The sequence below is a fragment of the Athene noctua genome, chromosome 20 (genome assembly GCF_965140245.1).
Source record: "Athene noctua chromosome 20, bAthNoc1.hap1.1, whole genome shotgun sequence".
Taxonomy (NCBI): Eukaryota; Metazoa; Chordata; class Aves; order Strigiformes; family Strigidae; genus Athene; species Athene noctua.
Genome location: NC_134056.1, coordinates 2591789 through 2645327, shown reverse-complemented (window position 1 = coordinate 2645327; position 53539 = coordinate 2591789). Strand labels below are relative to the sequence as shown.

The following is a 53539-nucleotide window of genomic DNA, read 5'->3' as shown; positions in this document are numbered from 1 at the left end:
TCTTGATTCTACTTTAGACACAGATGTAACTCCACATCCCACTCTCTCTGTAGCGAGAGAGATTTCTTCCTGAAAAGCATCTCTCAGTTCTTTCAGCATGGCAAGCTCACTTTTTCATACAGCCAACACCACAGCTGTAGCTGCATTTCCAGTTGAATAGGTTTGTTGTGGAAACTGGGACCTAGAATTTACACGGAAACATTACAATTTTAACAATACTTTAAAAAAAAAAAAGAATAAATTGAACACTTTTACAGTTTTTAAAAGGTTGAATCGTTTTACATTAATCATATTTGACTGACAGTTAAAGAGTTTTTGGTTTAGCTGTGTAATGATTATGTTATAAATGCAATAAGAACAGAATTAAAAATTTACATTTGAAGACGCATTTTGAAAGAGCAGAATTTCTCATAGTTATTAGCTCTAATGAGGAGCCTGTCCCTTTGTAGCTCTAAACAGTACCTTTGCTTGATGTGAATATGATGCAAAATGTCAAGTAGGTAATTTAAGTTATGAAAACAGAATCCATGTGACTGTCTAACAGTGTCAGTACCTCTTTGTAATGTACGTTCCTGATTTAATGAAAGGCTTACCACTGCCCTGGTTATGCACAGGTCTCCCAGACAGTGGAATCAAAATGGCAGATAGTTTTTAGCCCTTCTAAAATATTCTGGATAATAATGTTCTCATAAAACAAAAGGATAACAGCAATCTTCTTCAGTTACAGCCATGACAAAGGAGAAATATGGACCACTGGCTTTTATCATTAACCATGTCATTGTTACATTTCCATGCAATTCCAGCAGCAACCGAAGGCATTGTTGATGGCATAGAAACTGTTTTTATAAAAACCCACACCAGGGTGGCACTGTCTCGGTACAATGCTTCTCTCAAGAACACAAGACAGTTCTCTGATTACATGATGTAGAGAGAGGAAGAAAAACAACAGCCGTCTGTGGCCTGCCTGCCTGTCTCAGATTTACCACAACTCACTTGTAGTATCTAGGAAAAACTTCGTAAAAAATGCAGGAAGTTAGAAATTTCAGTCATTTTTCAGTAATGTTGAAAATAAGTTACGAGCTCTCAGATGTGTTACCGCATACAATGTTTCCCAAAAAATGCTTGATAGTAAATTGATCTTAAGGATTGTGTTCGTTTCTAGAGCTTCAAACATAACCATGGGAGGAATTAATCTGCTCTGTATGATATATGCCAAGTACATGAGCCATCAAGTCCATGTCTTCGTGTGCGTACTGTTATATCTGCTGCTGATAGACTTCGGAAATTAAACGTTATGCTAAATTTCTTTGGAGCTTAAACAGATTATCTGATCAATAACTGCAACTTCTGTTACCCATGTCATCACAACTTGTTTACCAGGTTCATCTATGCCGAATGCCCACGGGTGCTCACTCTTGCAGAGAAGATATTCAAGGGTACGTTGTAGCTAGCAAGCATCAAAAATCATCTTCACGTGGCTCAGGGCCCAAAAGACATCTATATGTAGACACATACATATCTGTGCATACATGCACACCCTATCTCAGAGAACTGGCTGTAGGGTGTGGGCTTCTATAAATAGGTGCCAGGAAGGAAGCAGTGGTTGGCCTCCAAGGCAATCGCCGGCGCTGGCCCCAGCAGTCCCACTGGTCCCCCCCTGCTGCTGAGGCAGCGGGGATCGCAGGCTCTGCACATCGACCAAAGCCTCCCAGACCACTCCACTGGTTCGTGATGACATTCTACACCCTGATGTAGAATAATGTTTGATTAATGACTATCATCTATAAGGAGATACTACTACAGGCTTCTCGTACATGTCCTTTTGTATGGACATACCAATACTGGCATGGAAGCACATAAAAACAAACACGAAAACTCACACAAGAAATTACATCATTAAAACAATATCTGGAATTGAAGAAGCAGGAAGATGGGGCAGAAGCAAACATATAGAACATCTGAGAGCAATGTATCAAGAAACAGGGAAATATTTGCCAGTTAGTGCAAAGTTTTCCACACCACAAGGAAAACACCAGCTACGCAGAAAAAACAATCAATCCGACTTGGATGTATTTCAGGAGGCAGGGATAAAGCCAGGAAAAAACTAATAACATCCAGAGAAGAGAACAAACCTCAGTGTATCTCTCAGGTTAAAGGTATGAAAGAAACCTGGAGAAGGATGAGCTGGGGAAAGAGGCCGTGGCCATCCAGAGCTGGAGAGGAGTGAACCGGAGCCAGGACAAGCTACTCATCACCCGGCAGCGGCCCTGCCACGGGCACTGACCCCGTGGGCACTCACAACCCAAACGCCACAGCCGCGCTTCGGGCAGCCCCGCAGTGTGGAAGCCACGGCCTCCTGGTGCTTATTTTGCCTTCACCTGCTTTATCGCCACTTTTGGGTGGAAAATCGAGTCTTTCGGCACCACTGCCTTGCTGTAGGGCAACGCAGGCACGGAGCCTCCCATGGCAGGGAAATGAAGGGCTGTTTTGTTGGGCAGGCTCAACGCGCGCCTTGTTCCTCGGGGAGCGGCGACAGGCGCGGGGGCTGCCAGCCCGCAGGGACACGAGGGGCGCGGGGGCACCAACCTCTCCCCACATTTGCCGGTGACCGTTTCCCGTCCAGGCCCCGGGATGGCGCCTTGTCACCCCGGGGATGTGCTGACGGGGCTGCCCACCGCGTGTGAGAAAGGCAGCCAAGGCACAACCTCTCCTCCAGCCACCCGGGCCTGCGCTCCGGTTCTGGCGGGGAGGCTGGAGGAGGCAGGGGGGGCTCCGCGGCGGCGGGCACACCACCGAGGCCGGGGAGAGCGGGCCGTGCGGGGAGAGGGGGGCTGAGCTCACCCGCGTGTAACAAGATGGTGGCCGCGGGGCTGGGGCAGGCCGAGGCACGCACCGGTGTCTTTTTCGGCGGGGCCGGGCCGGGGCCCGCCCGCCGTTACCGGCCGTTACCGGCGGCCGCGCCCCCTGGCGGCGGGGCGGGGGCGCGCCGCGTCCCGCCCCCCCGGGGCGGCCCCGCCCGGCCCGGCCCCGCCCGGCCCCGCCGCCGGCAGCTGCCTCAGCGCCGCCAGCGCCAGCACCAGGTAGGCTGCCGGGCCCCGGGGGCTGAGGGGGCCCCGAGGCGGGGAGGCGCCTCCCCGAGACCCCTCCGCCTGCCGCACGCCCGGGCTGAGGGGAAGAGCCGCCACATCTCGCCGAGGGGGCGCGGGGCGGCTGCGGGAGGCGCGGGGGGGGTACGGGGGGACGAGGCTGTCCGCCCCTCGCAGGAGGGAGGCGGGCGCCTGGGTCCCGGCTCGGTGCGTTTTTTGCGGCATCAGCGAGGAGGGCGGCGGGGCTGCGTGACCGGGCGGCCGCGACTTCCATCAGCGCAACGCCACAAACTTTGCGGTGCCTCGGGTGTAGGAGTTACCGTCCTGCCGAGAGCTCGGCGCGGTGCGTTAACCCGCCCGGTGAGGTCGGAGAGTGGGGGGGTGCCATCCCCCCGAGGAAGGAAGGGCCAGGCCGTCTCAGGGCGGCGGGGCTGGGCCGGAGGAGGCACCTGTGCGGGGCCGGGCTGGGGGCTGGCGGCGCCCGGGCCCCCCCCCCGCTCCCGCCGCGCTTGGGGGGCGGCCTGTCCCCGGTAAAAACGGGGCCAGGCCTTTCCGTGATGGGAACAGTGTGGGGGGGTGGTGTTGGTTATTTTGTTCTTTGCCTGGGGGAAGAATGTTTGAAAGCTCTATTTGAATAGAAATTGGAAAAATGTAGACATTTAAAACGTATTTAAAATGTTTCCTAGGAAGAGTGTTTAAAAAAAAAAAAAGTTATGGGGATGACTTGTTTCAAGGAGGCCTCATTAGTAAGTAGATCCTCTTTGAATAAAACTGCTTTGAATGTTATTTGCTTTTGGATGTTAAAAATCGACTTTGCTAACAAGGATGATACTGGCATTGTTTCCCCTTAAAGTCTCTTATTTTTCTTACTGATCATTACAATTTCCATTTTCCACTACCAACTTTCTGCATGATGCAAGTTGATCAGCAACAGAAAATTTCCTTTGCTGGGGTATGGCATGGCTCAGCTTAGGGTGTCCTCCTCTGGAGTCAAATGGGGGTGGGGGCTCCTTAAACATCTCTCATCCTTTAGGTTTCTCAAACTGTTTTACAGAATATTGTATAACGCCTGTCCAGGGAAATGAAGCGAAACCTGAGTACCGAGGAATAGGTCTCGCACAACCTTGGCTATTGCAACTGGTTTCTCTCATCTTGTCCATGAGCGAGTATGTTCCGTAGTCCCTACTACAGAGCGGTGAGAGTTGGATGTTTAACCTATTCCACTAGCAGAAGCAGAAGTCAGTCCTGTTTAACTCTGCTCCTCAGGATGGCTGCTGCTGGCGTTGCAGCCACCTCCCTGCCCATCCCGCGCTGAACGGGTGTGCGTTCATGCTCTGGATTGAACTCTGAGAATGGAGAAATCCATGGGCAGTTTTTCTCAGGTTTGTCTTTGTGACTTTTGGCAGTTGAGCACTGTTGTTCCCCTCCAGAGCAGAGCCTGAAGATGCTGTCCGCTGCACTTAGGCACCAGCCCTGGGTGTCAGCATTCGTTTATCTGTACCATCAACAGCCCCGTCACCACAGGGCTGACTTGCTGGAGCAGTGAGAAGTCTAGCTCCGTGGATTTCATTAGGATTCAACGTGAAGATAAGGCAGGAATTGTAGTTACACCTCATCTGTGATATAGGTGGATGGTGAACTTCTTAAGTGTTTAAATACAGGGCGGGATTTTGCAGTGGTTGTCTGAGTGTTTAGATAACAATTTATTTGAGTGAGAACTGAGTACCTGCAGCGTCCCCAGGAGAATATCTCCTGCTCTCAGAAGAGTGGAGGCTTTCTCCAGCTGGATGAAATTCCAATGCTATGGGGAAAACACTGGGGTAATTGAACCAGCCATCAATCTTTGGCCGTTTCTGAGTGTATAAAGGGTGACAAAGCAAAAATGCTACTGCTGGTTTCAACTTTGATTTTGCAGGCACAAATCCAACACGTTTGTGAATTTGTTCCTTTCATAACCGAAGCAGGAATGTCAGATCGCATTCCGCAATCGAGCTTCACGGTTCTGATAATGTTACCGAGGGGATCGCTGCCAGCGCCGGCTGAAAGACTGGCGGCCCATGTTCCATTACAAGGCAGTTTTTGGAGATACTTTATATACTTTTGTGAGTGCTTCAACCACTTAACTGAGTTCGTAGTGTGGCCAGCAGTGCTGCTAAGTGCTGCTTCTGTGGAAGAGAAAAGGTAAGAGCCTTCCTACAGGACAAGAAGCAGCAGCGAGATGTTTTCAAAGACCCGTACTGAGCCAGTGCTTCCCCCCACCCCAAGTTCAGATAAAATAACTTTTGTAGGTTGGATGTTTTACAGAGTCCTGATGGGAACTAAACTATTCTTAAAATAGCATGGTGATGTATTTTGCTACTCGGGATTTAGATCTGCTTTCAACTCGCTTTACAAATACAAGATTTCCATTTTAATTCCAGTCTCAGACGTTAGTGTTACAGAGTAGCATGTATGTTGAAGAGGATGTTGGAAAGGAATATGCAGCTTCACCAACCAACCCTTTCCCAGTTCTGCTTTGGAATCCTGGCACCAAAAGAAACATTTTTTTTTCCTTTTTTTCTTTTTTTTTTTTTTTTTTTTTTTAATATGAGCTGAAGTGATCAAGTTCCAGATTGGTTGCAGTAAGGCAGAACATGGTTAAACACAGATATAAAGTAGCTTGGGCACAATAACTACTCTCTAGGAAGAAGCAGCTGCTTTTTTTTCGTTTTTTGTTCTCTTTCACAGCACTTAGGAATTGCTGTGTGAATAATTGAGTTCTGAATATGTCTCTGCCTGACTGCTATCAAATTTTTTTCATGAAAAGGCAGAAAATATTGATATGGGCAATTTGTCAGTTCCAATTGTGTGTTTTTTCTGTTGATTAGTGGTTGTCTGATTCACTAGCCAGGTAATTGGTTTAAATTTAAAATTTTAAACTGAAAAGAAAATTGTATATATTGTTATTTTTATGTTCACTTGTAGTCTCTTTTGAATCCTTCTAAAGTCAAGACTCAAAAGATGTCTCCTGCAGTGGCTTTCAGAGGTCACTGAGGTTTTACATTAAGAAGAAAACCTCAGGTTTCTTTTGTGCTGCTTACCTCTTTGTGTACCTCTGTCATGTCATTTGTTCTACTTCTCACACCATTTGTTCAAGTCCTTGTCTTTTCAGGCTCTTAATCATTAATTAATCACTTCAGACACTAAGAAGACTAAGGGGGTTGGAAAGAAATGCTCTGGATGATTAATTCTTTTCCCATAAAAGCAATAAACTTGCTGGAGTTCTCAGCTGTAAGCCAGCCACGCTGGAACTATTTTTTCCCATATCCGACACAAACTCCCTAGGTGGGGATAGTGCACAGCTCTTGAGTCTAAAACTGTGTTTTGTCAGTTTGTGAAGTATTTTTCTGCAGGAGGCTCCACAAAACAATGGTAGTGTGAAAAGGCAGTGCAGTCAGAGTCCTCAAGCGCCGCACTGGCTCATCAGTATCTTGTCTCTGAGGCAGCTCACAGCAGATATTTAGGCAGAGGAAGAAAACGCAGAAATCCATGGGCAGTTTTTCTCTGGTCTATCAATTTTGGCAGTTGAGACCTGAATTGAAGGTTGCATTCAGATTTATTTTTTTTTAAGAGGAATAAAGATAAATGAACTGGCAGTAGGACTGTCTGAACAGACGTTGTATGCAGCGGGCCTGGAGTGCAGAGGATATATGCCTCTTCCTCATCTCTGCTTCCCAAGAAGTCACAGATGTTGGCCAGTTTCCAGTATTTACATTACATCCTACAGTCTTCAGCTCCCTGGTAGCAAAAGGATTGCCAGAGTGGATTCATCAGGCCTCTTATTAGCTGTTTGACACACTGCTAGGTGACTCCTTTTGTGCATGTATGGTATGTTCATACCCTCCAGATACAGCTACACTTGCCTGATCCCAGCCCTGAACGCTTCTCTTGCGGCAGCACAGGTCCTGTTACGTCCATCGCGGTACAGAGACACTCTGAGTACGTAGCCTGCTGATCTGGGTGTGTATCCGGGGCACTGGAAGATTGCTGCCCGATTGTATGTCACTGTTAAATCCCATCACAGGTGAAATCAGGTCAGACAGTGTTCATACGATGTCAGCTTTCAGGATTTCACACCTGCTCAGGGAAGGAAAGCACGGTCAGAGAAGTTTGGAAAAGAAGTAGCAGCCTTTAACAGTAAGCATTTGACTCTTGACAGGGTCACTGGGTTTTTATCTCTGATTATCCACTCATGATGCATTTGTGAGGTTAAATAGAGCTCCAGCAGGTTTTTCCTGGGTGCTTTGTGGTGCTTGGCAGCCTGAAAATGCCAGACTGGAATAGCCGTGCTGGGTCACTGACACGCAGCTGACGTTGGAGTGGTTGATTTGGTTGGTATTCTGGGGATTTCTGCCTGTTCACACTTCCCTCTGGAGAATAACCTTTATTTTAGTTTCTCTATTTGTTTTTCCCTGATTTGGGGTGGACTGGGATTTGCGAGTAACTGCACCGTTCAAATCAGGTTGTCAGGTTTTGGTGGTTTTTGATCAAAATTCGGGATGTGATGGTGACTGAGTGGAAGAGTTAGATGATATGGACTCTGAAGATTTTTTTTTTTTCCCTTTTACCTGTTTCAAAGTGTTCTTTTCTGACTACAGGCTGAGTGTTTTGGCCTTCCCCCTCTTCTTTTTTTTGTCCCTCATTCACCTCCCAGTGGGAACCTGGAGAGCTGGAACTGATGTCAGCTGATGTCCCAGCACAATTGGGAGAAGGAGGAACAACTGTTTGTCTGTATTAGGAGCTAGTCAGTCAGTGGGATGCCATCCAAACCCAAAGTTTAAACATATGTTATTTACTGAATGTTTCCACACACAGTAAAAATACAGCTACAATTCAAAACAGTGTCTTTAAAACACTGGAGGAAATGAATCATCCCAAGATCTTTTGGGCTGGATGGAGGCTGCTGTGCTGAGAGCTATCACCATTAGGACTTTCTCTTCTTTCAGGCTGCTTTGAGAATGCTTGTGGTTCCTCAACACCGAAGCCTGAATCCTGTTAAAAATAAAATAAACCTTCTCTGTTAATCACCAGAGGAAGAGCTGCAAACATGTTGCTATGAGGAGGGGAGTATTTGGGCATGTCTATTCATAGCATTGCCCTCTTGCGGCTGTGTGCAGGGGGACAGGGGCCGGTGCTCCTGCTGCCAAGGCTGTGGTGGCAGCTGGTTTTGGGGCTAGAAAACAGCCTTCATGAGAAGGTGTGCCTCTTCAAGCCAGAGTCATTAGTGCAGCAGCTGCACCTGCATATGTTAGGAGACATAACAGCAAAATGGAAAGGGGAACTCTAATACCGCTGTATGTCTCCATGTTGGTTCACTTGGAAGTGGGTATTTGTGAAGAAAGCCACTTTGTGTGAAATGGGGGGGGAGTCCTGTCTCCTGAGTGCAGAGCTGCCTGCCCTTGTGTGGGGTGCCGGGCTGGGGGAAGCTTGTTGAGCGTAGCACTAGGTTAGTCTTTTACCTGTCAGCAGGTAAACACAGGTACCCAAAACTTACAGCAGCTGTGACTCTCAGCCATGCCTCCTGTTCTGATCGTTGCCTCTGCTCTAGAAGCAGCACCTTGAATTTGAACGTATATTAAGTAAACTAATTTCTGTTAATTCTGAGTTGCTTCGTGTCTCATGTGGATGTTGGAGATGGAAAGGTAAGTTCAGCGTGGAGGTGATTTGGAAGGCAGGAGCTCCCTGGGGAGAGCTTCCGTGCCGTGGCTGTGGCACAGCGAGGCCCCGTGGTGGGCTGGCTGTGCTGTGCTGCGTCGGTGTGGCGTAAGACAGAATTTCATCTGCTTGATTTTTACTCACCCTCGTGTTGCATGTACTTCTCTAATCCTTGCTGTACGTGTAGCAGTGGCTCATTGTAAGTCCTTTCGCCGAGTTGCCTCTGTCTGATGCTACATTTGCAGTGCAGGGCCGTGTTTCATGCTTCCCTTTTGGTCTTGTTTTAGGCCACCTCTTCTGGTTTCCAGCCCTTTTTCTTCAGTAATAATATATTGCTCTGCTCTTTGGGTTATGGATAATGGATTGAACAGGCTTCTGTACTACAGAGGAATGTATTGGCTAGTTCTCAGGAGAAGAAGAGTTTGCATAAAGTTGCAGATCATTTCCCCCATACGGAGTCAGGACCTGGTGACTGGAGGGAGAACATCTGTGTCATTTCCCTGCAGCTGACCACAAGCATGTCTTCCCTGCCTCCATTAATGTGTTTTGGCTGTCACCACCAGATCTCTCCTATGGGACGTAATATGGGGTTGTAGTCATGTTTTAACGTACTGGATTATGTTTTACAGGTTACATAAGCACCCCTTTAAGACATGTTTTCAGCACTGAACAATGATTTGTGTTTGAGTATATTTCAGGGTTCATTTTTGCTCGCAGCTGGATGAAAGAAGTCAGTGGTTTTCACCGATCCATACTTATCTGTGCTGTGTGTATTTAAGTGCATGATTCAGCTCTCACCTATGCTCTTAAGGTAGGGCTTTTAAACAGTTGATTGTATCAGCAGATTTTCCTCTGGGTGTGTTTCGGATGGGAGGCCTGTATATTCTCCAAAAGTTTCTCCCCTGTAAGTAAAAATCTTCCCGATTTACATCAGTGCAACCGAGAAGAAACTCGGGCTTTTGTATGTAAGTTTTCAGCCTTGGTGCGTTGGGCTGAACTCTGTGTTTACTAAGTGGATCATATTCAAAAGGTAAGAGAGACCAGAATAGAGCTGACATGACTCATAATGCAAACAAACAGCTGGAAAAAATGAACAATAGTCAAATCATCTGGCTCTTCTAATTTGTTAAAGTGGTTTAGTAGGAATTTTAACTTCTGAATGCAAAAACCTACTTTGCCAGTTGCACAGATAATGCTATACTTTGTGTCCGGGACTGTTTATCTGACTTCTCCTTGGAATCAGATGCATGTTTTAAATGAAGGGGGAAGCTGCTGAAGGGACAATGCCTGTTTGAATTTTTTGAATTTGTGGCTGGCTGCGTCTGTTAAGATGTAGCTGCTAGGAATACCATTAACTGTGCTGCTCCTCATATAGAGAACTGGAATAGTTTATGGAGTCACCACAGGGTGGGAGGAGGCTCTTCCATGCCAGTTTTTTTCTTGTCCCAAATAAACTTTGTTATTGGCTTTTTCAAGGGATGGAAGGAAAGGGGTTGTTTTTAGTTTTATGTGTATATGAATTCAGGGCTGGCTGGAGACTGAAAACAGATGTAATTTATCATTTTAGGTATTTTTCAATGCCTGTCACCTTGGCAACAATGCTGAAGTCCTGCCAGATTTATTTTCAGTGGTTTACTGAGGAGTTTGTCTTAATATATATACTGTTTTGGCAAGGAGGCTATAAGGAATAGACAAATATTTCCATTTTCAGTATGCACTCTCATCAGCTGTTAATACTATGCTGAATGGTCTTCCTTTCTCCGTTTTATGCAGCATCATGTCTTGAGTTTTTTATTGTCAGAACTTAAATGATTCTGTAGTGTTCACTCTCACAATCTTTGTAAATTCATCAGAGTTTTCATGGGCCAGCAAAGGATCAGAGAGAAAAGGCTGTGCAGGTAGTCAGAAAGTATAGATAGATTCACTTCAAAGTGTAGAAATAACTAAACCCGAAGCAAGCAAATAACTATTTGGGGTACGTTTGATCTCTTCAGTGTCATTATTTCAGACAGTGATCTGGAGAATGCAGCTCATAGTCTGGGAGTGTTACTGCCACAAGTGCAACCTGCTGATTTCATTGGGATTGATCCTACTAGTAGGATTATACGGCTTTGCCACTTGCAAAACACAGTGACTTATGGTTTTCCTGTTGTTGCAGCAGAAATACAGTGGGGATTTAATACTTCTGGCAGTTGATATAGGAGGGCTGGAATGCTGTGAGACAAGGGAGTCTTTCTTTTCCTGATGAAATATATCACTATTTCTTTGGAGCAGTCCATATTCTCCAGGCGATTTTTGGCAAATAAATAGAGGGAAAGAGAGAATTAGTTTGGTGAAGTGCAACTGTTTGCCCCCAAGGTACAAGAAGGATTGGTGCACGAGAAGCATTTTTGCAGCATGATGGGTACAGACTCTACTAAGATTTACTGTTCTCCCCATATTTTAGAAATTCAATCTGTATTTGCAAGTTATTTTGATACACTTGTAAGTATTATCCTTTAAAATAAAAAATACTGCCTTTGCCACCTACAAATGCAGAAATTGTTCCCGAAGTAAGCAGCAGGTGGTTTAGATACTCTGTGGTGTAATATCATGTTGGCTGCAGACCTTCCGGTGTGGGCTTTGTTTATACAGCAAGTTTAGACAAGTTAACTGAACCTATCACGTACTAGGCGCTGGGGCTGTAAATGAGAACAACCACATGGTGATCTGGCCTACCACCACTTACTTCACAGTCTCATCTAATTCAGCCCAGCTTTCCTGAGCAGCCCTGTGCAGGTTAAGTCTTTAGTATATTTGTGGGTATATACATGTGAGAATTGGCACAAATTAACTGTAACTCCAAAAAAATGTTATGCTCATTTTTATCTTTTAAGTAGTCAGTTACTAAATAAAATCTGCAAGGAGAGTAAACTGTTGAAGAGTGGTTTTTCACATGTGAAGGAGACAGAGTTGTCTCTGGTGCTTTGTGAGACAAAACTCTCACCAGCACTCTCTTTAAATGAGAGTTCTGTTAATGTAGTGATCAGACTTCTGGATTTCTCTGTTTCATATAAATACTCACTTAAAATATCTCTTTCCTTTGTAAGATAGATCCCTTTACAGCTGAGTTTATTTAAAGGAACCACTGCACTTGTTTCTTTCTTCACCCACTATTTTTACCAGTAATTTTCCACCTCTTCTTTTCTGATTGCCCATCTTCAATAAGTATCCAGAAAAAACCATCCAGAAGCGTCACTGAATGGCTTAAACATGTGGGCTCTTTATGGTCTTAGAAACATCAGAGTACAGTGTTGTGAGGAAAGCCCTGTAAGCTAATATTTGCTGTGACATATGGAGGAACTGGCTGCTAAATATTTACACCCATTCCATTGTATTTAGTCTTGTTTTAATAATTAATTTAAAACCTGTTAAACTATTATCCTTACTGTGTTCTGCATTTTGCGTTCTGAAATACTCTGGCAACACCAGAAGTCAGAGGATGTCTTGGTTGAGTGTGTGCATTCCTTCAGCTTTGGTAAAGCTGCTCTGAATGTTTGAGGTTGAGTCAGGATCAGACTGGAGCCTAACAGAGTAAAGATATTTTTCCCCCTGTCAGTATTGGATGATACTGCCTCGTAGAAAGATACTTTAGATAGTGATGTTTTAGATTAGATGCTTTAGATGGTGGTAGGTGTGAAGATGTGACAGTATATTTGATGTGGAGAAACTAGGCATTAATTACTCCCTGTAATGGACTTTGCAGTGTGATGAGAGTAAGAGATTCTGGGCTCTGTGTCCACAGGTTTTTCTTGAAGGGAACAGGACTTTCCTTTCAGTGTGGGCCACATTGAGCAATGCGGAACTGGGCACCTTCTTGGCAGAAACAAATGCAGGGGGGAGTAAAGACAAATGACAAAAGTGCTGATAGCATCAATTTATGAGGGCGTGGAGTGACTCTGTGGCAGATGAGTGGGAGGCACAGCCACAGAGATGAATGTAAAGAGCATAAATGGAACTATTTAGGAAGGGAGGCAGAGGACTGTTTATTACAAGTTGCAGAATTGAAATAAGAAAGGTGTTTTGGATTGGATACCAGGAGAGGAAACTACCGAGTCCTGTCTCGGAGGTGGTGGAAGCATCAGCTGCCAGGGCTCCCACCCGCACCAACAGAGAGGATGCACAGCGGGGCAGGAATGTCACGTTTGCTGAGCAGAAGACCGCGTGGTCTCCCGGACTTTTCTGGCCTTTCCTCTGAAGCAAGCAGCTTCCAGCCTCAGGAAAATAATTTAACACTAAATTCTGCCGTCGGTCTGTGAGCCAGCTGCAGACGTTTGCACAGTGTCAGCTTCCCTCACGTACCCCATCCCACGCAGTGTGCAGTGAACAGGGTACTGGGAGCTGTTTCTGTAGGCCAGTCTCCATCACATGGCGCTCTCAGCTAGGCCTGTCGTGAGTGCACATCTGGATTCCACTGTTTGCTCAAATCATTGGACTTTTCTTAAGTTCTTGTTTTTATCACTATGCAGCCAACTGTTGTTTAGATGATCCATCTGCACTGAAAGCCTGTATTCCAAGCCCTTTCTTTCTTTTCCTTAAATAACTTTCCTTTGCATAAGATGTTGGCTCTGCATAGGACCCTTTCAGTGACTAAGATGAACCATTTTATTAACATCAGCTTGAAATTTGCCTTTTTCCCATGTCTCCAACAGGACATCCTTTTCGGTAGGGTCCTGGCAATCTCATCTGGCGTATGCCCTCAGTAAAACATCCAGAGCTCAGATTTCTCTGGCTTGATTTAACAACGCAACATTTGGTGACAGCAGTGATAAACCATACCAGCTGTTGGAGTATATTACACTTAACTCCCTTCTGACACGCTTCAGATTAAATTGTATATTATAGTGTTCTTCGGTAAAAATTACTCATTGTAGCCCTCTTTGCCTCTTTTGCCTTTATTTACATTCTGCAATTAATTGGCAATGCAAGCTTGGACTGAGGGCAAAACTTAGAAAATGCCAAGTTAATTAGAAGACCAACTAAATTGTTTTTGCAAAATATCATATATGCTCATGAGCATGTGTCTGCAGATTAGGATATATCCTAAACCGGGATGCTAACAAAGAATTATCCTAGGTCTTTTCACCTTCAGTCTGTGAAGCCTGCACAAGTGTGGCACTATACAGGTATTTATTAATAAAAAGTCCAAAGTATTTTTCCATTTGGAAGGGACCCATCTCTTTCTAACGTTATGCAAGCCGGTCATCCTGGTTTGGGTATGCTGCAGCTGCAGAAGCCTTTCCCAGCTGGCTTCCTTGGAGTCAGCATTCCAGCATTTTTTTTTTTTTTTTTTGGTGGGTCTTAGACCTCTGACACTCTGAAGTTCCTTCACAGAGATCAGAAATACCAGCAAGACTAAGACATTGTTTTTATTACGTATTTAATTTTGAGAATTTCCAGTGACATTTTCAAAGGTACATTAAGTAAATCGGAGTTTGCCAAGGTGACATTTCAAACCAAAATGCATCAGTTTGAACGACAGCGAAGCAGAGAGTTCTAATGAGAGAGAGAAGAAGAAAATATTCTCATGAAGAGTGGAGAAAGCACAGATAAAGTGGGTCTGGTCTTTCCCTCGTGGAAGTTTTGTTGTAGACTTTTGTGGGTGGAGGATTTGGCCCCTTTTTTTAAGCATCCTTTGTGAGGTTCTGAAAGTGACAACCTCGGACTCTCAATAATTCATCCCTGGGTAGAAAGAAAGGAGTAACCAGCAGCACAGCCACATGTAGGCATTAATTACGTTCCTCCTAGGAATCTTGTTTGGCCTTCCCAGATGGGTGTTCATAGCCACATCCCAGAGAGCACGGCTGAGGCAGGTCTCTAGGCATCCCCTGGGTGGCGGGGGCAGATGCTGTGTCACAGACACTCCGGGAGCCATTGCACGCTCTGGTGAGAGCACGAGGCTGCTCTGTGCCTGGGGTGCCACTGTAGGAGGTGTCCTGCGCAGTTCATTTACTGCCAACACCTGGAAAATGTGGTCGATTGGTTTGTTGAAGCGCGAGATGATTGGAAGAACAAGCTCTTTGCTGGTGGTGGATCATTGGTGTGCTACCATCAGCATGTTTCACTCCATTGAACTGTGGATAGGTTTGATGGCTGTTAACATTCCTGTCACGGGATCTACCTACACCCTCAGTAATATTTTGTTGGGAAATTACTGAATTAGCGCTTGTTCTGTCACCTACCAGACTACTACTGCCCTTTTGCTAACGCATGAGCTGATATATAATTGGTCCATCTCACACCCCTCCAGAGTGTATTACTCTGATAATAGCCACTGTGGAGATTGCATTCAGGTGCGAGACACACAAAGCACGTGCTGAATTCTGTGTCTTGCTCCTCTGTCAAGTTCAGAGAGATGAGAGCACATTCCCTCCATCCTCAGGTTATTCAGCTGTATCCTCTCAGTGCTTCTCTGTTCTCATTTCCAAAATCTCTTTCTCTGCAGCCCTCGCCATCTGGAACAGCCTTTCTGTTCCTCTGCGTCTCATCAACTTTCCATTTATTTGCAGTTTTCAGCTGACAAAATGTTGCTTCTGTTGCCGATGTCTCTTAATTTCTTCCTCTCTTACTGGCCTTATGACTAGCTATTTGGCTTGTTTGAACGTAATTGAACGGTTGGCTGTAATGGATAGCATATTGTCTTGAGTTATGGCCTGCTGGGATTAAGTGTCTGTAAATGGTTGAAGGAGTCTCTGAGACTTCCAAGTGGACTGTTTGCACAAACATGTTACGCCCCTATACTGCAGAGGGAGTGGGTGTGTTTGTTCCAGATAAAAGATTGGCTTCTGCAGTTCATTTTCACTAGCAGCGAGAGGAGGAGGGAGCTGGGACACCCTACAGCTTTTGCGGAAGACTGGAGAAGCCCATTTGCTGTTAGAAATGGGCAAACAGGACTTCAGTTATATTTTTCTCACCATTTTTTGCACAGTGGCTCTGAAGCTGAACTGTGTTAGCTCCATGTCTGTTGCAGGGCTTGGATATGTTGTTACAGCAGCTGTTGTGCTTTCAGCTGTGGTAAGTGATTAACATCACAATTAGACACTGAAAAACTTACCTTTTTCAATTACTTAAAAGAGTCACGCTCTCTTGCTCTCTTTTAACTCTTCGTAAGGAGTTTGTTCAATTTTATAGTGGGAATTTGGGAGAAATGAAGTCAGGCTGGCTGGAATCATGATGATAAAGTTCATTGTTTTCCATCTTTGATATCTGATTTCAGTTTAGGAATCACTTTGATAGCTAACTTGCTATTTTGCTTTCTAGTTTGTAACATTCTTTATTTCTGCCTTGAAAGCTGAGCATATTGTACTTTTGTCCATGAGCTACTGTGAACTATCTTCTTTGTCAAAATACTGGATGCTTCTAATATAACATTTTAATTTTTTTCTCCCCTGTTATCTGATACCACTCAAAGGCATGGCTGTAATATACGGACAAGCTTCCTTTTCCAATACAACAGAAATGTTTTATTTCCTTTCAGTATTACCAAACTGAATTCTTATTATAATATAGTTCTGGAGAAGTGTTCATTATGTTTCTTAAAAGGATGGATTGCATATTGTTAATACGTTGCATAAGTATGGCAAAACACGTATCAAACCAAAATTGCAATATCCTTAGGACAGGATGTTGTGTATATTGGTGTAATAAGGGAGCAGTTCCACAAAAGTACTGAAGTAGCATGTCAGAACAGAAGAGATATAAGAAACCTGTTAATTATCTAAGTCTTTGATATTCACAACACTTTACAGAAAGAGCTGAGTAAGATCACGCAGGTTTTAGGAAAACTGTAAATAACGTTTATGCAAGTTGTACAACATGCATAGTTGAAAGGGGTTCATTTCGTACAGTCTGGAATGTCATGCAGCATTTATGGAAAAGAACAGTCAGCAAGGGGATTAGTCTTTCACTGATGTGCTGTATTGAAAAGCTGTAAATTAGTAAAGAAAATATGTAGAGTAAAATCAAGAGAGGTAGACAAACAGAAAAGAGAGTCTAGGAAAGAGTAAGTCAGGAATAAAGCAGTAGAGTTGATTGGAAGCGACAGTTAACAGTGATCAGTTGAGAGGGATCCCCCCCACTTATTTTATTTTCTTCAAAATTCAGTGCAAGAGAAAAAAGGAAACTTTCCACTTGTCTGATCTTTTGTTATGAGATCAGAAACAATGTAATTTAAACACGCGCTTCCTTGTACTGTGCATGTTGAACAACATTCTCTGTCTCGCCCCTAGCCTGTCAGCATGGTGGAACACGCTGAGTTTGCGAAGGCTGGGAAGGAACCTGGCCTTCAGATTTGGAGGATCGAGAAATTTGATTTGGTACCAGTGCCAAAAAACCTGTATGGAGACTTCTTCACAGGAGATTCCTATGTGGTGCTGAACACCATCAAACAGCGGAGTGGGAACCTCCAGTACGACCTGCATTTCTGGTTAGGTAAGTGCTGGGAGTTGCCCCTGCTGGACTGGGAGCCCAGAGTGAACTCTTCCTCTCACTACACCAGCCTTGTCCAGTGTTACCCAAGGAAATAAAAAGCAGAACTGGCAGTACAGTGAGAATGCAATTTTGGGTGCATATAGTGCTACTCACCTTAAATATTTGAAATGTTTTTTGCAATAGTGAGTACAGCAATCTTTGTACCTAGAAATTGCTTTGTTCTGATCAAGAGGACAGAATAAGTCCTGTTCTCTGGAGGCTCAGGGAGAAGATAAGGTGTCAGATGAAAAGACTGACTGAAATCTGTTCTATTTGAAGGCTGGAGGTCGGTTGTTATCCTCCTGACTCAATCAGTGGTATTTTTCTCCCTGAAGTTCAGATCTCCTAACTGGCTTTTTGCAGTAAATGTCACCAAGTGCCATGACAAGGCTTTCTCCACATCCTGCAAACCCGAGAGCCTTTGACAACATCATAGTTAAAGCTGTGTAAGCTGCTTGCGTGGTGGCTTGTCGTATCTGCCATCTGTCAATAGGTTTTCCACACCAGAGAGCTCCAGAGAGGCAAGCTGCTGTGGACAAGGTGCCCCACTAGTATCTTCAGCCTTCATAAAACCTGATAATATCTTCCTTCAGATTCATCTGTCTGTGTGTTTGCTCCGTAGCAAGTTTTCTTCCAGGACAGGGTGAAATGACAAAAGCAAAGTGAATGACACCTGTCAAAGAGACAGCTGTGAAGCAGTGGGGCTGCAGCAGTTATGATGGTATTGTAAACCTGCCAGAAAAAAACCCAGTTTATACTGCTCTTGGGGGTCATTATTAGAAAAGTTTGGAAATAGCTATTCTGCAGACCTTCCTGGGAACTAAACTTCCCAGTAAACTGTTTTCTCTGTGGTGTTTCTGCACAGTTAAATGTAGAGGCAGAACCCCTGCATTCCCTCCAAGTTGTTGCCTTTTAATTTCTCAGGAGATGAAAGCTCTCAAGATGAGCGTGGGGCAGCTGCCATATTCACTGTCCAGCTGGACGACTACCTTCAAGGGAAGGCTGTTCAGCATCGCGAAGTGCAAGGCCATGAGTCCTCGACTTTCCTGGGGTACTTCAAATCTGGCATCAAGTACAAGGTAGGTGATGCCTGGGTCTTTTTATACTACCAGGCTGAAACAGGTTTGCAAGAAATGGCATCCTGCCCACTGCCCAATTCTCAGAAGAATGAGAATTGCCCTTTTTCCAGTTGCTTAAAAACCATTTTCAACCAGATGTTTTCAATGGGTTGGAACTGACAGGGTGGAGAACAGCAGATCCCAGTGGGAGAGCTTTGGCTGAATTACTAATACACAAGCAAAGCCCCAGGAAATTTTAGGAATCAAGGTTTTGTTTTTCTTCGAGAAGCAGAAGAAAGAACAGTCCCAAATGTCTGGAACAAGTTTAAGAAACAGCAGTCTGAGTAAATGGGAAACGCCTACCCAGTGGATTTAATGTGTCCCCTCTTACATAACAGAGTTTGACCTTCCCACTCTTTTTCTGTGCATAACCCACCTCCTTAGCATATGTAACGTTTTGGTAAAGTAGATTATCTGTAGTGGGAGTTACTCTTCCATGTCATTGCGGTAAAGTGGAATAGAAGAAGTAAAAACATACAGTCAAGCAAGTCAATGTTTGTTAGGGATCCACCGTCACAACGACAGTGATACCCGGTCAAATGCTTGCTTATGGCTAAGACTTTCCTAGTGTTTTTATTTTGCTAATTCACCACTCATTTGTTGTTATTTTCATTAATTTGAGTTTGGCTATGCTTTTTTTGAGGATAACCGACATGAGTCGTGTTGCTTACATTGATAAGTAATTCCAAGTGTCTCTTGATCAGCCAAGAAGGTGAATGCTGAGGTTGGGATAATTTCTGGTAGGCAGGACATAAAATACATATGGAAATACACACTACTACCCCACTAGTGCTATTAAATCCTAAATACCTCAACTTACTGTGGTCTCCCTCACATCTGGAGATCTCGGACTGTATTGTACCAGTGTCCCTTAGACACTATGGGGGTGGGTTGCTGGGGTGTATCGACAGCTGTACGCTCTGCAGAAGCCCAGCCTGGGCAGACTTGCTCTCTCTGCAAGCTGCTGCTGACCTTCTTTTCTGTGAGAGGCAGAAACTGCTCGCTGATAGCAAATCAGTAGGATTTTAATTTTTTCTGAAGCAACAGCACAAGTGTGAATTGTTCCTCTGTTTTCCCTCAGGCTGGTGGCGTAGCTTCTGGCTTCAGACATGTGGTTCCCAATGAAGTAACTCTGCAGAGGCTTCTGCAGGTCAAAGGCAGGCGAACAGTCCGAGCCACAGAGGTGCCCGTGACCTGGGATAGCTTCAACACAGGGGACTGTTTCATCCTTGACCTTGGCAGTGTAAGTAAAAGACAGGTTTAGCAGACTCACGGGGGCAGGAGATGTCTGGTTACTTCACTTCAGGAGTTTTTTCCCCACTCTGTCGAAGCTATCTGAAGTGTTGAGCATTCTGAAACACTGTTTAACCAATCTTTTAATATCTTTCCGTCCCAGGCATACTGCTATCTCATCCAGAGAGGGGCTTCTTATGCTCTGACAGCTGCGCGATCTTTATTTTTTTCCCCCAGAACATCTTTCAGTGGTGTGGCTCCAACAGCAACCGCCAAGAACGGCTGAAGGCCACTGTGCTGGCCAAGGGGATTCGGGACAACGAGCGGAACGGTCGCGCCAAGGTCTATGTTTCGGAGGAAGGGTCCGAGCGGGAGGAAATGCTTCAGGTTGTTCACTTTGTCCATTCCTCTGGGCTGGAGTGGGAAGGGCAGTATGTGGGAGAATGGGTGGGATGAGTAGACAGGCTCAGTAGTGTGTGTTTTGCGTATGAAGTGTTTGTGGTATAAAACTCTCCGTTTAATACAGACTTGGTCCTCTGCATCGCTGGGACATCAGAGTATACTTTCACCGTTGTTGATCTAGAGGTTTCTTCTACTTGCTCTTGTGCCTTCAGCGTCTGGGGAACAGAGGTTCTCTTGGATTGGCTGGTAATGTTTTTTCTCTCTCTCCCAGGTCCTGGGACCAAAGCCCAGTTTGCCACCAGGAGCTTCTGATGAGACCAAAACTGATGCAGCCAATAGAAAGCTGGCTAAGCTCTACAAGGTAGGGAGAAACCTGACACGTAACCTTGTGGAGGATGGAGCGGTCTTTGTGCAATTAGATGGAGCTGGAATAGCAGAGAGGGGCTGAGCTGCTCTGTAGTCCTACTTTTGCCTCCCTCTGCCGTTAGCTTTATATGAAGTTTTATGTATGAACTTTGGCTGCTTACACCGCCTACCCACAGGCTTTCTATTGTCTTTATCACCACTGCTGACTGTAGCGAGACAGCTGGGACTTTCTAGGAATTTGTGAGGGAAAGATGGAGCGTGAAATGAATGGGGAAAAGTTTTCCTTTGTGTTATCAGGCACTGTGTTAGGAAGATGACAGGAAAGAGCTAGAAATAGTGAGCTTGAGAACCAGGATCTACCCCTTCCTACATCCAGTGAACATGATGAAGCAGTGATTTGGAAGGTGACGTTTGCCATCAGCTAGTGTAAGTGTAGAAGAATGTCCAAGACTTTTGGGGAGGAATCTTCTCTACAGCAGTCTCTGGTAATGATGTGGTGAATGTCTGCCAGGATGGTTTGTAATGTGGACCTTCATCCATTAGTAAGTACAGGACCTCAGACTATTAAACCCAGACTGTCGATACAGGGAGGCCTGTTCACAGGTACCAAGCCTGTCCCTCCAGTTCTTGAGTGCAGCTGATTTGCTTTACAAGATATCTCTTGGCTGCTTGTGCACCAAGGATATTTAGTGTTTTGGATCAATCTTTGCTCCCAGCAGTATCTGCTTTGCTAGAACTACTTGAAATCTTCAGAACAAGTGTTAATGCTTTTGTCATACTGTTGCTGTGTCAAAGGTATCCTGTTTGAAAAAACAATAGTGCCTGAAGCAGCCAGTGCATTCAAATTTATTTCCCTTCCACTCCCTGAGTTTTGGAGTGTCGCCATGAAGCTGGAGGGGAACAGAAGGTGCCTTATCTGATCTCCACGCTGCGCTCTCACAGGTCTCCAATGGGGCTGGGAACATGGCAGTCTCCCTGGTGGCAGATGAGAACCCCTTCTCCCAGGCAGCCCTGAGCACAGACGACTGCTTCATTCTGGACCATGGCACAGATGGGAAGATCTTTGTTTGGAAAGGTACCGCAGGGACGTGGGTGAAGCTGCTGATGCATGTGTAGGATCTGTATCCACTTAACAGTCCCGTTTCTTTCAAGCTGGGTGGGGGAGCGTACACCTGGTGGTTCGGGTGACATTAACAATCTCAGGAAAGCACTCTCACCTGAATGAAATGTCTGGTGCTGAGGTACAGGGCCTTTAGTGTAGAGAATTAAAGGGAGGGTCCTGGCAACCAGGAAGAAAAAATTGAATTAAGATCATAAGTAGAAAGGCAGTTGTGCGCTCTCAGCCATCACAGAAAGGCATAAAAGAGATCAAACAATTATCATTTGCTGTTTGGTATCGTCTAGCTGGAAGGCTGGGCCCTTCTGCTGTTGTAAAAGGTAGAACTACCTGGGACAGTCTCTTCTCTCGGTAAACAGAATATTTTGAAAATTGACCTCTTTTCTCTTTATTTTCCTTAAAGGCAAGAGTGCCAACTCTGAAGAGAAGAAGGCAGCACTGAAAACAGCTTCGGAGTTCATTGATAAGATGGGTTATCCGAAACACACCCAGGTAAGGACCTGCAGCCCACCTGTGGCCAACACCCCAGTAACACCACTGGGGTTACTCTTCTGCCCCCCAGGCTGCTGGCTCCAGAGCACGGCTCACGTGTCACTAGCAGTCTTTCAAGTAGCTCCTGTTTTGGATGATCTGCTCTTCTACAGGGAGATATTGCAGTGTTGCTCCTGGGCTAACACTGTCCTTAAAATAGCATTGACCCCAGCATGAGTAGTGTTTAACATTTCTTCCTCTCAGGTACTTTTTTACCTTTTCCATGATCTCTCTCCAAAGAGCAATAAAGAGAAGGTGTAGATAAACCTAAACCTGCCCTTCTTGTTCTTAGGGAGATGATTCTAAAGGCTTGGTATCCCTTCAGCCTTCCTTGGAACTCACCTGAGGCTGACTCTGCATCCTGTAGCATATTGAGATCCGTGTTGCTGGTTGTGATAGCACAGACCTTCCAGGTGTAGTTACACAGAGACTTAAAGATTGAGTAACACTGGCTTGAATCCCTTTGAACTAGTGGTCACAAGCGACAGAAAACAAATGCTTTGTGATGTGTCTTTTTTTTTTCTTGGAAAAGACCTGCCCAGTATGGTACTAGCTGGAGGTGCTGCTGGCTGCGGATTATGGCATGGGTGAGAGCTGACAGGAGCTGCATGGGGCGAGGGGCACGGCTGCTCCTGATGGGCTGGCTCATCTGTTTCAGGTCCAAGTCCTCCCTGAGAGTGGTGAGACGCCTTTGTTTAAGCAATTCTTCAAGAACTGGCGGGACAAGGACCAGACAGAAGGCCTGGGCCAGGCTTATGTTTCTGGTCACGTTGCCAAGATCGAGCAGGTACCTTTCGACGCTGCCACTCTGCACACCTCCAAGGCCATGGCTGCCCAGCACGGCATGGAGGATGATGGCTCTGGCAGGAAACAGGTGAGCAGTGTCAGAACCCCTTTGGGAAGGGTTCCAGAATTTTCTTTGCTATTTGATGGCATTCTAGTAAGAGTAGTGAGACCAATGGAGGCCTGAGAGTCATCCACACTGCAGTTTTGTGAATGCTGAGAGAATTTTTAACACCAGAAGTATCAGCAGGGTCTTGAGAGCCCTGCAGCTAAGTGGTGTAGATGAGCTGTTAATTTGGACCCCAGAATTTCCCTGGGGGCAATGTTTCACCCAGCAGTATGGGTCCAGACTTCTTCCTCATTCCTCCTCCTCCTTGTTATTCCAGCTGCTGCCATCACACGTGTGATGGTGAGTGTCTCAGAGCCCCAGTCTTATGCACCAGGATGCACGCGCTGGTGCATGGCAGCAGTGGTGGAGTGGGCTTGCCCACAGAGATTGTAGCCAACATCAGACATTTCAAAAGTCCCCAGTAAGCCTAAAAGCTTTATTCCTGAGCATCTAACTGAGAGAAACTGAAAGGATCACACAGGGTACAAAATGGGTGTCTGTGTGGGCGGCACACCAAGGATATTTACCGTTTTGGATCAATTTTTGCTCCGTTTTCTCCGGAGGTTCTGGTGACTCTGGTGAAGGTTTGGGAGCTTGTGGCAGGGTGATGCTGGGCCTGGCTGTGGGCTGTGGACGCGGTGCCAGGCTCCTCGTGACAGTCCCCAGCAGGCGGGGCTGCAGGACTGCAAGTGCTGGGAGCCTGGGTTTGGGCAGAAAATGGAACAGCTCTGCCAGGAGAGTCTGCTTACTCTGCTGTCTCGCTGAACTCGGGCTGGTTCTGCTCCTCTCCTTTTCTAGATTTGGAGAATAGAAGGCTCAGAGAAAGTGCCAGTGGATCCTTCGACGTATGGGCAGTTCTACGGCGGGGATAGCTACATTATCCTGTACAATTACCAGCATGCTGGAAAACAGGGACAGATTATTTACACTTGGTAAGAAAGTTTTCCTGGTGCGAGTCAGGAAACACTGGGCCTGGGTGGGGCTGAGAGTCCACATCGTCGAAAATGGATCGCTGCCGGCTCCCACTTACAGAGGATCCTTAGGGGATAAAATTTCACCCTGAATAACATTCCCTTGCAAACAAAACAACACCAGAGATTTGAAATGTTTTGTTTGAAGTGGGACAATAGGGGGAATTACTGTGCTAGGTTTTTTTTTTTTTCTTTTTTCCACCCCCCATTAGTAGTTACTCCCTTCTTTGAATCAAGCTCTGTTTCTTGCTGCAGAGTTCAAGACCACTGTAATAAACTTTTGATACTCTGTCACTTTGGCTGGTGGCTTGTGACTGTTCCCGGAGCCTGCCCTTAGAGAGGAGTTTTTCAGCAGGCAGCTCACAGCACTTGTCTTCCTGCTCGTCAGCCAGCAGAGAGGGCACTGGGAAGCTGTCTAACTGCAGCCAGAGTGGATGCACTCTGAGCAGGGGCTGTGTGTGTAGATCCTGGTAACAGCACCAACAGGCATGTTTTCAAACTAGCTGCTAGAAAGATAATGGGAGATAAGTGTGAAGAGACCAAAAAAATCCGTGCTTATTATCTAGAAAACATCTTATCGTCCTATGTAATCTCTGTGTTCCAGTATAGGATAAAGAATTTCATCTTCATGGTGAATGAAGTGCTGCAGAGGTTTGGTAACAAATGTTTTCCTTACCTCTTCCTGATCTCTGTAAGGGGGGGTGTGTCGGGGGAAAGGGCTGAAAATAAACCTCCAGCGTTGCCTCATCTTTCAGGCAGGGTGCTGACTCCACTCAAGATGAAATTGCGACCTCTGCGTTCCTCACAGTACAGCTGGATGAGGAGCTGGGAGGCAGCCCTGTGCAGGTAAAAAAACCCAAACCCACCCAACCAACCAAAAAACCCCAATGCTATGAGAATAAATTATAAGTGTATATTTTTTTTATGTGATACCAATTGGCAGTGGAGAAACCCAGTGGTGTAGTGACAGCCTCCAGCCTCGCTGTAGGTGTTGTGGAGCAGTTTTGTGCCCAGCCAACGCTCCAGAAGTTACACAAGGAAGTTTTCCCAGTGGCCTGTATGAGACAGGAGGGTTTTTACAGCTGTTACTTGTTACCTTTGTGCCAGTGGATCACTCGCCAGTCCAAAGGGAATGGCAATCCTGAGAGCTCAGTTTAATGGGTCTGGTTTTGTGCAGGAGGCAATAGCTGTTCTCTGTGACCACCTGGGTGCCTCATGAGTATCCCAGCTGGAATGATGGTTGTAAAGACCATTTCTAGTGTATCTTGTGCTACTCTTCAGCAACAGCTTAAAACTGACAGCAGGTTTCTATTTCCCTAGAAACGAGTAGTGCAAGGAAAAGAGCCACCTCACCTGATGAGCATGTTTGGTGGAAAGCCCTTGATTGTTTACAAGGGCGGGACCTCGAGGGAAGGAGGCCAGACAGCCCCTGCCCCAACGCGGCTGTTCCAGGTCCGCTCCAGCACCTCGGGAGCAACCAGAGCTGTAGAGGTACGTGGAGAGTCAGCTGCCACATCGTCCACACAGGCTGCGACGGGCACGCCAGCCCTTTGAACACAACGAGGGCCAAACTGAGCTTTTTGATGTAAACTGGAACACACTTTAAAAACTTTACAAACTATGGAAAGATTCCTCTTTTCCTGGGGATAAGTAGTGATAATTGTTATTTTGTAATCCGTTTATAAATCTCACCTTGAATCCGTTGAAGCCATTTTCTTTTAAGTCCCCACGAGGTGCTGCATCCTGCATACTATGATACTTTCCAAACTGTTGAAAACCATTAGGATCTGGCCATTGTGACTTGTTCTAAGCCTGTGTGACAAGTGCTGAAGACAGAAAGTGCTGAATACTCTGTATGCAAATAGAACTTGTGCCAGGATGTGGGTTAAAAACCCCACTCCTTTGAAAAAAACAAAAACAAAAAACAAAAAACAACCCACCACACACACAAAAAAACCCTCTGTGCAACAAGAGAGACTAACCCCTGTCAGCATCTCCAGGGGAGGCAGGAGCACTGGTTTGTGTCTGCAGCAACTCCCCAAGTTTCTAGCTTCAGGGTGGCACGTCCTTGTTGAGGAAATTACTCTAATGGGTGATCAGCCTCAGCAACAGAGGTGCTGCTCTACAGTGGTTTCCCCAACGAGTTTTTAAATCTCACAGAATCATCGAATCCCAGGTTGGAAGGGACCTCAGGGATCATCTGGTTCAACCTTGCTTGGCAAAAGCACCGTCTAGACAAGATGGGCCAGCACCCTGCCCAGCTGAATCGTAGAAGTGTCCAGTGCTGGGGAATCCACCACTTCCCTGGGGAGATTATTCCAGTGGGTGATTGTTCACCTTGTGAAAAATTTTCCTTTTGTCATAACCATGAAGACTGGCAAAATGACAGATCTGGCCAATCTTGCCCTAGGCCATATGTATCTGTAGATTACACACAAATCACATGTTTATTTACTCTCCTCGCATGATTAACTCATTGCTCAGACATGGGCAAATCCACACCATACCTTATAACCTTACATGCTTCTATCTTGTTCGCAGTTTATTCAATGACAGGTACTGATTTTTATTTTGAAATAACGGGCTCTGTGTAAAGGACGATTACACTTGACACCTGCAATGTTCGTTCTTTTCAGCTGGATCCTACTGCCAGCCAGCTGAACTCCAATGACGCCTTTGTCCTGAAAACCCCCTCTGCTGCTTTCCTCTGGGTTGGCCAAGGAGCCAGCGATACCGAGAAATCGGGTGCACAGGAGCTGCTGAAGATACTGGGAGCTCGCCCAGTACAGGTCTCCGAGGGCAGAGAGCCAGGTGAGGGAGGCACAGCGGAGCCCGAGCACGTTTCTGTGTAGCTGCACGTTCTCAGTGATTATTTCATGGATATTTTCTCTCCCACGACAAGGAAATGTGGGCAGAGGCACAGAGAGGCTTCTCCAAAGTATCTTTGTTACATTTAACCACACGCTCATGTTTGTAGCCCTTTGGGACTTTCTGACATAGAATAGTGCTTCAAGTCCTCCCCAAACCATCTTGCCACTGCAATTGCCATGAATAGTTGAAGCATTGGTGTCTCTTTTTTCAGAGAATTTCTGGGCAGCTTTGGGTGGAAAAGCTCCTTACCGTACTTCTCCCCGGCTGAAGGACAAGAAGATGGATGCTCACCCCCCTCGTCTTTTTGCATGCTCCAACAAGAGTGGACGCTTCACTGTGAGTATCAAAGAAAGTCAAGTAGTTCCACATCTGACAGAGCTGAGAGAAACCCAGTCCTGGTCTGCTCTGAGCCAGCCACAGGCTGTTACACCTTCTCTTCCTCGGCGGTGCTGCCTCTGCAAGGAAACATGGGCACCGTTTTTCTGCAGACAGCAGCTAGTTCTGTTGCGCTGGTGTCAGCACAGCAACTTTCTGAAGCAGCAAACTGGTCCTCCCCTGGTTAACAACGAGCATTCAGACCCCTCAGATTTTAGCTCGTGAATCAAGTAGAAGGAGGCAGCATGACAAGCCTCGGGCACGAGTGAAAGACAGTTCTCTAGGTGGAGGCTGCTTGTGTGTTCTGTGGTCCGAGCGCCCGTCTGTGACGGAAGCTGCCAGCGTCCAGCTTCACACACCTCACCAACCAGAGGGGAAACTACAGCCTCTGAACTGGGTTTCTCCTGTAAAGGTAAAATGGCACTTGGAAGTTTGTGTTCATCCTAACTTTATGTTTTCCAGATTGAAGAAGTTCCTGGAGATCTGACTCAGGATGACCTCGCTACAGATGATGTTATGCTCCTCGACACGTGGGATCAGGTATGTCACATCTACCCGCTGAAGAGAGGAGCAAAGAATATGCAAATTGGCTGTGGATTGAGACCCCGATGACAACAGCAGGAAGAGTTGTTGTATTCTAGTCCTCTCGTCTTCAGGCCTGAGGACAAATCACTTCTCTAGTGACGTGGGGGAGAACTTACACCTGGAACGTGAGAGGAGTTGGTGTCCTGCTGCTCCTTTGTCAGTTTAAGGGCTGTTGGAAAGGGGCTGTTGTGTGTCATACAGGCTGCCCCACCTGTAAATGTCTCGTGGGCAGCACCCTCGTCCCGGCTGGAGGGACGTTGAACCACTGTTAGGAGTTGGCAGTTCAAGATGCTGACACATTTTCTGTTATTTTTCAATAATTGCACAAATCAGCCAAAAGGCAACTTAAGAGATTAATTTTGTATGTTCTGTGTAAAAATGTTAAAACATCTGCTAATTTTTCCTGATGTTAAGCTAGTGTGTAATTTCTGCCTCTAGATGTTTTTGTAGATAAAATGCAGTCGGAAGGCTTCTTGTTATCTGGCAATGGCTTTAGTCACGTAGGTCACCAATCCAGGCACACCAACACGAGGATGTTCTTGTCACACTGTTCACTGAGACCGTGTCTCAATTCTCCTTTCTTTCATAAAGAGATTGATTGTTGGCTGAAATAATTCATATGGGTTTTTATCTTTAGGTCTTTGTATGGATTGGGAAAGATGCCCAAGAAGAAGAAAAGACTGAGGCTTTGAAATCTGGTAATGTCACATTTTCCTCTCGGAACTAACTGTTTCCTCTTTTCCCACTATCTGATCGTAAGGCAATTTAATATACTGAGGAACATACCTTAACCCCAACAAAATTCAATGTTGTGCTCAGTGAGCAATTCCATCTCTGGGGAGAGGAGTATCCCCAAGCTGAGCACAGAGGGGCAGCGTTCCCCGCCGCTGCAGAGCACTGTCCCAGCAGAGGAGCCTGCCCCTGTCTCACAGTTTCACAGCCCTGTGGAATAATTACTGGAGGTGACTTAGAAGTCAAAGCTGTGTTAAAGGCATGGCATTGTTCACACATTGTGTAACATTGAAGAAGCTTCCAGGGTGGAGCACAACTGCTGTGCAAGGGCTCTGTCCCAGGGTGGTCCCCTGGACGATGCTGCCTCCAAAAGAGCACGGAGGGGGGAGCAGAGCGACAGCTCCACGGCCAGGCTCTGAATCACGGCAGAGATGGAGTCACGCGACTGACAAGCTGTGTATTTGCTACCCTGGGCCAATGGTCTGTCATATTTTGACAAAACGCTGTTCTTCGTGTGAACTTTAGTCATTATTATCTCGCTGTAACACCAAAACACACCTCCATCCCAAAGGTTGCCCCAAATTTTTGTTAACGTACACATTTAGAAGTAAAGCGGGACAATCTCGCACCAGGTAACGGTGACGGAGGGGGTAGTGCTCAGAATCTAAACGTAGGGCCCCCAGCCCCTCTGAGGATAAACTGGAATGCACGGGGGTCTATTTTCTGCCAAATTTATAATGTGGCAAACCCTCATGTCAGTTCTCTACAAAAAACTGCCAGTCTTCTACCAGGTGTAGATAAAACCAGAGTGAAAACTTCTGTTTTTAATTTAAATGAACAATCTGCAATTGTATCTCTAGCAGCCATTTAGCTACACTGGAGCTGCTCCAGGTGTTGCTCCCCGAGACTCTTACTTCCTTCTACCTGTGTGTTTTCAGCGAAACGGTACATCGAGACGGACCCGGCCAGCCGGGACAGGAGAACCCCGGTGACAGTGGTCAAGCAGGGCTTTGAACCACCCACCTTCTCGGGCTGGTTCCTGGGCTGGGATGACGACTACTGGGCGGTGGATCCCCTGCAGAGAGCCATGGCAGACGTGGATGTCTGATAACAGGTTTTTTTCTTGTGGTGTTTTTTGTTTTTTTTTTTTTTTTTAAATGGAGCAAGTTTAGTGCCTTCACTGCCTTCAAGAGCTACTTCCTCCTGCAGGATGCATGTTAACAGGGCAATGATGTTAATAGCCAATTAGCTGTGCAATAATTACTGAAAACAATCATGACCAGTCATTGACCCTACTCCTTGCTTTGATTATATTTAATACAATAAAGCTTGTACGGAATATGTGAAGAGTAGAAATGGTGGGGTTTGTTACGAAGAAGAAAACATTAAACAGAACCTGTAGATCCACATTTGAACTTGCTTGAAACAAATACACTTCAGAAAATGAAACCTTTGTTGTGCCATCTTCTGCACGTCTGCTTTTTACCAAATGGTTACAGGAATGACTTCTGGGTTTTTGGAATTGTTTTCCTTTCCCCCCACTAGAATTATTAGCATTTAAGACCGTGATAAATGAACAGTATTCTACTCTTTCAGAAAGTCACTCGTTAGTAAACAGCATCGGTTTTTATTCAGGGTAAGAGCAAAACGCGCGCTCCTGGCGTCAACAAGCGATCCCCGGGGTGGCCACCTCCAGCAGCAGGAGGTGCAGATTTATGCAGCTCCCCCAAGGATTAACCTCAAGCTGTGCACTTACTCTGCTTCTCGCTTCAGGTGCGTGAGCACAGCAGTGCTAATTATTACAGCTTTGTTAGCTGTGTTTCTCCCCCCAAAAAGTCAAGCTCAGCTTACACTAACTGCAGTAGACAGACGCGTGCAGCCGGGTATAACTGCTTTTACGATGCAGAGGAAGAAAAAAATGTCACAGCAAAGGGACAGAAAGGAAAGGGCACCACTGAGCTCAAGCTCTGCCAGCACTTGGGCCTCTTTCCTAACGGTGACGAAGGCAGAGGGACACAGGCCTTGCTGTTACGGAAATACCTGTGAATACAGAACTGAGCGCAGCAGAGAGGTGGTAAAGAACAAGGCAGGAACTTCAGGCTGGCCAGTGTGAGAGTGGCACTAATAATTAGAGACCAGATGCCAAACTCCGTGGTAGTGGCAGCTTAAAGAGCCTCCCCCCGTGCAGACTAATTCTTCTTGTTTTAATCTGTAACTACACCTACTGAACAGGTACAACGTACAAATACAGTTCAACAGACTCACAGCTCAAGACTACACCAAGGGCAGATTACATGCTTTGAGTATAAGCCCTTAGTGTCACAACAGGAGCAGTTGTTAGAACAGGTACACAAACAGTACAGCATCTGCTGTTAAACACCCCCTGCTAGCTGCCCAGACCTTACTTCCTAGAGAAGTAAATTTTAAACCTGGATAAAATGCAAGAGTCAGTACTTTGGATTTTTTTTTTGAGAAAGGCAGACCCAACAACTTTTAAATCTATACAGGCACAGCACTGTGACAACAGCACAGCCCCTCAGTGACTGCCAGCAGACTGTATCCACAGCTATTGCCTGTTCATGCCATTTCCACGTGGCAGACAGTGGTGGGAAGTGTCACTGCCAACTGCTTCTCGTGAAATGGGGACTATTTGGGGGAGTACCAGTACAGTATTCTCATTCCTGCATCAACTGCTGTTACTTCTCCTTGGGTAAACTAGAGGATGATCCACACAACAGCAGTCCCACCACTCCAATACAACTTGCAGGGCTACAGACCCATTAATTAAAGGGAATACTTCTCTTTCCTGATGTTGGATCATCTCACCTTCACCACAGCCGAGTTTAATTACTGTTTGAAAAGGGGAGGTTGCAGATTAAAGGTGTCCCACCCAGGAGAGCATGGGTATGTGCTTATTTAAGATCACAATCTGCTTGTACTCATTTTGAAAGGTTTTCAATTTCGAACATTCATATTCACAAACGCTACAGATAAGTTTTGTAACACACTTAGCATAACAGAAGAGGCTCCCCAGCAAATCCGCCGTAACACCGCCGTAAGCGACAGCACACAGGGAATGCGGTGTTGCCAACGTTTGCTGTAGCAGAAGCCCCCTCTCCTCCCGCTCCACCTAGGGATTTGCACCTATGAGACCCTGCAGCATGTTTATGGGCAACGGGAAGACGATGGTGGAGTTCTTCTCCGCAGCAATGGTGGTCAGGGTCTGCAGATAACGAAGCTGAAGAGCAGCAGGGGACTCCGTAATAACCATGGATGCCTCCTTCAGGGCCCTGGAAGCGTTCATTTCACCCTCTGCTGCAATTACCTGGGGAAGCAAATGGAAAGAAGCTGAATTCTCTGTGGCCCAGTAATAAAGCAGAAAACTGTAGGATGACTTCTGCCTTGAGCCATACACCAAAGCCACTGCTCATCGCTCTGACCAAGCAGCCTCCCCTTACCCTGTTCTTTTGGTGGTTCTGCCCCTCCTCTTGCTCAGACACGAGCTTTTCCCGTTTGCTTTCAGGGCCCCGTACACCTGGTCTCCTCCCGTCCACTATCAGGATGCCAGATCACAAGAGGTGACACTATGTCCTGAACGTGCAGTGGGCATATTTGTTCTATTTTCAAAAACTTCCTCCGTGTGTCTTTCAGCACTACCTCTCAGGAGAGCGGGTGCTCTCCACATCAATCGGAAAATGCTTTTTACTAAGCCCTATTATTTTGTCTCTACAAGGGCTCGGCCAGCGAATGGCATGTTTCTTCCTGAGGAAATACTTTTTTATTCCCTCTTTAATTATGCACCCAGAATCTACAGTTGCCTCTATGGATGTCAAAGTAAGTTTTCAAGACAGGATTAACAAATCACCAGAGGAGACAAATTGCAGGGCACAGCACACGAGGGGGGAAATGAATTTGTCCAGTCCTAGAAAAGGACAGTTCTAACTGGCCCCGATGATTTTTACTCCAAGCTTCAATATTTAGTATCACCTTCCCCTTGTCACAGCCAAACTGATCACCGCTCAGCTTGTGGGTGACACAGCTAAGTATTACAGCTGGTTTATTTCTCATACAAAGTAACAGAACACAAAGCACTTGCCTAAAATCAAGGCAAAAGTCAGGAAAAAGCTGGAAATAAGTTTGGATTCTAATTCATTGCAGGGTTCAGCTAATAACACCAAAATTGCTGTTTATGATTTGTTCTTTGAGCATGGTAAAAAACTAAGATTCTGCATTCTTGAAGGAAGTCTCACCTGCACAAACCACGATGAAATAGAGCAAGCACCCAGACACAAATCCACAAAACTCCTACCCTGCACTCCTGTTTGCTACAGCACAATCTGGTGGAGACTCTTCATCCTCTACATCACTATGTTAAGTTATTCACGAAGGAAAAAAAGAAAAAAAAAAATCCAACCCCACATGTTGATGTTATTACCTTAGCTCTTGCCTCCCGGGCAGCTTCTGCTTCTGCAGCCATTGCTCGCTGCAGCTGAACAGGTAATTTCACATCCTTGATCTCCACACGTTCCACCTTAATGCCCCAATCATCCGTGGCCTCATCAAGAGTGGCCTATAAAAGGCAGGACAATTAAGTTAAGCCATTTACCTGGCTGCAAACATCCAAATTCGAAGAATGACCAACAAACCAAATGATTATCTTACAATTCTTGGACTTTTGTATTTTTATCATGGTTTGATAATTATAAAAGTGTAACTGTTGTAAACTAATAAAACAACCCCAGAGCTTGATTAATATATTGAAGGAGTTCTGTGGCGTAATTCCCTTCAGCAGGGAGTACAGATGCAGTGACCCAGGGAGTCCCTCCTCTCCTGTATCCTCACTCCCACCTGCAGGCCCCACCGCTCCATTACTGCCTTGGTCACTTCTTTTATGACACAGAACATCATCCCAGCAGCTCTTTGCAGGGCTTTGCCTAACACTCCAAATCACAATTTCACTTATCACTTAGAAGGTAAAATAAATCCTGACCTGTAACTTATCCACGGGATTGCTGCCCAACTGATTGTTTGATGGATTGCTTTTAGGTAAAGTTGCTCGTACCTGCATGCTGTGTGCAATTTCTTCACGATCAGAGAGAATCTGAGAAAGGTTTTTGGTCCCCAGAACGTTCCTCAAAGTAGTCTGTGCTAAAAGACGTGTGGCTGAGTCAGCATTTGTGATATTTGCTACAGCAAGGGTGGCATTCTGAACTCTGTAATAAACCACTCCGTCTACGTTAACTGTCACAGAGTCCTTGGTCAAGATCTAAAAAGCAATGGGGAAAGCATATCATAATTAAGCATTTATTTATTAAATATTTTACTCTACAAACTCCTAGTTTTTTCAGAGTAAAGCAACTGTCTGGAAAACAAAAGGTCTTACACACGTATGCTGCGAGTGAACATGTCTGTGTACAGATGCACAAACCTTCCAGTCCAGCTCTACGAAGGTAAGACGAAATACGGGGTTAGAACCCTTCTCACTGAAAAATAAATTCCGTTAGCTTTGCCATAATGTTATTTCTAACTCAGTTCTTCAAATTCACAGAGGGATCTGCAATTTGTAGACAAGTGACAGGGGAAAAAAAATAGATCACAAATAATTGACACTGAAATACATAAGCTCTTTCTCCTGGGGAACTTTAATCTGAAACTAGCAACCAAGTAGGTTCCCACCACTACATGTCAACGACGCTTGAAGTAACAGATGTGTAAGAGGCAGATTGACCGTGCAGGAATGCAAGGAGGATGTGTAACGAAGGACAGAGGTAACAGAAAAGGCTTCAAGAACATCAGCACTCAGTTGTTTTATTTAAATGCAGAGGTAGGAATGTGGGACCACTCCAAAACGGGTTAAAGCACTCTAGTCAGAGCACACGCTGGAAACATTTATGAGGGAGGCTCATTTGATGTTTCTGTACAAGAAAAAAGGCTCATAATGAGTATAATTGCAAATTTAGGACACATTAGGTTTTCACTTGTATTTAGTTTCAGTCACAAGACTATTGATTTAGCAAGACAAAACTCTGCAGGTGTGTCAGTTTACAAAACAAGGGCAAACTAGGCAACCTATTAAAGAAGCAGGCACGGGAAGAGGCAGCACACTCCAGGTGCACTTTCAAAGCAACACCACAAACAGAGTTTCCCATCCTGCAGGTGTGACAGCTGCCGAGAGCCCTTCTCAATCACTGCTTGGTCCCCAACACAGGGCTGGCCAACGCCAGAGACTGCAGCACAGCACTGGCTGCCTAAGTTACCTTCTAGAATTGCAGAACTTTGCAAAAAAGGATGTCAGGGTACAACGAAGCTTAGAGGAACGGAGAGCCATGCCCATGAGAGATGCTAGAAGGGACTGGAAGGTTTCACTGAGGTATGTCCAGCTACGTACAGAATTGGTTTTGCCTGTCCTGATGTATTTCAGCTGCGTGGGTGTCAGCCCTGCTTCAACACTGAATTAGAAATATCTGTCATCATCTACCAGCTCACTGTCCTTCGAGGTACTTCTGACTGAAATCCCACCTTGTGATACCAAATGAGTCTGTGATTTCTAGACAAGTTGCAAAGGAAATCCAGTTTGCGGACATCCTCAGAGCTCGGATGCAAGCGATTCACTGAATTTAACAGTTGTACGTTAAGCAAAAGATGTACTTACAAAGATGAAGACATATTTTTGAAGGTTTAGAAGAGGGTACACCAGAAAGAAGCATTAATATCAATCATATTTTAAAGTGAAGTTAAAAAGAGATTGAAATATGCTGGACAACCATGAGAAGAGGTGTCCCAATTCCATGTTAGACAATTACTACTATGTTATTTGACAGGAGAGAGGGACATGTGAGTTACTTAACCTTCACACCTTACCTGCTCTGTCCTTCCCCAAACTACCTATTTTAGCAGGGTTTTGATAATCGCATAAGATAAACAAAGAATGAGTAGCATGCAAAGAAATCATGTTGAACAAATAAAGATGTATTTCTGCTTTTACCTACTGAAAACAAACCAACCTAAATCCATGAGCGTAATTTAATCAAGCCAAAAGAAAAACTGTAGAACTGATGGCTTTACTAATGGCACATCAGCAGCTGCAAGCACATTCTGCCTGCCAGTGATTAGGTTTCTACCAATTAGCCTTGAGAGGATACCATGACAGTTGCCATTTGTCTAAATCTACAACTAATGATGAGCAATAAACCAACTAGCAAATATGACAGGAACCAGATGCACCAGGCAGGTTGCATCAGGCATCTTTGTCTTGCAAAAGAAACCAGATACACGAGGGAGACAGTTACAATCATCAGCATAGAATTTTCACTAACTTATTTTGAGAGGGCTAGTTGTTTTATTCTTATGTCATTCTTTGAGTTGGCATCACCGAGTTCAGCTGGCTTAACGCTGTGGAGTGATTCTGCTAAAGAATTAAGATGTCCAGGGGAAAGCAGAATAGAAAGAAAAGTAATTTTTTTGGTCTTTAGGACCTTCAAACTGAAAGACATCAATGCCTTTAGCTGTGGAACACCTTTATAATGATCCTGTGCACAGCAGGACACAGAAGCAGTGTGCACACAAAACCCACACGAGGGAGCGGACTGTTGCCCTGAGTTAATCTTAATAGCATTTGATGTATGTAATAATTCCATCCCATTATTTTAGCTAGTTTATACATCTAGATAATTCACCATGTGAAAGCTCACTGCTGCTTCTGGAAATCTGGGTTGCACAGAAACAACTAGAGAATGTTGCACAAAGTCCAGCAGGTTTCATTCCAAACCCCTCCCATTCAAGCTCTCAGGCAGTATTAAGTTATCTTATTTGCTCCTTAGAGGACAGCATAACTTGTTTTCTGTCAGGGATCTTCTCTTAGTGGATGATATTATTAAAGAATATATGTAATTCTTCACAATACACTGAACCTGCAAGTAATCTACACTAAAACTACATGTTACCCAATACCAAGAGGGGGAAAGGAAAGAGAACGTGCAAAAAAAAAATCTGCAAACACTTTAGCAGATACAAAGGCAAGTGCAAACTCACCTCTTGGGGAGGAATATCGAAAGAGATGGTCCTCATATCAACTTTGATGAAGCTGTCTGTGCAGGGCAGGACAAAAAACAAACCTGCACAAAAAAAAAATCGAAGTAGTGAAAATGGGTCATTAGAACAGATGAAACTTGCAACTGAAATAAGCTTAAATCCAACCACCACAGCTGTGCAGCCCTCTTTGTAACAAGCCCAGCAGCATGCTCATTAGTGGCTTTCAAACCAGGGTAAGATTTTCAAAAAAGTATCTGAGAAACTTAAGGTTATTCAGGTCTAACTTATTTAGAGATCTTTAACATTTGGAAAAAATCCAACACAACAGAACTGTTAACAGCTACTTTTGAAAATCTGTCCCACACAGTTACTTGTGAGGTCCCATTCTGGCAAGCAGAAACTCCACCTCCTTTTGGGGTGGATCACTGAAATTCTTCAACTTTACAGCAATGTGGAAGTATTACAAAATCTGGATGAAAATGACGGAGGAAGCTATTGCCCCTTTCTGTCAGTTTGAGCAACAGCTGAAAATAACATTCGGATCTCACCAGAATTTCCAGTATAAACTTTTCAGAACTATCAAATAATTTAATTGCTTCTATTTCTTTTAAGAACATTGGGGCTTTCAGTCCATTTTAACTGACATACTGAAGTTGGTTTTTTTTAAATGACACATGTGATGCCATTATTCCTGCCTTTCCATTCTGTGCTTTTGATTATACCTGGAGACCAAGCATTATTAACTAAGGAGATCTGGGTAAGGCTCACAGATAAGTAGTTTACTATCTTTTCCATCTAAAGTAACATATCCTCTTACTGGAAGTTACAAAATTCTTGAGAAATCCATTTGCCAGTCTAATGCAATGTCTCTAGACAGCTATTATTTTACCGATGACTCAATTAGAACAAATATTAAGAACGCTCTCCAGGACATACCTGGTCCCTTTGCTCCTCCTTTTAAGATGCGTCCAAGTCTAAATATGATGGCTCGCTCGTACTCCTTTATAATCTGTAATAAATAGTTGGATGTCATGCAGGAGTTTCCAGAAGCCACATGATGGATTCCAAACTACGTATACACTAGGCCAAGACAGTCTTGAGTCTCAAGTGCAACATACATTTCTATACTGGCTGCTTTTGAGAATTTTAGCCTAAACTTTATTGTCAAAAAGCAAACAGCAAAAGGAACAATCAGGACAATATTCCACAAGAAATATTCTTCAGACTGTGGCACCATCTATCAACAGCAGAAGCAACAGCTTGTTATCTGGGCAGGGCCAGGCACTAGAAGCAGCCATCAGGAATATCCTGGCACCACCAAAGCAAAGGGCAGTATATGGGATCCAGCAAAGATTTTTCCAGCTCTAATTCTGATGTGGTGTATTAGCCAGAACAGAGCAGGAATTATTTCCTCCAGTCTGGAAACCGAAAACATCAAGCTCAAAGCCATCACAGATTACACAGTCTAAGAATCTGTCACACACAGTTACCTGTATGTACACATTTATATATTTATGTTTACATACTTCATATTTATACACATACACATATAAAGATCTCCTTAAAAAAATTCTTTTAAAATCAGTTATCCAAGTGTAATTATGCATTCCTGAAATTATTCTGATTTTCCAAACTAGCTTATATACTAGTGACAGCTGGGTAGATGTAGTAAAGATGTCAATGCAAAAATCATTTTGACTGAATCCTGTAATTTGCACTTTTTGGTTTGCAGATTATGTTTAGGTCCACTATATACTGAAAGAAGAGTTAGATTGGTATGTGTTTAAAAAGATAAAATAAAGAACAATAATAAGCACTATGAAGCATCTGCATTGCTTAAAATTTTAATCCAACTTAGCAATGAACAATTTTACCTTTATGCACATCCAGATTGATACAGGAAAAGTAATAATAGTGAAAAAAAGTGAAGTGATCACCAGGATCCATCCACAAAAACCAAGGCCTGTATCAGTCTCATCTGCAAGAAAAGAGCAAAAATTTTCAGATTTTTAAATCCAAGAGTGCCTGTCAAAGAAAATGCCTAAAACTGGACATTTATGTTGAATATTCCTTGAGATAAGCCACTGTTAGCACTACTCCTCTGGCCAAACTCATCAGGTTTAGATCAGAAGTCAAATTTAAGCCAAATTCTGCTTTCATTTTCAGTAGTCTCTAGAAGTTGCACAAGATAGCCGAGGGCAGAATGCAGTCCAAGTAACATTTATGCAGAATTAAGTATACTGACATTTAAGTATAGACTCTCAGGTGCCTTCCTCTTCCCCCATTTTCTCTAGCAGAATGAACAATGGGCAGCAGTAGAAATCCTGTTCTTTTATTGTCTAAAAAAGTCAGAGCAACATTTGCCTTATGAGTGAAAAGCAAATACCCCATAGCCTACCAACTCCAGTGACAGGACATTTGGAACTTGGTTTATGTTCCAGCTGTCACAGGTGCAAATCTAAGAAAATCTAAGAAAACCACAATTCTTAGACTGTTGTATCAAGGAAGTAGAATAAGATATGGTGCAAGATTAGCTGGACATGAGATAAAGTCTCTGTAAAGCTTTTTTTGGCCAAAGAATCCTTACACTTAGAAAACAGACATGATAGTTCTGTCATGCAATGACACCAGCTGAAGGTATTTCCAGAATCAGGAAGTAACAAGAGCTAGTGGTTTCATATACTACACAGCTAAAAAAAGCAATGCACCCTGACAAAATGTGGACGTGCTGGGAAGCATTCCGAATGCTGTAGGAAGCTCCTCATCCTGCCAGAAAAGGCTGGTCCCAGGCTGCCAGGAGCCCACTGCCAAGTGGGGACGCCCCAGGGTGCAACCCAGTGCTCACAGCCATCACATGCCTGCTGCTGAGATACTGAAACTCACCTTTCTCACCCCATCCCGTAAAAAGCCCAAAGTATAAAGTGCCAAGAAGCACCCACAAAGCTTAGAAAAACACAATTCTCACTTTTAGATGAAAGAATGTTGCTTCAGGACCACACTCCCTGATTTTGCTGAACTATCTTAAAGTGCTGCAGACATGCAAACCTTATCCTGACTTGATCGATGCCACACGTACTTAAAGGACTGGAGTCTTGTTATCTAATGGAGACGGCATTCAGCAGCTTGCTTAGAAAGAAACTACATTAAGGAATCTAGACGTTTTAGTTTAGCTCTACCTAGAATTATATAATGAATTGTTTTCTGTATTCACCCAACACAACTACAATTCAGCCTGAACAACAAAACTGGCCAGTTATAACAAGTAACTCCAAGTCGCCACCTCAACAGTTATTTTAAGCAGAACCCATTTTATTATAAAGCAAAATCTTGATTTTGAAAAACATCCATAGATTTTAACAACTCCAGATAAATGAGTAAACGTTTTATTGTGCCCACAATCGAACTCGGCTTGAGCAGTGTGTGCCTTGGATAAAGAGGGAAGTGAGTCAGGTCGGTCATTGGATATTGCTAATCTTGAAAGTGAGTAATAGCAAGTAATAATACATACTTTGCAAATTTAGATCCACAATATTTAACTGAAGTCACAGAAGTCAGCAAAATAACTGGGAACCAATATTGAAGTTCCTAGTCCTCTTTTTCAGTGACTGGGGGTTTTAGAGCTGCTCCTGGCCTTTCAAGCAAGATGGAATATGGAGATGGTGCAGAACAATCAGGTTTTGTCTCGTACAGTATCTTGAACTTTATGGTTACCCAAGGCTTCTGAAGCCAGTTGGCTGGTTTATCTATAATTTGTATCCCTGTCACACACCAGTGTAACAGCTCTCAAGGACGTGTCATATTATGCATCAGTTTAAAGTTCCTCTGTGGAAAGTTACCTAAAGATAGTCCCCCCCAGGTTTATTATGACATAGTGGAAATACCAGATTAAAGGAGTGATTTGCAGGCCTTCTGTGAAAGTCAAGGAAACGCATTCCCTACACAGACTGGTATTAAGTGGCTGTCAGCATTAAGCAACACCTGTAAACTCATTAGTGAGTTTAATTACTTTTACATTACTTTTCAGTTAGCACAAAGTACTAGCCTAAAACCATAAAAAGTATTAACAATCCACACTGATAGGGAGGAAAAGTCTCCCTCTCTCCTTTAACTTAATAACTTTTATAAATCTAAAGGAGCTGAGGATCCTGCTTCAGTTCTACTCTGTAGTTTAACATCAAGTCTTCACCACCAGCAACCTACCTGCTCTTACCAGAACTACAGCATGGAAAAAAAAATTATCCATTTGCTTTCCTGTTGAAGGCAGAAGTCCCAGCTCCAAGAATGTAACATTTCAAGACTAAGTGCACGCTTTATTTAGCAACGGCTGTCCCATCACGTGGTATGTGTCACAATACAAAAAGCAAGAGAGATGCTGTCTTGTGAAAAACTACAGGAAATACAAGAAACATGCTTGGCATCTGTGGAACAAGCTTTCTTACTGCAAGTTTTGAACATCGCATTCACGGGACTTGGATAACTTCATCAACGGGCCATTCCTGCCAGACTTCTCAGTCAGGCTCATCGATACTGGATTCTAACCAGCAGCTACTTCAACAGCACTGGAGTGAGACTGGCAGAGGCAGTGCAGGTGTAACGTGCAGCCCCAGATGATGCATATCCCTGCCCACCCAACCTGCTGAAAAAAAAAAAAAAAGATTTTACACCACACTAAGTGCTAGCTACAGCAGACAGCCTCCCAGCCCTCTTTCACCTGTCACATAAGTGAACCTTTCAACAGAGACCAAACACATCTTTGTTTTTGGCAGGCAGTGTCAAAGAAGAACTCAGAGACAGAGTCTTTTCACCAAGTCCCCACAAAACAACTAGAGAACTCCCGAAAACACACCTTCAGTGTATTTTGTGATCCAAAGGCAAAGCAAGAATAAAAAGTTTGTCCTTATTTCTTAGCTGCATCTGTAGCATTCAAGATTAGCTAAAGAGAACTGGAGTAAGAAATAAGGAGAAATGGTTGTGTAGTGAGAGTTCTGCCTGGGAGCTCTAGAGAACGGGGTTTTGCTTAGCACTAAGCCAGACTCCCCATGTGACGTTTGTGATACCGTTATATAATCAAACTCAAAAAGGAGAAATGCAATTTACTCCTCCCAAAGGAAGAAAAAAAAAAAAAAGCAACAAAACCAAAACCTTGCTCATGCAACAGATGCATGATCATTAACAGTAATTGCTGGGGATATTTAAATATTAATATACTGTAATGTATGCAGCTGCTGAAAAAGCAATGAGAAAAACAATGTAATGGCTTCAGAAAACAGACGCCAACAAAAGCCCTGCTGATGTTAAAAAACACAGAGTACACTGCATTTTCTCCACTGCTACTGCTGTTGGGAGCTGTCCCTCAGTTTAAAGGCACTATGACTTGCAGAGACAAGGCCTAGAAAATACAATCATGAAAGAAAAAGACATCAATGAGTGTATTACAGCTGTTACTATTAATCACAGGAATTATTTATATTCAGGAATAGTACTCTTTAATGATGGAAACATCGATTCTGTTTCACCTGTTCTATGTTGGCCATGAGAAGATGCTCAAAGCCCCACATGCCAGAACAAGCCCAACTCCCCATCTCTAACCATTCCACCGGGCTTTCCTTGTAAGTTAAAAAGCAGACAAGCCCACAACTTGAACTTATAGCAGGCTGTTGGTGTGCAAATCAAGGTAGCCAATCAAAAATGCAAAAATTCTCGAGCAACTGTGCAACTTGAAGGCTTCCGCAGTGTAGCACAGTCACTTTTTTAGCGCTCCTGCTTAACTCTTCAAAGGACCTTCAATATTTTTAAACACACATATATATTTTAAAAGAAAAATCCATTTACATGTCCTAGTTTACTTCCTTTCCTTGTAGGAAGACAGTATTTGTTTCATTACAAGATGGACCTTCACCCACTCATCCTCTGCAGCACTGCCTGCCATCCGCGCCCGCAGCCATGTCCGACACACCACGACTTCGGGTCATTTCACATTAACAGACTAAGAGAACCCCCTTCAGCTCTGGAGATCCAGCATTCATGTAATTTTTTAACAACTCAGCTAAAAAGAATAGGGAAAACGCACCCTAGAACTAATTTGATTAATTAAAAGTCAAACTACTTACAAACTATGGGTGCTGCAGATTCACCCAATGCTACTATTAATATTCAAAGTCCACGTTCCAGAAACAGTACATTCTTCAGATATGTATACACATTTTTTTTCTTCTCCTTAAGGTTTTAAAGCTTCAAAGTTTACTTCAGATAGAGTTTAGGAAATTGCAAAATATTCCAAGGGGTTAAACACAGAGATACCAGGTATCGGCTATGCCTCTGATTAAAGGCAAAATCTGGTTCTAATCTCAAGCAATTCAGAACTATCATCTTCTCTCTTAGAAATAGTGTTGAGTTTAGCATTTTTTGAGGAAATACATGCAACTAGCTATTGGAATACACTAAGCTGTTGGAATTTTTAAACTTGCAGTTAACTTCAGTTCTCTCTTAATTTTTCTAAAATGTGCAATATTCTGTCATATACCCCTGTACTTTCAGTTCAAACACTTGTGATATTCTTGCTCTTTTATTGTCAAGAAATTAAAACCTGACATCTGGAATTTAATCAGAGGAATCTTACTTGTGGACAGCCTGCAAGAAGTTACATACCTCTAAGAAATAAACAAGGAGAAAAAAAATATTTAAAAAATTTTAAGCGAATCAGCCTTCAACTCCCTTAAGGCTGACTGGAACAGCTGCCATTTCTTTAGCAAGAAATTACCACTTGCATCATCAAACAGTAATAGCACTTTATAATAAACAGCGCTGGAGGCTGAGGTGGAAGGGGGAGTTCTCATTACCACTTGCTGTGTGGCATGCACTTCACCTGCAATTTATTTTCTTCTGCAAAGACTACACAATCTGAACAAGCACATCACTGTCAGAGAGCAAAAGCATGGCAGACTCCTAGGTACCACGAGAGGAAGGGACCTTCCCCCACAGCCATGGGAACAACCCACCAGGTTTAAACCAAAATGTATATGGGAGATCAGCTGGGCTGAAGGCAAGGCCAGCAACACTAGATCTCCACACATGCGCTGCTCCATCAAACCCTGCATGGTCTGAGAATGACTGAAGGTGTTATCCTACCACAGCTATTCAACTGGTTGCTAATTAGCAAACAATCAGGAATAACTACTTTTAGTGTAGGAATACTACTTTGAGGAATACTACTTTTAGTGAGGATTAGGAATACTACTTTTAGTGAGAATTAGTCTTTTCAGATGCTTCTCAAAGCATTTCATGTGGGAAACAGCCAAAATCATTACATCTAATAACCAAAATTATGTCTAATGCTATTTACTCCGCAGATACTTTGACAAGTAGATACTTTGGCCAGTTTTAGCCTCCAAAACACAGTGAGTACAGAAGAAACAACCTCAGTAGCACGTAAAGTGAAAGACTTGCCAAGTCCCAGACGAGGTTAGCATCAGAGCAACCACTGTTAGGTATTAATAACCAACATACTTACAGAATGAAATGTAGATCCTCTCCAAGGATACGAGAACTAGCATGTGCCATTAGGCACGGGGCCCAAATAGATCTACAGTTATTTATACTCAGATTACCTAGCCAAAGCCTCTGTATATAAAGCGGTTTTATAAATACATTTCCTTCTCTAGTGGCAAATGACAAAAACGTAAAGTCAGTTATGAATTTCCTGTAGTTTGTTGGAGTAATGCAGATAACGGGAAAACTCCAGCTTCCAGGAACTGAAACTTGGTTGTGTCATTTTAGGGCATCACCTCTAAAACTTCCTGACGGGGATTACACTCACACCTACCGACCGAGAGGCCAAACCCCAGCAGAATAAAGATACCAAGAAGTTAAAGTTAACTACAGCTTCACTGCCCCACTTGAGGAAATAAAACAGGCTTTTATCACTCCCTCCACTCACACCTAGTCAACATTTTGCGCAAACAAGCGGTATAAGCAACCAGTCCCCCTTTTTTTTTTTTTTTTTTGTTCTCGTTTACTGGTGCAGTGCCTCGGGGATTACTCCTGTTGACTCTGCTCTTAATTACCCGTTCAGCTTTCCCCATAGCGACCCGAGTTACCGTACAGGAAACCAAAACACACAAAAGAAAAAAAATCTCCCAAATTGCACAACTGGGGCGAACTCCCGGCCATGCCCTTGTACCTGCCCGCGCGCTACCGCTCAAGAGCCGCTCGGCCGGGCAAACACCCGCCGCCGGGCCCCGTCCTGCCGCCGTGACCCGGGGAAGCCGCCGAGGGGCCGGCGGGGCCCCAGGGCGGGGGGGGGGGGGGTGTGGGGGGGGTGTGTGTGTCCCGCTCCCGGCGAGGCGGCGGCCTCGGGCTGAGGGAAGCGGGGGCTGCCCGCCCGCGAGGCGAAGGGGACCCGCTCCTCGCTCTTTCCGCGGGATTAACTTCGGTGAAAAATCCGCGAACTTTCCTCGGCGGCTAAATAATAATGAAAACCGAAACGGAAAACCGCAAAGCCAGAGGAGAGCGCCCCTGGCTCGCAGACCCGCGCGGGGGGGCGAGGGCCCGGCCGAGGCGCCGAGCGCCCGCTGTCTCTTGCGAGCAGCCCCGCTCCCCGCCGTTACCTTGCACCCGCCGGGCTTTGGGCGCGATCCCCGCTTCGTGGTCCGCCATGGCCGCCGCCGCCCCGCCGCCGCTCCCAGCGCCGCTGCCCCGGGCCCGCGCCCCGCCCTGCCCCGCGAGCCGAGGGTGGGGCCGCCGCCCTCTCGCGCGCTTCCCGCCTCCCGCTTCCCGCCTCCCGCCTCCCGCCCGAGGGGACGAGGCGGGCGCGGCCATGGCGGGTCGGGGGCACCCGCGCTCGGCCGCGGGAAGCGGGCGGGGAACGGGCCTTAGCGAGGGCAGATGGGCCGCCGGAGCGGGGAGAGGGAGAGGAGAAGTTTGGGGACCCGCAAGGAAAGCTCGAGCTGCGCCCAGGCTTCGTGTGTACTTTATCGTGCAGATGGAAGTTGGTGGTTTTTAATGGGTGAGGTACGGTCTCACATAAAAGAATGAATAAGGAGCAGCTTTCAAACCAGTAAAATTTACCTTTCAACTACTCCGCCTGAGGAGAAAAGCGCTAATGCACGCCGTATTTCTTCCTGTGACCATACTGAAGTGTCCAAAACCGGAAGAGAAATACAACAATCGTGAAGAAAAAAAAAAAACCCACTGCTTTTCAAAAATTCAACTCAGGTTTCAGGTATTACTGATTTTTTTTCCTGACCCGTTGGACAATGATGGCGAGTTCAGAGTTTTCATCCCTTTCTGAAGACCTCGAAGTTGTGATCTCTGCTCCTTTTCAACAAGGTTCCTCCCACAGAAACAAGGTGTGTGTGCAAACACATAATTACACATAGAGTCATTACCTACCCGGTGTCATAAAGATTGTCACCTTTGGAAAAAGTTCCGTGGCTGAGTTCTGTACTAGGCTGGATTAGGAGAACTATTGGTGATTCATGGCTAATCATTAGCTTTTATTGGTAATAAAAGTTGGTAGTTAATGGGCAGGTAGAGGGATGTGCAAACTCATCGTGTTGCATTGCTGTACTGATAGTCTGGGATCGATGGCTTCTTTGTAAAACACATAGCAACCTGTGGATGAAAAGCGGTATTAGACTACTAGAATACAGAGATATTTATTTTAACAGTTGATATTGTTCTGTGGTTAGACTCCTCCTTGGAGGTAGCTTGAATTTTGCTTTATGTACCAGAGAAGCAAAGTTTTTGGTTAGGCAGCATGATTGAGGAGAATCTATGCATGAGTGCCGAATGCTGAAATGTCCTCCTGTTTCTCGAAGTCTCCAAGTGGGACGAACAGCATCAGTGAAGGACCAACACTTTCTCCCAGTGAGAGTGAGATACCTGAACAGGCTTTCTGTTGCTGGATGAACTCCTGCTGCCACGCTTTTGCTATCTGATTTCAGACTGATCCAGATTAGCAGCGTATGAGACTAAAGACTAAATCTGTCTCAAGATCCCTGAGTGCTTATGATCTATTAGAATTCCTTCCTGTCCTTTAGTTACATGCTTGTGTGACAGCTGACACCTGCTGTTTCAATATTAGTAATTCTAAAATATTTTTGTTTTGTTCCATTGTCTACAATCTTGTGTGAGTTCACCTGTACTCTTGCAAAATTAATCTAAACAACTTTGTAGGCCATGTCTTTCTTTATCCATTGAGTAGGCTCAGTGGAGAAACCACTATGGATGGAAGTGATTTCCAGCAGCAGCGGTTTTACTGACTTGCTAAAATGTTGAACCATGAGCAGTGCAGTTTCAGAGAAGCATCTCAGTCAAATCATGCTTCTCTGAAATTCATCATGTCTCTTTCCATTTCCCTGACTTGCAAAACATCCATAGGAAAGACAGTAGAAAATGCTAAATTGTCCAGAACTGCTGTGTACATTTAACATGTGTAAAGTGAAATGTGTAAAAGGAAGAGACAACCTTTGAGCTGTCTAAAGAAGAAACTGAACATTTTTATGTAGGCTGAAGTTGTCATCTCCATACAGCTCTCAAATATCATGAAGCAGATTGCAACGCCATACAATATTTGACCATGATTAATAAACATGATGTAATAATTAAATTAGAATTAATGGGATTCTGTGAGCTGGTGTCTCATTGTGTGAAAACAGTTCAGTCCTCATCCAAAGAGACCAGATCCAAGGACAGCAATATCACCCAGTTCTTTGCCTTGTTACTTAGAAAATGAATTACTAAGTGTCTTGTGGGATATGGTCTTTTCACTGTTAGTATCTAAGGCAACATAGACAATATTTCTTCTATATAAATCATTGGAAAGTCATCAGCTTTAAAATTTTGATGATTGTCAGTTTGAACTTTTTGTATGCTGTTCCTCATACTGTAGAGGTCCTTCCTGTGTCATGTAACAATGTGGTTAAAATTTGTCTTTAAAAAAAATCTTATAGTCTGTCAAATGGCAAGTAGTTAACAGCAGAGCCGAACCACATTTTCTTGTCTTCCTCCTTAAAACAAAAGCAATGCATTTAGAATAAGCATCTCAGAAACAGGAGAAAAAGAGTCTTATCATGCAGTTCCCATAAACTTAACAAAGATACGTAGGTATCCTTTAAGGGAAGAGGTCAAACAATGGAGTTGATTACGTATGAAAGCAGCATCACGTTTAACTGTCCGTGGGAGCAGCTTGTAGGGATAACAACACACGAAGTCAGCGGATGCGTAATCTTCTCCAAGCAGGGAATGCCATCATGCAGACAGGTCAGAGCACACCTGGGGCAGTTTTGACCAGAATACATTTACAGTAGAATGTAACATGGTAGAATACGTGGTATTGACGCACATAATATTATAAGGGTGTTGAGAGTGTCTGCAGTTTCATCTTTGTTTTTTCTGACCTTAGGGTCTTCTGGCAAATAGACTGCTTAGTGTCTCAGCACTGATTAAGAGGGAAGGAAGGATGTGCTTGAAATGGGAGGAACAGCCCCTGTGGAAACAGAGTAGATAAGCTGTGACAAACCCTTGTCACGCATAGCAGATTTGGCACTAGAAAAGTCTAAGCTGGTGCAAATAATAAGGTAAGTGCTTTTAAAATTAATATGAGTTGAGCATTAAAAAATGTACCACATGGGTCTACCTTATTTCAGCAAAGAACAGGAAGCACCTATTCATTTGCCTTGTCATTAAAGTAAAAACTATGCAATTAAAGACCTTAATCCTTCACAAAGCTGGCAACATCATCTAAAGCTGCAGTATCTCCACAACTCTTGTTGTGCTCCTGTGTACACATTTATGTTGGCATTTTGCTCAAAGAGAAGACAGCCTTCTATCTAATTTTAGATGGGCCTTCATTCCATTTATTTTACTGTATTTGGGCGTTTGCCAGTCAAGTTGGAAAAACCCCAGGGCGGTGGTGGGCAATGATTCTTCTGTGGGTTATTGCTGCCATCTACTGTTTTCTGTTGTGTGTTTCGCACAGGTAATTTCTATAGAGTTAACCAGCGTGGTAAGTCAGTCCCCTCTCCTTTCCTTTCAGCTTTGTGAACTGAGTAATGTTGTCATGTTTAATACGATTTTAGTTTTCCTTAAATACTGAAGTTAAGAAAAGCATCAGGGTTAATAACGGGTAGCTGTAGTAGCTCAGAAGTCCTTTACCGCACACCGGTGAGAGGCCTCTGGATCTGAGTTAGATCAGATTCATTCTACAGATTGTGAAGGCTCATGAAATACTAGAAGACTAGGTATGAAAAGAGAGAGATGAAAAATGTAACCTCACTAAATAATATCTGAATGTCTTCTCATTCTAATTGTTGGTTCAGTGAATAAAGGAATTAAAGAGTTTGATTTTTGTCTGGCTAGAAGACAACGGTGGACTTGAAAATTGATTTACTAATCTCTAGGCTTTGTGAAGAGAAAAGTTTCACTGGATTTTGCCGTTATCATTTACATAAGTCAGTTTGATTTCAAATATGGAAGTTCCTGTCAACAATAACTCCTCAAGTATTACTCTGTAGGAAAGCCTGCCTGTTGTTTAATCTTTCTTTGAATGCTGATGTGTCTGGTAGGCAGTTAGAAAGAGCATTTGTGTGAGGTGTATCACCCTTGGAAACACCTGTTCTGTTTCTTCTGCGGGCAGTAGCTGCAGTTTTCTGTTATCTCTCAGAAGGGAAATAGCCTACAGTCAGTATATTTATTTACCATATGTTTAGCAATATGTGATTCTTCAGTAGAAAACACTGAGAGCAGTGTAGGAGGCTGCCATTAGATGTCAGCATGAGATTAACCACCATGACTGCCAATGACAGTCTTGTTTGAAGCATGTATTTTAAGTATATTGATTTTTGTTACCTCAGTCTTTGTTTTAAACTCCTTTCCTATAGTCAAGTAAGTGTAGTCCATAATGATCATGGAGTAATATCAAAGGCTATTGCTGAAACTCTCCTTGATTCTTGCCTTAAAAAGTTGCTGCATGTGGAATGTTTAGCTTCCGAATCCCATCTGGAGTTGCTTATCTTATCACAGTCATAGAATCCCAGGTTGGCAGGGTCCTCATCTGGTCCAACCTTTCTTGGCAAAAGCACAATACTGAATTTTATGTGTAACTTCAGTTATACACATGCTCTTCTAAGCTCACAAAGTGTTACGTGTTGTCAGCTTCCCACAGGGATTCTACGTGACAATTCAGTAACAAGGTGTGGTGGTCTGCTTTGTTTTGCTGTGCTTTTCCCAGTTTACAGTAAATTTTAAGGGACTCTTACGTTATTTTCCATTGCTGTTTACCATTCAGAGTTTTTAAGGGTGAACTTAACTTCAAGTATGCTACTTACTATATATGTGTTTAAATATTTTGTTGAATTTTTAATTGGAGCTAGGTCTCTGGAGAGCTGTTTCACTTAACATTATACATTTTCAGTAGGTCAGCCTATATATCTTTCAGTTTTCTTCTGAAAAACACTGCTTTGAATCAGTTTCTTCTAAAATGTCTAAAAGTAATCAAAACCAGAATGCTAGTTCAACAAACAGTTCCCACGTTATAAAAGTCTGCATTTCATTTAGTTGCCTATTTTTATATCATGGGATTATTTGTGTTCAGTGGAAATAGAATATGTATATGTTGGAATCAATAATCCCCAAATAGGAATGTTTTCAAATCCAGTTTCTTTACGAAGACTGATTTCTCCCACATTAAAAGATATATTGTTTAAATTATCTTTGAGTCTGGGAGGTTCATTATTTTTAGGTTGTTTACACTTACAGAAAACATAAAAAAGACCAGTTGGAGCAAAACTTGTCCTGAGGGAAGCCTGAGTCCCTGTGACTGCTGTGCACGTATTGTAACCACAGAGAATAGGGGTCTCTCCAGTCAGTTGCTGCTGCTTGGGACATTTGAGCTTTGAATTAAAGTTGTAAGATAATATGCATACTTTTTTTTTGTTTGTTTTTTTTTTTTTCTGACATAGCATGCTTTCATTTTTAAAAATATAAAGACAATCTGGTCAAATTTTCAGCAAATTATTTTACTTCCAATCTGTCTACACATTCTACAAAACTAACTCCTTTAAATTCTCCCATACAGCCTGTTGAGGGATATTAGAGTCCACAAATACAAATCAAAGTCAGATTAAACTGCTTTTGCTCATATTTGCCTACAGAGACTATATTGGAGATAATTTTTTTTTTTTCTGAAGTATTTCTTATGGTTCAGAGAGCTATCAGACTGAGTTTTCACAACCTGTTGGCAGTCTAAGATCTCCCATCATGGCCCTGGAGCCAGGTGAGGGTGATCTGTTGCTCTTCACGTCACACTCCTCTCATCCTTTGGCTGGATGCTGTGGGAAGAGGGATGTAGAATCAACTTTGTTGGCATTGTGTTGAACTTCCCCTTCACAAGGAACTGTCAGAAAAAAAGAAAAAAAGAACAGAAGAAGGGATGTAACAGTTGGAAATTTCCCAGTGCTCTCAGGTAAGTTTCTTGCGGAACCTTTTTCCTATTCCCTTTGGCATTTCATATGCCAGTCATGTGCGCAAAGGTTTTACTTGTCATTTCTGGTCTTACCCAGAATTCATCTGGCCAGCCAGTGCTCTCTTTGATTTTTCAATATAATGATTTCTTTGCTTCTGTAGATTTGGCAAAAGAGAAAATTTGTGTTTAACAAAACAGAAAAAGCCTTAGGTCATAAAATAAAATAAAAAAAAAGTAGACCTACTAGAACAAGTCAAAGTCATCAAGGTGCCTTAAAGCAGCAATGGAATGTCACTTTACTATTCAAGAAACCCAGTCTCAGAAGAAATCCTCCTGTAGTATGTCAGTGAAATTGCAACTTAGATAGCCTGGAGGTTTCAGCACTTGTAACTACTACATCACTAAAATTTAGGAGCAGAACTGCGTTCCAGGACACTGGCATGCTTGGAAGAGTTAGTTGCAGAATAAGAGATTATATTACTGAAAAAAAAAAAAAAAATTTGAAGTGCTGCACATTTCACTCTGTGTATTTAATAGTTCTGTATTTTAAAATAGAATAACTGTAAGACACTGAACGCATTTCTGGACAAACAGTATAATCTAAATCTGATGACAAAAGTAACAAAGCCTCTGAGGATGTTTTCTGTTGCAAATACATTTCTGGCAGCAGTGATTCAACGATATTGGATTCGTAAAAGAACTAAAGAAAACTCTAAGGAAATAAAGACAAACGTTTGGATTACTTCACTTGTTATTCACTGTAAAACTGACTCTGAGCTGGGAGTCAGTGGCAGTGGAATGTGGCGAGTGCTATCAGTCACGTTAATGACTGCAGAACAGTGCACATGGAATTTATTTTCCACACTCACAGAAGCCTCACCCCTTACACAAAGGGGAAGCGTCAGGTCACTTGCAGAGAACACGCACATTATCATGGACACTACTATTTCTAAGCCCGTTGCCTATCGGAAGGTGGCAATACCCATGGATGTGCAGAATGGGAGAAATACTGTGAGTCAAAACAACGATTCCGGATTTCTGTGCTTTTGTGGAAGGAAACACCTGTGGCAACAGCATGCAAAATGGAGTTTTTGAAAGGTTAGGTAAAACTTGGGCTTAAAGCACACTTTGGTTTTATACCTTTTGTAAACAGAGCGTCATTCTTTGTTTATAAATATTATCAATATATTTTTATATATTATATATTATATATTGTATATTATATAGTATATAGTATATATTATATATATTTATACTGTGTCAGAATGTTCATGAAATGTCCCAAACCTGTGTTCATCACCTGCATGGCATTCTTTTTACCTGTCAGGGTTCATATGAGGCTCAAGTATCTGTAACAACCTTTGACAGGAGGTTTTAAGTGCCAGTGGGACTTGACTGACAGAGATTTTACTAGATTACTAAAAAATATTATTTTCCCTGTTGTTCCCCTGCCCCTGGCAGCTGTTCTTGTCTTGCCTTTTTCTTTGCTTTTATCAGTCTGTTTCATTCAGTGAGGCAGATCTGTGCCTCAGATTTATACTGTAATTAGAAATAGTCGTACAGGTTTCCACAAATAAAAGCTTGTATCTCACTAGAACAACGACAACATAGTTCAGATACTGTCCTTAGGCTGTGAAGAGCATTAATCCTGGTGTGACAGGCGATGGGGGGGTGAATGAAGTCACTGCCCCTTATTTCCTTTCTTTACTACTTTTCCACCTCAGAGATGCACCGTGATGATAAGGCTGAAAGCGAGAGACTCCGTGTAGCAGGGACATGGTTCAGCTGTGTCTGGCTGTACTTTATTTAAAGCAAGCACAAAAGACTGGAAGAGCACTAAATAATGAAAGAGCTAATTGGCGTTTTTGAAAATCTAGCATTAAGTAAAGCTGAAAGTTTATGAACAGGTTTGATAGAGAAACTGAGAACCCCATGATGTGTTTCTATGGAAACTACAGTTTAAGGTTTTTATCTGATGAGATTCTAAAAAGAGTACAATCTGCTTTTTTATTTTTCTGACTTGGGTAGACAGAGGATAAATACAGCAGAATCAGTATGGCAAAGTGATCTTTAGAAAGATAGTTAATGAAGTGCTGCAGGATGAAAACTGCTGTAAATATAAGGTGGCATTTCTGTCTTAATCATTGCCTTTAATGATGAGATTTTTAGGACAGATTGCTGGTGAGAAGCTGCATCTTAGCGTTAAACGTACTGGAATATTTTTTCTATTCAGCTGCTGTTGAAGTATTTAATTATTTGTACTTAGTCTGAATATGAGAGCATTAACATCTTGCTTAGAGTTGGTCACAGGTTGTGGAAATTTCTCGCGCGCATCTCCGGTGATTTCCAGTCCTAACTCATCACATTTCTGCTTTCTTCATTCTGCCTGGTCACCTCTGCTGGTAAATGTCTCCCCTGAGCCCCGTTACTCCAGTCCCAGATTCCCACGGAGCTCTGCCAGCGGCCTCCTGGTAGTCTGCAGAGCTGACCTCTGGTTACACTGTGCTGAGCCATCCCTTGCACAAATGCTGTGGTACGGGACTGTCGTGCGGGGATGACGAGG

At 43.9% G+C, this 53539-nt stretch overlaps 2 protein-coding genes across 6 annotated transcripts; one reads left to right on the top strand and one right to left on the bottom strand.

Annotated features, from left to right (window-relative positions):
- The first annotated feature begins 3029 nt into the window (after positions 1-3029).
- Positions 3030-29930, top strand: GSN (gelsolin). Of its 5 annotated transcripts, none has more exons than XM_074924135.1 (17): positions 3030-3080; positions 17048-17249; positions 18213-18367; positions 19488-19649; positions 19877-20026; positions 20313-20402; positions 21350-21482; positions 21928-22016; positions 22714-22929; positions 23746-23879; positions 24674-24764; positions 25239-25409; positions 26555-26729; positions 27001-27125; positions 27627-27704; positions 28387-28447; positions 29420-29930. In XM_074924135.1, exons 2-17 carry the CDS (start codon positions 17057-17059, stop codon positions 29587-29589), a joined length of 2193 nt encoding a protein of 730 aa, XP_074780236.1. In that variant the 5' UTR covers positions 3030-3080; positions 17048-17056; the 3' UTR covers positions 29590-29930. The 5 variants fall into 5 exon arrangements, with proteins under 5 accessions (XP_074780236.1, XP_074780237.1, XP_074780235.1 ...); XM_074924136.1 differs by lacking the exon at positions 3030-3080 and adding an exon at positions 3336-3429; XM_074924134.1 differs by lacking the exon at positions 3030-3080 and adding an exon at positions 3777-3832.
- Positions 29931-30084: 154 nt separating this feature from the next.
- On the bottom strand, positions 30085-45225 carry STOM (stomatin). Its single transcript, XM_074924138.1, has 7 exons — positions 45119-45225; positions 38387-38490; positions 37449-37521; positions 36513-36595; positions 33544-33747; positions 32917-33051; positions 30085-31806 (listed from the first exon to the last, which is right to left on the bottom strand). Exons 1-7 carry the CDS (start codon positions 45165-45167, stop codon positions 31612-31614), a joined length of 843 nt encoding a protein of 280 aa, XP_074780239.1. The 5' UTR covers positions 45168-45225; the 3' UTR covers positions 30085-31611.
- Between the last annotated feature and the right edge of the window lie 8314 nt (positions 45226-53539).

Bases quoted from the DNA above. Each gene is read 5' to 3' on its own strand.
- STOM (XM_074924138.1), bottom strand. From the start codon at position 45,167: ATGGCGGACCACGAAGCGGGGATCGCGCCCAAAGCCCGGCGGGTGCAA. The intron at 37,522-38,386 runs GTAAAATTGTTC...TATTTATTACAG, and splicing joins CAATCTGGATGTGCATAAAG to ATTATAAAGGAGTACGAGCG. The intron at 36,596-37,448 runs GTATGTCCTGGA...TTTTTTGTGCAG, and splicing joins AGGAGGAGCAAAGGGACCAG to GTTTGTTTTTTGTCCTGCCC.
- GSN (XM_074924133.1), top strand. From the start codon at position 15,699: ATGGGCAAACAGGACTTCAGTTATATTTTTCTCACCATTTTTTGCACA. The intron at 20,403-21,349 runs GTAGGGAGAAAC...GCGCTCTCACAG, and splicing joins AGCTGGCTAAGCTCTACAAG to GTCTCCAATGGGGCTGGGAA. The intron at 28,448-29,419 runs GTAATGTCACAT...GTGTGTTTTCAG, and splicing joins GACTGAGGCTTTGAAATCTG to CGAAACGGTACATCGAGACG.